The sequence below is a fragment of the Euphorbia lathyris genome, chromosome 7 (assembly GCF_963576675.1).
Source record: "Euphorbia lathyris chromosome 7, ddEupLath1.1, whole genome shotgun sequence".
NCBI classification, from domain to species: Eukaryota; Viridiplantae; Streptophyta; class Magnoliopsida; order Malpighiales; family Euphorbiaceae; genus Euphorbia; species Euphorbia lathyris.
In genome coordinates this window covers 7,282,767-7,354,855 of record NC_088916.1, presented here as the reverse complement: position 1 = coordinate 7,354,855, position 72,089 = coordinate 7,282,767, and the positions used below count along the sequence as shown (strand labels likewise).

General features: G+C 36.1%; 2 protein-coding genes across 2 annotated transcripts; both read right to left on the bottom strand.

Annotated features, from left to right (window-relative positions):
- Positions 1-28,397: 28,397 nt before the first annotated feature.
- On the bottom strand, positions 28,398-44,516 carry LOC136235442 (N-terminal acetyltransferase B complex auxiliary subunit NAA25). Its single transcript, XM_066025113.1, has 19 exons — positions 44,191-44,516; positions 43,964-44,120; positions 43,755-43,873; positions 43,586-43,660; positions 39,405-39,498; positions 39,193-39,311; positions 37,340-37,410; positions 36,584-36,725; positions 36,312-36,487; positions 35,835-36,037; positions 35,317-35,447; positions 34,567-34,643; positions 33,443-33,517; positions 33,136-33,328; positions 32,402-32,521; positions 32,166-32,304; positions 30,975-31,012; positions 30,622-30,876; positions 28,398-29,506 (listed from the first exon to the last, which is right to left on the bottom strand). Exons 1-19 carry the CDS (start codon positions 44,335-44,337, stop codon positions 28,802-28,804), a joined length of 3,036 nt encoding a protein of 1,011 aa, XP_065881185.1. The 5' UTR covers positions 44,338-44,516; the 3' UTR covers positions 28,398-28,801.
- An 8,177-nt stretch (positions 44,517-52,693) lies between these two features.
- Positions 52,694-58,021, bottom strand: LOC136235142 (sorting nexin 2B-like). The gene is made up of 5 exons (XM_066024678.1): positions 56,720-58,021; positions 56,385-56,594; positions 55,870-56,130; positions 54,374-54,460; positions 52,694-53,013 (listed from the first exon to the last, which is right to left on the bottom strand). Exons 1-5 carry the CDS (start codon positions 57,764-57,766, stop codon positions 52,933-52,935), a joined length of 1,686 nt encoding a protein of 561 aa, XP_065880750.1. The 5' UTR covers positions 57,767-58,021; the 3' UTR covers positions 52,694-52,932.
- Positions 58,022-72,089: the final 14,068 nt, after the last annotated feature.

Genomic DNA, 72,089 nt, shown 5'->3' with positions numbered 1-72,089 from the left:
AATGTTTTCCTTGGTTGTTGTAGATGATTTCTCTCGGTACACATGGGTTATCCTGCTGACCAGTAAGGATGAGACTTTTGAGACATTTTCAAACTTGGTTAGAAAAATTGAAAATGAGAAAGACCTAAAATTAGCTCATATCCGTAGTGATAATGGTGGAGAATTCAAGAACCAAAAGTTTGTTGAATTCTGTGAAGCTAGCGGCATTAACCACAATTTCTCTGCTCCTCGAACGCCTCAGCAAAATGGGGTTGTTGAAAGGAAGAACAGAACTCTGGTTGAGATTGCTAGGACAATGCTGGATGAGCATAGGCTTCCAAAGTATTTTTGGGGAGAAGCTGTCAACACAGCATGCTATATTCTGAATAGGGCTTTAGTTAGACCTATACTTAAGAAAACCCCATATGAACTTTGGAAAGGACGAAAGCCCAACATTGGATACTTTCGTGCCTTTGGCTGTAGGTGTTTTATTTTAAATACCAAAGATAGCTTAGCCAAATTTGATTCAAAAGCTGATGAGGCTATCTTTCTAGGCTACTCAACAAACAGCAAAGCATACAGAGTTTTTAATAAGAGAACTCAAGTATTAGAAGAATCTATACATGTGCAATTCGATGAAACTAACCCTGCAGGAAGATACCAGCCGCTGACAGAAGATGAACTAAACTCAGCACCTGCTGATCAAGAACCAGCCACTGAGTCCTTCATAAAACGGTTGACCAAAAGTAAGAGTGAACCTAAAATTACTTTCACTGACCCATCTACTTCTGTAGAGAATGTTGAAACACAGATAGATCAAGACACAAGTCTACCAAAGGAGATAAGAGTCCCAAGAGGGCATTCAGAAAATGCAATTCTTGACTCAGCTGGAAATACGCTGATGACAAGAAATCAACTAAGGAAATATCTCGGCAATGTAGCTTTTGTCTCAGTACTTGAGCCGAAGAACTTTGCCGAAGCTGAGGATGACGAATTCTGGATGAATGCCATGCAAGAGGAACTCAATCAGTTCAGGAGGAATAATGTATGGGAGCTAGTGCCACATCCTAGGAGCCAAAAGACCATTGGAACAAGATGGGTCTTCAGGAACAAGCTAGATGAGCAAGGAAACGTAGTCAGAAACAAGGCAAGACTTGTAGCTCAGGGCTACGGTCAGTAAGAAGGTATAGACTACGGTGAGACCTTTGCCCCAGTGGCAAGGCTAGAAGCTATTAGGATTTTATGTGCATATGCATCTTACATGAACTTTAAACTGTTTCAAATGGATGTCAAAAGTGCCTTTCTTAATGGAGTAATAGACGAGGAGGTCTATGTAAATCAGCCTCCAGGGTTTGAGGACCCTAAGTTCCCAAATCATGTTTACAAACTCAAAAAGGCTCTGTACGGACTCAAGCAAGCACCACGTGCTTGGTATGAGAGGCTGACCAACTTCTTACTGACTAGAGGTTACGTCAGGGGTCAAGCTGATACAACCTTATTCATTAAGAGAAAGGGTAAAGATACCCTGCTGGCACAAATATATGTGGATGATATTATATTTGGTGTTACTAATGAATCTATGTGCAAGGAATTTAGCAAACAAATGCAGACTGAATTCGAAATGTCAATGATGGGAGAACTCAACTTCTTCCTCGGACTTCAAATTAAGCAAGGAAAGAATGGCATATTCATAAGTCAAGCTAAATATGCCAAGGAGATATTGAAGAAATATGAACTAGAACATTGTAAGCCAATATCCACTCCTATGGGCACTGACACTGTCCTTTGTGCCGATGAAAATGGTAAGTCAGTAGACAGCAAGTTATACCGAGGTATGATTGGCTCTTTACTTTACTTAACAGCAAGTAGACCGGACATTCAGTTCTCAGTATGTTATTGTGCTAGATATCAAGCTAACCCTAAGGAATCCCATTACATAGCTGTAAAAAGGATCCTTAGATATTTGCAAAGCTCAGTAAATGCAGGTCTGTGGTATCCAAATACTCATGACTTTACACTCATCGGATACACTGACGCTGACTATGGACGAGACAAGCTGGAAAGAAAAAGCACCTCTGGAGGATGCCAATTCCTAGGAAGCTGTCTTGTATCTTGGTTCATTAAGAAGCAGGCGTCAGTAGCCCTGTCCACAACTGAAGCTGAGTACATTGCTGCTGGAAGCTGTGTTGCTCAAGTCCTTTGGATTAAGCAACAGCTTGAAGATTATGGTGTTCAAACAAAGACAATTGAAGTCAAATGCGACAACAAGAGTGCAATTGACCTCTCAAAGAACCCAATCCAGCACAGCAGGATGAAGCATGTCAGAATAAGACATCATTTCATCAGAGATCATGTACTTAAGAAAGAAATTAAGCTGACTTATGTCCCAACGGACGAACAGCTGGCGGATATCTTCACGAAGCCACTGGCTCGTGAGCAGTTCAGCATACTGAGAGAAGCAATTGGTATGTTTAATCCTCTTCAGTAAATTTATGTGCATAAATGATTATTGAATGCTGAATGAATTACATGCTGAATGATTCATTGTTTGCTGAGTATGTCATTGAAACTGACTGAATATACAATACTGAGTAATCTTGCACGCTGAGTAAATTAGTTTTCGAACTTGAACTAAAAACCATCCTTAAAGAATGCATTGACTACTTAGAATATGAAACGTTTATATCAACAAACGCTAAGTAAAAGCACTTATTAGCATTTAATGTCACTACACGCGAAGTGACACCTGTACTGCGCATGCGCCGAATAACGTCTTAATAGTGTCATAAGTGTCAGGGTTTCTGCCGATTGGACAACCCAGAGCAAAACTGGATAAAATTCAAACGGAACCCTAAACCATAAAATCTATAAATAGTAAATACTAACCCACTACCCTCGTCACATATACATTGAACCCTAAGAAAGCTTCTAAATTTTCCAAAGAGCTTCAAAACTTCAAAAATGTCTTATAACGAAAGTTATTTCTCTCCAACTCTCAAATTCTCTGACCAGGCTGGTCCTTCAACTAGCCTAATGAGAAAAATTATCAAAGTACACTCTTAGGCCAAGAATCAAGAGGTACTAAGGAGTCGATTCTTCCATCCTGATTTCATCTCTTCAGAGACTCAATTCTGTGAATGGATCAAAAACAACAAATGGACAGGTGTCTTCTCTCTTTCCGGTCAAACCTATCCCACAATGGTGAGAGAGTTCTACTCCAACCTGCATGTTGATGCAGATGACTCTGACTACCTAGAGACCACAGTCAAGGGTCAAAAGATAGTGATAACCCCTGAATATCTAGCCACATTGCTAGAGATACCAAATACAGGGATCCAGTTCAGAACAACAAAGGAGCCGATACCGAAAGCCACCGTAGAGAAGATGAAGGGGTTCTGTAAACCTAGAAACTACAAGGGAGAAGTACCCAGCACCTGCATGGGCAAAAATCAGAAGATGGCCCACTTCTTGCTGACCAACTTTATCTTCCCTAAACTCAGCTCTCCCTCATCTGCCTCTAACTTTGAACAGTGTTTCATCTGGCATATGCTGACCAGCACTCCATTCAATCTACCTGTATTTCTGGTAGGAGCCTTTCAACTAAGTGGAAGGAAGCTCCGTTTAGGTTCTCTCATCACCAGGATAATACAAGACCAGAACATAGAAACTGTTGATGAAATAAGTTCAACAGGAACTGCTATCACAGCATGTCTGCTGAATGGACTATCACACAGCCAACCCCTGAAAGGGTATGACGAGAATGAAACCTCTGAGGAGGAGGATCCTATGGCTGAGGGTGAGCAACCCATTGGAGAAATGGAAAATCTGACAAACCTGGATGCCATTATAGATGATGTTATGGCTGAAGCTGCACACACTGCTGACGGTACAGAACCAATCAATGAACCTCCAACTGAGAATCCTTCTACTATGCCATCTGAGGTTGCTGAAGCTGAGAAGAAGAAGAAAAAGGGAGCATACTCGAAGGATATTCATACTGTCCCGAGAAAGATAAGACTGATGGAAAGAAACAAGAGGAAAGCTGATCAGGACCTAGCTGAGTCAGCTGAGAAGAAACTGAGAACAGATGAAGAACCTGTTCTTGAAGGCCATGCTGCTCCAGAAGGGTCTCCACAAAATCAAGCTTCTGTTCCTCCAAGTGAGAAACAAGCCAAGACCCCTGCAAGTCCAAAAGAAGCTCCACTTCCACCTCAAGCTCAAAGCGACTCAGCACCTGCGGTCAACACGCCTTGTAGTCCTGTCACTACACAAGGCACTCAGTGTGAGCCCACTCCTGCCAAATATGCACATCTAGGTGCCACTGAGTCAGGACGGCGTGTCATCGTCTCAGCTAACACTCTGCTTCAAGAACAAGCCCATCCTCCACCAACTCATGCTCAGTCCTCTCATCCACCTGTCACTCACCATATTCTGCGTGAAATCCATGATTTGATCAATCACTTCTCCTCTGTCCAGCCGCAGCCACCAACACATGCTCAACTGACCAAAATGACCGAACTCATGCTGACTATGGTCAGTCACATGAATTCCTTGGAGGGTCAAATACGTGTGCTGCAGGATCAGGCCAATTCTCCTGCCCCTACCGTTGATTTGCCTACTGCTGATGCTGGAAAAACGGGGAAGAAAAGTGGCAACTAAGGAGAAGGAACTCTAAGTGAAAGAAACTAGAGTGTTAGAAGTTAGGAAGAAGAAGTTTATTTTGTTATTTCGTTATCTTGTTTGTTGTTTTGTTTTAAACAATATGCCTAACTTCTGAAATACTTGCATTCGTATTTAAATTATTGAGTATTCATCCATCAAATGCCAAGTATTATATAAATGCATGCTGCATATAAATGTTTGAACCTGTCAAATATAAACCATTGAACAAATGATTTACTCAGCGCTCCGTCACTATACATCACTTCCGCTGAATACTGAGTAAAATAGAATATGACCCATAAGCTGATCTATAACTGAAAACTGATCTTAGGCTTATTCAGCTAAACCTTAGAATGTTTAGAATAAAACTAAGTCAGTAGTTCTGTCCTCACGGGGGAGTTCACTTAATTGAAAAGGTCAACTATCATGGGGGAGCTCATACTGAGTTCCTTGTTGATTAGTTTTGCCAACATCAAAATGGGGGAGTTTGTTGAAACACCTTTCCACAAGATTTTGATTTGACAAAATTAATTAAGTGAAAGTAAATATTCTACAACACACTAAGTTTAAATGCTTTGATTTAGTGTTACTAATGTGTTTGTTCAATGTTGAGTTTATAATTTATCATAAGACATAAAGATCATAAGGCTCAAGCCCTATATGGAAATCAAGGCCCAAGTCAAACAAGCCAAAGACCACTCAACCCGCATATCTCCAAAACGTCGCCGTTGAAGTGATGAAACACATGCTGAGTAAAGAAGGATCGAGAAGATCCACGTAGACAACTTCGGTATGAAGCTGTTGAGCTGTCTCGACAAAACGTGCAAGACAGCTGCTGACCATAAGACAGCTTCCAGACAAAGTATTTCCCCATTTAGTACAGATCAGAAGACACAACAAGCTGTCTGGTTGACGTTACCCAAAATGGTGGAACATACTGACACACTGACCGAAGAACAGAAGACGCTTGAATCTGATTGGCTAAAGAGAACTGCTGGCAGACTCAGTGAAAGCGACTTGTAGCCGTTTCCCTCCAACGGTTATTTCGAAATTCGAAATAACTAGAAGCTCTCATAGCTCTCTATAAATAGAGCATTCAGAATCCACATTCCATATAGAACTTCGAGCAAAAGCCGTTACGCTGACCAAACGTATATAAAAGTTCTCCATCAAAAGCAAAGCAAAATTCTTACACTACAAAGTCTATTCATTTGTGTAAAAGTCTAGAGTGATTGTTTTTCAATCATCTAAGGTGTTCTAGCAATTGTTGTTTAGGACAAAATCTTTATCATTTCTAGAAGTAGAAAGGAGAGGCTGAGTACTCGGTTTTAAGTACTCAGCGGAGAGATTAGGATTGAGTAGAAGTATAGAGGAAGGTACTCTTGTCATACTCAATTGCTGATATTATAAAAGGTTTGAGGCTCTACCTTTAAAGAGCTCAGTAGAGGATTTGAAATCTCGGAAGTGTTCCGGGGACAGGACGTAGGCTTAGAAGAAGCCGAACCTGGATAAATCTACTGAGTGAAGTATTTCTAAACCTTAACTCCTTATTTACATTGCTTGCTTAAAACAAACTAAAACTGACCAAGTAAAAGAGGTCAAGCTGAGTTGTGCGCTACCAACGAGAAGGTTCAGGAATAGACTCTAAGTGCTATTTTCTGACCTAAGCAACGAAGCTGTCCTAGTCACTAGTTGACTAAGCCAGTGTCTTGCTGAGTGTTAAGTGCCGCTGTTTTATAAACTTTTCTTAAAGAAAAGAAATCTGCCTAAATTACTTTAAAAATGTAAAATAGTTCCTAACCCCCCCCCCCCCCCTTGGAACTATATTTGCAACCTTACAAGGGACCAACAAAGGGTATTTTTGCACCTTATCCTATTATAAAATAAAAAATATATTACACAAATTAATAAAAATAATCTATATAAAAAATAAAAAATTTATTGAACGCAATAAAACTTTGTTCTTCCGGTAATTATGTTGAAGAAATATAAATAATGTTAAAGATTAAACATATTTTGTGGAAATGAAAAGGATAATTTTGTCAATAACAAATAACTACAAACAACTGTTTATGAAAAGCTCCAAATATGAGCTTTTCGTGAAACGCTGCATATTCTAGAAAAAATGTTAAACAATGCGGTTATATAAACCTAACCAAACGCTATATTTCTTGCGGTTTGGAGTGAAACGGTAAACGCTCATCCGAAAAGCTAAAACAAACACCCTCTAAATAGTGATAAAAATGACTCAAATATGAAGTGTATATTACAAGATTCATGACTGAGAAGACAGTTTGATAAATTATTTTTCAAATTAACCCAACTTGACAATGTTAAATTATGGGTAAAATTACACCATTTTAAACTTGCATCATTTTAAACGTTAAAGGTAAAATTGTTCTTGGCTACCAAAATTGTGGGTAAAATTTAGGGATGTAAACGGGGCGGGCGGGGTGAGGCGGAGATTTGGTTTCCCATCCCCGTCCCCGTCTCCGCCAGCTAAATGGGAACAAAAACTGTCCCAATCCCGGCCCCACAGGGATCCCCGCGGGTACAGAGAATCTCCGTTTACCCATTTAGTATAAAATTATCAATTATAGTAAATTCTAAATCACCTAAAAATTAAAATGTACCATATTCATAATTCATTAAAAAAAAATACCAAATCATCACACAATCATCTAAAAATACCAACAAAATTATCCATAATTTATAATTTCATACTTACCTAAAAATACCAATGAGTAAAAAGCAGGAGATACAAAAGAAAAGATTCTATTTTATCAATTGTTTAAAAATTATAATATTTAAAAATTGTAATATTTTTTTTACTTAATTCGTGAATGAATAACAAGAAATAAAATGAGTTTGGATGGTTAAGATGTTTGATGGTGTTTCAATTGGTTAGAGGTTCAATCCTCATTGTCTATATTTTAAGTAAATGTTTTTAACTCCGCCCCGTTGGGCCGACGCTCCCGACGGGCAGTGGCGGATCCAGGAATCGACGTCCGAGGTGGCTGATTTTAGTCTGATTATTGGGAGTAATTTTTCGAAGTCCAGTCTGTTAGGGATGGAAATTTTTTTTAAGCTTTTAGCACACTTAAACTTTATGGTTTTAGTATGTTAGCTAAAAATTGCAACATTTTCACATTTTTTTATTTTTAGCTATAATTTTTTTATAATTTTCATAAAATTTAATTTAGAAATTAAGTTAAATTGAATCTCAAAATAAGAAATTGATTTGTTTTATAGAAAAGGGATAATAAATTCTTAAAAAAGAGATATAATAAAAATAACTTTATATAAAAACAAAAAATGAATTTAGTGTGGTTTGAACCCATGACCACTCACCTTAAAACAAGGCTCTTAACCAACTCAATTACTTTAAACTTTTAAGATAATAATACATAGGTTAAATATATACTAATATTTGGAGGGAGGGGGGGGCTACACGGGACAAAAATAACGACACTCAAGGGGGAAGCCAATGGCCGGGGGGCTTCGGCCCCCCGGGCTCTGGGCTGGATCCGCCCCTGCCGACGGGTACGGATATTCCCCGCTCCAATTGCATCCCTAGTAAAATTGCACCATCTTAAACATTAAAGATAAAAAATACTCTTTACTATCAAAATTATGGATAAAATTACACAATTTTAAATATTAAAAATAAAATTGCCCTTGATCATAGGGCTGTAATCGAGCCGAGCCGAGCCGAGCTTTGGCCTGTTCAAGCTCGGCTCGCTATAAAATTAACGAGCTCGAGCCCGAGCCGAGCCGAGCTTTGGCTTGCTCAACGAGCTTGAGCCGAGCTTCGAGCCCAAAATCCTCTTTTGGACTTGGTTCATTAAGAAAATTATCTAACTATGAATTGTTTGTGAGTAAATTGTTAATTATATTTGTGAAGTTTGCTCGCAAATAACTCTTTAATTGTGTACATAAACAAGCTCACAAGCAAAGTTCGTGAATAAATAAACAAGATACTTACAATAGTTCGTCTATTACTCATTTATTATGTTTGTGAATGAACTCATCTAATAGCAAATGAAATAATATTAAGTTTAGATATTTGTGAATTAACACAAAACTATATAGTTTCAAAACTAAAATTTGTTTATAAATGTTCTAATCGAGCCTGCTCGCGAGCTTTCGAGCCGAGCTTTGGTATGCTCAAGCTTGGCTCGTTTACGAACCGAGCCAGTAAATCGTGTTCACGAGCGGCTCATTTACAAATCGAGCCGAATCGAGCCGAGCTTTTATCGAACCGATCACCGAGCTGCTCATGAGCGGCTCTGTTCATTTACAGCCCTACCTGATCATAAACGCTATGGTATTTTTACACCTTCTCATGCATGATACATCCAAAATTGGTGAGATTGACATTTCTAAAATTTTGGATAAACTAGAACAGAAATGTAATCAAGGGTGGGTTTGATGGTATAAGAAAAGAGAGATTATTTTATTTTTTTTTATTTTTTATTTTTTTGATAAAAGAGATTATTTTATTTTGAATGGGACAAAAACCACAACCTCTCTGATTAATTAATTAATTAATTAAAAGAGTAGAGTAATAACATAAATCCAAAAGTTTAGAAATAGCGACAAAGACACGCCGCACAATATAAAAATAAGGGAAAAATAAGCTGGCAAGACCTCGTATTTCATTAACTATCACATGGATTCCCTCGTCTTTCTCCCAATGAATAAACATTATATTATACACATTTTAACTAATTATTACTAGCTTGATTTACATAATCTTTTTCTCAAACATTGTACCTTACCTTACCTTATTATTATTATTTATTATATTTTTAGTAATTAATGGAGAAAATATAGGCATTAATCTTGGCAGTGATTGGAAAAGTGAGTGTCAATGAGAAATTAAAAAATTGAAAATCAATCACCTTTTTGTCCTTTTTAAATTAAATTAACTTCACAATGTTACTGTCTTTATACGACTGAAATCCCGGCTAGAACAAAAGTTTTTTTTTTATTTTATTTTATGTACGGATGTTAAAATTAACTTCACAATGATACTAGGCAATGTTATTAATAGATCTGAAAATTTCGAATCATATTTGTATCGTGTTATTTCTGAGTTCAAAAATTTGTGTATGACAATCGTGTTAACCTGTTCAGGTTGGTGTCAATTTCGTATCGTGTTTTCGGATTACATGTAATTTTATTATTCATATATAATAATGATAACTTTTAAAAATATGAGATATGATACTATTTTTAAATATTTTATGTCATTTTTAAATTAGTCCATTAATATTATATTAAAGGTTTATAGAGAATATGAGAGGAAGTTGTGTGTTCATTGAAAAGTAGAACGATATAAATAGTAGTACAGTCCTAGAATATTGAAAGAGATAAACTAAGATATTAGTTACAACTGAAAGATTTAATAGCTAATTTACAGCTATTAAATAACAGATAATATCAGAGGATATTAACAAAACTAATCCTTATCATGCCCCCTCAAAACGGTCGGCCAAGAAGAAAGACCGATTTTGCGAACCAAGGAGACAAAGGTGGATCGTGGTAGAGGCTTTGTAAGAGCATCAGCCAACTGATCATTGGTAGAGATATATGAGACACGTAGAGCTCCCGATTGCATATTTTCACGGACAAAGTGATAATCAAGAGCCAAATGCTTCATTTTAGAGTGAAAAAATGGATTGGCAGTGACATAGGTAGCACCGACATTATCACAATAAATGACAGGAACAGTAGCAGAAAACAACTTCAGTTCTTGAAACAAGTTACGCAGCCATAAGACTTCAGCTGTTGCACTGGCTACAGCACGAAATTCCGCCTCAGTAGAGGAGCGAGCTTGGGTTCGTTGCTTCTTTGAAGCCCAAGAAATTGGGTTTTTACCGAGATAGACAATATAGGCAGTGGTAGAAATGTAATCATCTTGATCATGAGCCCAATCCGCATCCGAGAAGGCATGAATGGTAAGCGGGGACTGTTTGTGTAGAACAATACTCATGTCTGATGTGCCATTTAAATAACGAAGGAGACGCTTGAGAGCTTGCATATGTTCATCTGTGGGACGATGCATATATTGTGCTAACTTATTGACGGTAAATGCAACATCAGGGCGGGTGATACCGAGATATTGTAAACTGCCAATTAAAGCACGATAGGCAGTAGGATCAGGCAATAAAGTTCCCTCCAATGTCAGAGGAGGATGAGTGGCTTGAGGTGTTGCTACAGGTTTTGCATCAGCCATGTTTGCCGTACATAAGATGTCAGAAATGTACTTCCTTTGGCTCAGAAATAATCCTGCAGAATGTGGAAGTACCTCAACACCAAGAAAATATGAGAGATTGCCCAAATCCTTGAGAGAAAATCTAGAAGATATTTTGGTGTTGAAAGCTTCAAGAGAAGGAACAAAGTTGCTGGTCACAATTATATCATCGACATAGACCAACAGATAAATAGTGTCTCCATTGGAGTGAAAGATGAACAATGAGGAGTCTGAAATTGCATTTTGAAATCCCAAAGATAAAAGAAAGTGTCTCAGTTCTTGGTACCAAGCCCGAGGAGCCTGCTTAAGACCGTAGAGTGCTTTGTTTAACTTGCACACATGAGTTGGATTCTGAGCATCGATGTATCCAGGTAGCTGAACAGTAAAAACTTCATCAGTAAGTGTACCCTGCAAACAAGAATTGTTAATATCAAGTTGACGCAAAGGCCATCCTTGACTTACTGCAATAGAGAGTATAAGGTGAATGGTGGCTGGTTTAACAATGAGACTAAAGATTTCATTGTAATCAAGTCTAGGTCTTTGATTAAAACCACGGGCTACAAGTCTTGCTTTGTACTGAATAATTTTCCCACAAGAGTCTCTCTTAATACGAAAAACCCATCGACAGCCGACAATATTTTTAGAGGGAGAAGAAGGTACGAGAGTCCATGTACTGTTTCGAACCAGGGTAGTAAATTCTTCATCCATTGCTTTTCTCCACACTGGGCTTTTAAGAGCTTGGGCAATGGTTTTTGGAAGAGTTTCAGAATAAGCAAGGTGAGCATGAAGATTGAGTTTTTAGATTGGTTTACGAATGTTGTTTTGAAGACGAGTGGTCATAGAATGAGATGGGGGAGGTGGGGAAGATGGCGGAGATAGATTTGGCGATAATTGGGAGGGAATGGGGGGAGAGTTATTTGAGTGAATAGGAGAAGAGGTTGATGTGGTAGCAGATTGGGAAGGCGATGGAGTAGGGGAAGAGGGTGTTGTGGCAGCAGATTGGGAGGGCAAGGGAGTAGGGGAGGAGGTTAATGTGGCAGCAGATTGGGAGGGCGAGATATGGGTATTAAGATGAGGAGAGGAATTAATAGCAGAAGGTGAAGTCTGTGAAGATGTGGGAGACATAGGAGAAGAGAAAGACAAGGTACAGGAAGGAGATGGAGATATAGAGGAGGGAGTAAGGGGAAGAGAGATAGGACACCAGCTATCTAGAACTGTGGTGGGTGATGGTAATGGTGATGCAAGATCGGCAAAGGGAAATTTATGTTCTACAAAAAGAACATGTCGAGAAGTATAGATTTTATGGGTTTTGGGATCAAGGCAATAGTAGGCACTCCGTGCGGGAGAGTAGCCAACAAAGATACAGGGAAGAGATTTAGAATCAAGCTTATGATTAGTCTATGGTTTTAGCCAAGGATAGCAAAGACACCCCAAACTACGTAATTTGTGGTAATTTGGTAATTTGCCGAAAAGCTTGAGATAAGGAGAGGCATTTTGTAAAGTTGGGATTGGAAGACGATTGATAAGGTAGACAACGGTGGAGCAGGCATTAGTCCAATATTTTAGTGGCATGGAGGAATGCATTAAAAGGGATAGGCAAGTTTCAATAATGTGTCTGTGTCGTCTTTCCGAGTAACCATTATGTTGAGGGGTATGGGGAGGGGTTGTAAGGCGAGAAATACCATCAGTAGCGAGATAATTTTTAAGGGCTTCATACTCACCACCATTATCAGAGTACAGTGTAATAAGGGGAAGTTGGAAAAATTTCTCAACAAGTGCTTTGTATCGAATAAAGACATTATAAGTGTCTGATTTTAGCTTCAAGGGATAGAACCATATATATTTAGTAAAATGATCAACAAAAATAAGATAATATTTGTAACCATCATGTGAGAGAATTGGAGAGGTCTATAGATCAGTATAGACATATTGAAGAGGAGCAGTAGAGGAAATAGTAGAAACAGAAAAAGGAAGTTGGTGACTTTTATTGCAAGAACAAGAATTACAATCTAAAGTGGATATGCTAGAAACATTTAAATAATTTGTAGAGACAAGATGCTTGAATATTTTGAGAGAGGGATGCCCTAATCGATGATGCCAATCTAGGGAGGTGGCTTTAATGCTTGTGAAAACTTGAGGTGAGCTGGACTGAATTTCATAAACTCCAGACTTAACTGGACCTTGAAAGAGAGACATCCCTGTGTTGATATCCTTCACACAGAAACAATTTGGTAAGAATTCAATGGAGGCATTATTATCCGCACAAAGTTGAGAGATAGAGATGATATTTCTTGAAATAGACGGAACACACAGAACATTATCAAGTTTGATAGGAGAAGAGGGGACGGAAAGGTTCCGTCAACAAATTTGTATAGATCATGCCCTATAAGGATGGCTTGAATTTGTAGTTTCCATGAGAGGTATGTGGTGGGGTAAGCTTAATAGTATTTAGAATGGTTATGAAAGTGAAAGGCTTGGTTGGATCATCATTGTTTGAGATTTGAGAAGAGGGATTTTGATTTGCCATGGAAATTGTGTGAGAAGAAACAGGAAAAAGAGAAGGAGAGTTGGCAAAGATAAGAAGAGGATCGAATATCTCTGATACCATATAGAGAATATGAGAGGAAGTTGTGTGTTCATTGAAAAGTAGAACGATATAAATAGTAGTACAGTCCTAGAATATTGAAAGAGATAAACTAAGATATTAGTTACAACAGAAAGATCCAATAGCTAATTTACAGCTATTAAATAACAGATAATATTAGAGGATATTAACAAAACTAATCCTTATCAAAGAGCATCTCCAAGAGAGATTGCTTTAAAGAGTGTCAAAAATTCAATGTTTTGAAAACCGGACCGGACCGACCAGTCGAACCACGAACCAGTCAAGTGTCTAATCCGGTCTTAACTATACAGGTTCAACTATATCAAACCAAAATCAAACTGGAGTTGAACCGTGAACCGGTGTTGAACCAGTGAACCGGATTGACCCTGGTTTTTTACCATTTTTTGAAAAAAAATATTGAATTAAGGAAAAACTAAAAAATTAGACAGAGAACAACCTCTTTAATAATTGATGTTAATTAATTTAATTTTAATATTAAATATTGTGTTAAACTATGAGTTTGATTTTAGATGTGTGAATTTTTAATTAATGTGTTAAATTAAGGATTGACTACTAATGTGTGAATTTTTATATTATCTGTATGAATTTTTAATTTTTAATTAATATGTTAACTTAAAGAATTGTTTATTATATGTATGAAATTTTTAATTTTATGTTCAATGAAACATGATTTTATTTTATATATATATATATATATATATATATATATATATATATATATATATATATATATATATATATATATATCCGGTTGAACCATTCCGGTTCAACCGATTGAACTTATTGAACCTTGAACTAGTTGTCTCACCGGTTCAACGTCCGGTCCGGTTTTTAAAACATTGCAAAAATTGACATATCATACTAAAATATAATATTTTATTAATTTAGTAATCCTCATCACTCTTGGTAACTTTTATTTAAAAGTGTTCTAATAGTAAAGCAACTTTAAAAGTTGCACAATAACCCCACAAATCATTACTTAATATATAGTTTATTTAATTATAAATATTGTCAACCAATAGTGAAATGAGAAAGAAATTCATCAAAAAGGTGAATCAATAGTATTCAAGTAAATCAAATTTTTTATATTAAAAAAATGTTTGGCAACCTTGAAGCAAGGTTGCCAAAAATTGGCAACATTTTGGCAACTTTTTTGGCACCCACCATTACTCCAATAGTAGGCACCCTTTAAAAGTTGCCAAACCAAATGATACATCAGCTTGGCACTCTTTTAGGCACCCTCTATTGGAGATGCTCTAATGTGTTTATAATAATTTAGAAAGTTTGAATCATTTTTGCAAGTAATAATTAAAATTTTATTATCTATATAAATAAAGTGACATATAAAAACACGAAATAATATAATGATAATTTTAAACAATATTTATGTCATTTCGTGTTAGCATATCAATCCAAACCCAACCCAAAAATTTGCGTGTTAGTTTCGTGTCAACAAAAAAATGACACATTATATATTAAGCTAAACTCAAACACTAAAATTACACGTCGATTTCGTGTCATGTGTATTTTTACCACCTCTAGTTATTAGGTTCGGACCGGACGTTTCGACTTATCGAACCAGGAACCGGCCTAAGGGATCATATTTCGGTGTGGTATTCGCGTCGCCACGTCGTGTGGGTGCATCCCTAATCCGATGGTGCTTCAACTGCACCACTGTACGTGAGAGAGCATTTGCCTTTGTAATTGGTTAAAAAGCTTGTAAAGTTATTACTTATAAAATAGTTAAGATTCTCATTTCCTTCCTGTACGGGATAAGAATGCTTAATTTCCTTTTATCTTCTTCCAAATCATTTCAAGTTGTTCACTTTGAGCATCAATTTATCATTCATCACTTGTCCATTTTGAGTTTATAATATACCATTAAAAAGATCTCATGACATAGAATACGTTTATATATTTCAAATTATTCTAAACTTCATTTATCCATTTATATATAAAAAAACTTCATTTATCAATTATATATTTAAACTTCTATAAATTATAAAAGTAATTGTCGTAATGCTTTGAATCAGTATATCATGTTTCATATTCGGAATAGTATTGTGTTTCAGATTTCTACTTGGATTCGGAATCATGGGGACATTGTGCGATCATGGGTTCCTAGTTGGATTAGGATCATGGATTCCTAGTTGGATTAGGTCATGGGTTCCAAGTAGGATTAGGTTAGATTGGGTATTATAAATACCCCATTATGTAAACCTAATCATGTAATCTGATTTTCGCCTCCTAATAATACTATCCTCCTTCTACCCGTAGACTAGCCAACACAACATTGGTGAACCACGTAAATCTGTGTTTTTCGATTGCTTGTTTATTTATCTTTCATTAATTCCGCACAACAAATTGGTATCAGAGCTTTCGGTTTCCGATCGGGGTTTTATTTTCTGGAGAGAAAGATGTCTGCGATGAATGTGAAAATCGAAAAGTTTACTGGGATAAATAGTTTCAGTCTATGACAGATCAAGATGCGGGCTTTGTTAAAACAACAAGGTTTCTGGACGCCGTTGAAGAAGGCAACGGGAGAAGTCACTGCTGAGATGGCGATTCTGTAAGAAAATGCACATTCGATAATTATGTTGTGCCTCGCAGATGACGTCATCACTAAGGTCTCAGACGAAGAGACTGTTGTCGGTCTGTGGATGAAGTTAGAGAGCTTATACATGACGAAATCATTTAGATCAATTGAACACATTATTATTAGAATTGCGTAATATTGATGTGAAAATTGAAGATGAAGATGCTGCTTTGATTCTGTTGGTGTCTTTACCGCTTTCATATGAGAATTTTGTTCAATCATTTATTGTTGGTAAAGATATTGTGACTCTGGAAGAAGTTAGGTCGTTTTTTCACAGCAGGGAGTTGCGCCATAAGGCGAACAATACATGTACAGATAATCAGGCCTCTGGACTGTTTATCAGCAGCAGTAAGGGAAAGGGAAACAGTGGAAAGAAGAAGTCGAAGAAGCCGTTCTCAAAGGGTCCCAAGCCAGATGACACATGTAATTACTGTAAGGAGAAAGGACATTGGAAAACTGATTGTCCAAAGAAGAAGAAGAAATCAGAAAATCAACCAGGTTGTGCTACTGTAGCAGATGGCGACACCAGTTTTGAAAATGATATTGCTCTAGTTGCTGATGGACGCACTCATCACTCTGATGTGTGGGTTCTTGATTCAGGAGCATCTTATCATATTTGTCCAATGAGAGAGTGGTTTTCAACTTATAAGCAGGTAGATGGAGGTAGCATTTCAATGGCTAATAGTCATGTCTGCAAGGCAATTGGAATAGGCTCGATTAAGTTGAGGACACATGATGGTAAGTTCTGCACGTTGAACGAAGTCAGGCATATTCTGTTGATGACGAAGAATCTGATATCTCTAAGTCTGGTAGACAGCATGTGTCTCAGCTGGTTAGGAAAAGATGGAGTTCTGCATGTTTGTAAAGGTTCTGATGTGATTCTCAAAGGTGTGAAGCACGGTACTTTGTATTTCCTGCAAGGCTCCACTGTTACAGGTTCAGCTAATGCTGCATCATCAGAGATTAACTAGGAAGATATGACAAAGCTATGGCATATGAGACTTGGTCATATGGGCGAAAGAGGGATGCAGATTCTATCAAAGGATGATCTTCTTGGTGGTCATAAAATCAAGAGTCTGGAGTTTTGTGAACACTGTGTCTTTGGGAAACTACATCGCAGCAAGTTTCCCGAAGCTATTCACATAACAAAAGGCACACTTGATTACACCCACTCTGATTATTGGGGTCCATCTCGAGTTGAGTCTTTGGGAGGTCACATATATTTTGTGTCTCTGGTTGATGATTATTCAAGGATGACTTGGGTCATCATGATGAAGCATAAAAGTGAAGCTTTCGAGAATTTCAAGTAGTGGAAAGCATTGGTGGAAAACCAAACAGGAAAGAAGATAAAGAGGCTGCAAACTGATAATGGTCTGGAATTCTGCTCGTCTGATTTTGATCAGTTCCGTAAGGATGAAAGGATTGTTCGGCATCACATAGTCAGGAATACACCGCAACAGAATGGTGTAGCTGAACGAATGAACCAGCCATTACTGAAGAGGGCGAGGTGCATGCTCTCTAACATTGGTTTAGATTGAAGATTGTGGGCTGAAGTGGTGAACACAACATGTTATCTGATTAACCGCAGACCACACACCTGCATACAGCTCAAGACGCCTACAGAAATGTTGTCAGGAAAGGTTGTTGATTACTCAAATTTGAAAGCTTTTGGGTGCAAAGTTTACTATCATGTTAATGAGGGTAAGCTAGAGCCAAGAAGAGAGTGTTCGTAGGCAATGGAGATGGAGTTAAAGGCTTCAGGATTTGGTCTCCATCTGAGAAAAGGGTCATTATGAGCAGAAATGTAGTCTTTGACGAAAAATCTATGCTTAGACCCATTGTGAAGCCTACAACTGCAACAGAAACTGATAGCATTGATAAACAGGTGGAGCTTCAGGTTATGCAGAGTGAGAGTGGTTTGAAGGAACAAGAATCAGAAGCAAAAATTGAACTACTAGAATCTACACCATCAGTTTCGCAACCATCTGAAGCTAGCTTAGCTCAAGATCGACCAAGGAGGGTTGGAGTTGGGCCACCTAAGAGGTATGGTTTTGTGGACATGGTGGGCTATGCACTACAGGTTGCTGAAGAGGTGGACACTCGTGAACCATCAACTTACAAAGAAGCTGTTTCAGGCACCGATTCTGAGAAATGGCTTGCTACTATAGGAGATGAGATGGAGTACCTTCACAAGAATCAGACATGGGATTTAGTCACACCACCTCCAGGGAGAAAGATTATAACTTGCAAGTGGGTTCTCAAGATGAAGGAAGGGATATCACCTGCAGAGGGAGTCAAGTATAAGGCTAAAGTTGTTGCTAGAGGCTTGAATCAGAGAGAGGGAGTGGATTATAAAGAGATATTCTCACCAATAGTCGAACACACCTCTATTAGAGTGTTGCTAGCTATAGTTACACATCAGGATTTAGAGCTTGAGCAACTTGATGTAAAGACAGCCTTTCTGCATAGAGATTTGGAGGAAGAGATATACATGATCCAACCAGATGGTTTCCAGATTCCTGGAAAGGAGAATTATGTTTGCAAGTTGAAGAAGTCCTTGTATGGACTTAAGCAGTCTCCCAAGCAGTGGTATAAGAGGTTTGACAGCTACATGATGCAACTGAGCTACACCAGGAGCCCATATGATTGTTGTGTCTATTACAATAAACTGGAAGATGAGTCTTTTATTTATCTAGTGTTGTATGTAGATGACATGTTGATAGCTGCAAGAAAGAAGCATGACATTCAGAAGTTAAAGGGTCTTCTCAGGGCAGAGTTCGAGATGAAGGATTTGGGTGCAGCTCGGAAAATTCTGGGAATAGGGATTTACAGGGACAAAATCAAAAGGAAGCTTTTTCTGTCACAAAAGGGCTATATTCAGAAGATTTTGTCAAGATTTGGCATGTCTACCGCAAAGCCCATAAATACTCCTAGTGCTGCAAGTGCACGCCTGTCTATTGCTTTTGCACCTAAGTCTGCTGAAGAGAAGGAGTACATGTCTCGAGTTCCCTATGCTAGTGCAGTAGAAAGCTTGATGTATGCAATGGTCTACACTAGACCTGATCTTGCACAGTCTGTTAGTGTTTTTAGCAGGTTTATGGGTGAACCTGCCAAGGAGCATTGACAAGCTGTGAAGAGGATTGTTAGGTACCTAAAAGGTACATCTGACATTGGTCTTATTTATGGAGGTGATACAGAGTGTTTGGTGACAGGTTTTTCAGACTTTGATTACGCTGGAGATGTTGACAGTAGAAGATTTATGATTGGTTATGTTTTCACCCTTGGCGGTTCAGTTGTCAGTTGGAAAGCTACTTTGCAGCCTACAGTGACTTTGTCTACTACGGAAGCAGAGTATATGGCACTAACTGAAGCTGCTAAGGAGAGGATTTGGCTTAAAGGACTAGTTAGTAATCTTGGTCTACATCATTATCAGGCTACAATGTATTGTGACAGTTTGAGTGCAATCTGTTTAGCCAAGGATCAGGTTCATCATGAGAGGACAAAGCATATAGATGTGAGGTATCATTTTCTAAGAAGTGAGAAGAGGGTAAAGGTGAAGAAGGTTGGATCTGCCGACAATCCTGCTGACATGTTTACCAAGCCCGTTCCACAGAGCAAATTTCAACACTGTTTGGACTTGCTAAACATCAGAGATTACTAGTTGCCTGTGGGCAACTCTGAGGCAGAGGGAGAAGTTTGTTCATCTAGCACTGTCATGGGTGCATCTGTTGGGATCATGGGTTCCTAGTTGGATTAGGTCATGGATTCCAAGTAGAATTATGTTAGATTGGGTATTATAAATACCCCATTATGTAAACCTAATCATGTAATCTGATTTTCGCCTCCTAATAATACTATCATCTTTCTGCCCGTGGACTAGCCAACACAACGTTGGTGAACCATGTAAATCTGTGTTTTTCGATTGCTTGTTTATTTATCTTTCATTAATTCCGCACAACAGTAATTTTAAATTAATCATGTATATTTAATGAAATTAACGTATAATTTTATTTTTGAGTTTAGCTTAGTAGGTGATGTATAATTTTGAGTTGATACGAAATTAACATGTAAACTTTTGGGTTGGATTAGAGTTAACATGATAACTGAAAAACGATACGAATATTTAAAAATGTTGGTATACCCTCTCATGTTTTATATGTTACCGTTATTAATGAAGGTAACAAAATTGCATTTATTACTTGCAAACACAACTTGAACCTTATATATTGTTATAAACACAATGACCCTGCAACATGATATTAGCAGACTTTTGAATAGTTAGTGCCAACGTATTAATCCAAAGATTTATAAAATATTTAAAAATAGTATCATATCCTCGTATATTTTTAAAAGTCACAATTAATATACATATATAGCAAAATTCACTATAAGAAAATACGACAAGAAATCGACACTAACTCGATCAAGTTAACACAATTATGATATGAAAGTGTTTGGATTGGATTTTTTTTTTTTTTGACATCAAAGTAAGCCTCTTTATTGAATATCAATGGATAATGCATTACAGATAAAATCGGGGGGATTATGTTTCCATATCCCAGTATCAGACACAGAATCTGCAGCTCTGGCTAACAAGTGAGCTACTGAGTTCGCTGACCTCCTCACAAAAGAAATTGAAAAAACATTTAGCTCATTAATTAGAGCTTTACAATCGTCAATGATAATGCCAAAAGGGGAAACTAGCTCCTTGGTTCCGGAAATAGCCAGTACCAGGAGTTGAGAATCCGTTTCCAGTTGAACATTTTGAACTCTTTCCTTCTTCAACCAGCTGAGTGCTTCCCGGCAACTCATACCCTCTGCAATCAACGGGTCATGGCAGATACCGAGCTGTCCATTACCTGCTGCAATGAAACCGCCCACGTCATTTCTTAAAACGAAACCATATCCTGCTTTCCCTGATGCTTGGAATACCGCTGCATCCACGTTCAGCTTTACACAACCTTGTGCCGGACATGACCAGACCTATTTTGCAACCTCCGTAGCGCTTGTGTTGACAGCAACTTGCGCGTTCTGCCATTTCGTCAAGAAAGCTGCTGCGCAATTGAACGTAATAGCCGGTGGCTGCCTTTTTCCATCCCAAACCGCTGCATTCCTATCGTTCCATATTGCCCAACACACCACCGCAGACAGCTCGAGAGTGTTTTTATCATAGTTTTCCATGATGGAAGCCCAGAATTCAATTATATCAGTAGCATTACTGCCCAACACATCATGAGATAGAAAATTCCAAACCTGTCGAGCTTTTGAGCAAGCCACCAAGGCATGAAAAATAGTTTCTTCGCCAACTTTACATCGAGGACATATCAAATTAGTACCTATACGTTTCTTAGCCAGCTCCACCCGTGTTGGTAAGCAACGAGATGTTGCTCTCCACAGAAGATGTCTGACTTTCGGGGGGACATGTGCGTTCCAGATAGTGTTCCAGACATCTTTTATAGCATCCACTGGACTGACAACATCACTGTAATGTAGGAATCGGTATCCACTCCTGACCGAATAGCTTCCACTCCTTTCCAGCTTCCATGTCCATCTATCCCTCGTTTCTCTTTGACTCAAAACTATTTTTTGAATAAGCATTCTGTCTCTGTTGGAAAAAAGAGCTTGAATCTTCGTAAGATCCCATTTACCATGTGGACTCGCTCTTAGCGAAGCCACTTTTGCATCTTCGAATCCTGGAGGCGCAATGCTATCAATGTAGGGATTTATATCATCGGGCAGCCATGGTTCATTCCATATATTCACATCCTCACCTGACCCTATAAGGATCCGACATTGTGATCTCAGCAAAGGAAGAGCAACAGTGATACTTCTCCATATGTAGCTCGGGTTAGCTTTGATTTCGGCCTCTAAGATGGAAGTGTGAGGAAAGTATCGAGCTTTGAAGATCTTTGCAACCAAAGTATTCGGATGAGCCAGTATGCGCCAAGCCTGTTTTGCTAGTAAGGCGATGTTAAACCTGTGTAAGTGTTTGAAGCCCATTCCGCCTTGTTGCTTAGGCTTGCATAGCTTTTCCCATAACTTCCAGTGTACCTTTTTTCCATCACCATCTTCCGAGCCCCACCAAAAGGAGTTTAGAAGCTTTTCAAGCTCTTCACATAAGGAATGCGGGATAAGAAACAAGCTCATAACATAGGATGGCAGTGACTGTAGGACAGATTTAATAAGTATCTCCTTTCCAGCTTTCGACAAGAATCTAGATTTCCAGCTGCTTATCCTTTTCCTGATCATTGTCTCAATGTAGTCAAACACCTCCCTTTTATTTCTACCGATTAGAGATGGAAGCCCAAGGTATTTTCCTGGACACTGGACAATTCCCACATTTAACTTGTCACCAATGCCCTGCCTCACTTCAGTAGGTACATTTTTGCTAAAATGGAGGGAAGATTTATCTCGGTTGATTTTCTGACCTGACGCTTCTTCATACTGTTTGAGACAATGTCTTATTTCATCACATTCTGTCAAAGTTGCCCTGAAAAACAAATAACTGTCGTCAGCAAAAAACAGATGAGTTATTGCTGGCGCCTGTGCTGCAATCGCACAACCATGGATCCTTCCTCCCGCTTCTAATGATGATAGTGATGCTGACAGCCCCTCAGCACAGATTAGAAAGAGATAAGGTGATATGGGGTCGCCTTGCCTCAGGCCTCTCTGTGGAATGATAGGCCCGACCACATGTGTTCCGTTGACAATATTATACCTCGCCTTTGTAACGCATTGCATAATCAGCTTGACCCATAGAGGTGAGAATCCAAGTTTGAGCATCATTTTCTCCAGAAACGCCCATTCCACTCTGTCGTAGGCCTTAGCCATATCAAGTTTTAAGGATGCATAACCAGCCTTCCATTGGGTTTTCCTGTTTAGAAAGTGATTTACCTCGAATGCAATCATCACATTGTCCGTTATCAACCTTCCTGGAATGAAGGCACTCTGTTGCTCAGCTATTACATTTGGGAGAACTTGCTTAAGCCTGTTTGCTAGGACTTTAGATAGAATTTTATATATCACGTTGCAGAATTTTATATATCTCATTAATTTCATCGGGGAATAGCCCAGAGTTAAGCCAATTTAAGCATGATTCTGTCACCTTTTCACCAACCACTCCCCAAAACTTTTGGTAGAAACAGGGGTTGAAGCCGTCTGGTCCTGGGCTTTTGTCAGGATGCATAGAGAATACCGCAGCTTTTACTTCTTCCTGTACGAACGGTCTTAAGAGCTCAGCGTTGTCTGTGTCAGATATCTTACAGGTAATATTTGATAGGATAGGGTCAGCAGAACACTGCTCAGATGTAAAGATGTCATTGAAGTAGTTGGACAAAATTTCTTCCATACCCGAACCCCACTCGCACCACTCGCCATCCGCACCTCTTAACCTGTTTAACACATTCTTCTTCCGTCTTGCAGTTACTGCTTTATGGAAAAACTTTGAATTTAGATCGCCCCCTTTTAACCACAACTGTTTTGCCCGCTGTCCCCAATAGCATTCATTCTGTAGCAGCAGTGTTTCTAGGTCTTCTTTCGCTATTTTGTACGCCTGGACCGACTCTGTATCATTTCGATTTTTGGCCCTGCGAATTATCGTCCTGCATTCTTCCATTTTTTCCTTATTCAGATTTTTTAGGCTGTCCCCCCATCGCAGCAGGTCAGAACCACAAGATTTTAGTCTATTTGGAAGTGGCATATCGCTCTCCCCCTGCCAACTTGCCGTAATTTTGTCCTTACAATCCCTCTCGAGTAGCCACGCATTTTCGAACTTAAAACTCCGTCTTTTAAACACACTGTTCCGCCCGAGCGCAAGAAAGAGGGCCGAGTGATCTGAACATGTGACCTCCTCGTTTGAGAGGCTTGCCTCACTGAATCTGTTACGCCAAGAAGAAGTTGCAAGAGCTTTGTCAAGCCGTTCTTCCACTAAATTACCAGAATCCCTCCCCTTTTCCCAGGTAAAAGGGTACCCCTGCATACCAATATCAGTTAACCCGCTAGCTTCAATTACTGAATTAAACCCTCTCATTAGAGCTGGATTCTGTCTTGCTCTGCCAGCTTTTTCAGATTGGAACCGAATGTCGTTAAAGTCACCTATGATGATCCAAGGGAGAGAGGAGAGTGTTGATAAATGTTTGATCAAATCCCAAGAATCTTGCCTGCGGGATCTTTCCGGATAACCATAGTAACCTGTTAATCTCCACGGGGCCTGACCTGGAAGATTAATTTCGACATCAATAAAATTCCGCGAGGAACGGAATAGTCTTACTGATCTTTTGTGTTTCCAAAAGAGAGCTAGTCCTCCACCATAGTTGACGGCCTCCACCACGAAGACCCCCTCATAACCCAGTTTTTTCCTTATAGACTCCACCTTCGCTTGACCACATTTTATCTCGCTTAAGAACACGAAATCGGGCTTTTTCCTGGACACTAGGTCCTTCAACATACGAACTGTACGAGGATTGCCCGCCCCTCGACAGTTCCAACTTAGAGTACTCATTGCCCCGGGAGGGCCTAGATTCCAGGACCCCCCCCCCTTTAATATTTCCTGTGTGTACTGTTTGATTTTCTCCACTTTTCTGATCTGATAAAACATGAGAATCCTCCTCCATATTGGTGTTTGCATGTCTGGACCCTCCTGCCTTCTTCTTTTCACCTCTATAACAGTGATACCATCTGTGTTTTTATCCACTTCAGTATTCCCTGTATGGTCATTTTGGATTGAAGTAGCTCTAAAGTTTCCATTTCTTGGGATTTGGGAGCTGTAAGTATGTTCCTATACTTTTGGGGGACAGGAAAGCAAATATTTTGATTTTACCTGTTGTGCGGCTCTCCACGTTAGTGCACGGAGTGCAGTTGAATACGCTCTCTCTGCATTGTCCGGGTCCGGTACATCGAGCAATAGCTCACAAAACTTGTCAGAGTGACCTATACAGCCACAGAAGAAACAGAAGATCGGCAAGCGTTCATATCGGAAACAGACCCAGTGAAACTCTCCACCTGCTTTACAAATCTTCAGTTTTCTCTTTAGCGGTTGAAGGACATTAACAGATACCCGTATGCGTATATAAGATCTTCCAATCCCTGTAAAGTTATTTGGGTCTGATTCTACATAGCTTCCTAGGAAGTTCCCAATATAACTAGCGACTCTTTCAGACATGAAGCCATTAGGTATATCATGTACCTGTATCCAGAAGTCCGTACTGTGAAGTTCGATTGATTTCGGATCCTGATTTTGCTCTACTGGCGCTAACAGTAGAAGTTGCTGTTCAAACGTCCATGGCCCTCCCTTCAGAACTCTGTCCCGCTCAAGGGGGTGGTAAAACTCAAATTGATAGGAATTAGGGCCAAGTTCCATAACGCACATTCCTCTAGAAGGGCTCCAAAGATCGGCAAGGACGTTTTTCATAAACTGGGTCTTGATGTTTCGCGTTGTAACGAACGACCCTATGAGGCTCCATGACGACGGGCGGGGAGGGAGAGCTATGTCGTCGCTCTGTAGAATTAGACCTGCTGCAGCCTCATCTTCTAGGGTTATACCGTATATTGCCTCTGGTAGCTTCTCCATGTGTTTAGGAATTATCTGGAGGGCGATGGTTTAAGGGTTATGATTAAGGCGACCACTATTAGGTTTTGTGATTGAGGGGTGACTGTTATGAGGACAGGCAAAATAAGGGGACTTTGAACTGGTGGTCGGAGAAATCGTAAAATATTTAGGGTTTTGGTGGTGGAAACAGGGGAGTATCAGTTGAGGAGGATGGGAATAGGAGTTTGGTGATAGGGGAGCAGTGACGATGGCGACTAACGGGATTGAAATTGAGGTTCGCGGTTGAGGGTTTGGCTGAGGCAGGGGAAATCGGAGGGATTTGGGATGATGGTGAAACAGGGGATTTTGGCGAGGAATAGGGTGGCTCCACAACAGGGAGAAATTCTAAATTCTTTTTTGACATTTTTCTTTGTTTGGATTGGATTTGAATTTACTCATTTTAACAGTAGCTTGAAATTGACACTATAAAAGCACGACAAGATAAAAAACACAAACACCTATCCTATAATTGACACCTCCAATCTTGTATATTCTTAATTTGGGTTTGGCAGATAGTTCCTGTTCCAACATCCACCTGCTATAAGCGTGTTTTTTCTATATAATTAGGGGTTAAATGCACCATTGATCACTGAATTTACATGATTATCTTAAAATGGTCACTCAACTTTAATTTGTCTCAATAAAATCACTCAACTTTGAGTTTTATCTCAATTAGGTCACTCTGTCGATTTTAGTGGTTAAAATGCATCGAAATAATAACATGGATGACACGTTAACATGAGTTAACTCAAATCTCTGACCAGAATGAAATGTTACAGCCGCATGTCGGGTAGTTTTATGGAAGAAAAAAACTAAATTTTAGTTTTTTTTCATAAAAATAATTGACAAGTGATAGCCATGTGGCGCATATGTGGATGTCATGTGTCATTTCGGTTAGAAATATGAGTTGTCTCATATTGACGTATCACTTATGTCATCATTCTGATGATTTTTAATCATTAAAATCGTTATAGTGACTTAATTGAGACAAAACTCAAAGTTGAATGATTTTATTTAGACAAATTGAAGTTGAGTGACCATTTTGAGATAACCATTTAAGTTCAGTGACCAATGGTGCATTTAACCCATATAATTAGATCTAACTATCTACTTGGAATCGAATCTATAATGAAATCTACCTTTGTTTATGTTACTGAAATCTACCATTTTAGAACTTATTTATGGTTAAATTCTTCATCTATTTTAAGTTTATAAGTGATAAGTAAATTAACAATTTACACCTTTTTTTTATAATTTAATCCTTTTTCAATTAAACCTTTCCTTTTTATATATATAAAAAAAAAACTTAAACGATTTGACACTCAAAACTCAATTTACCATTTTAATCTCATTTCAAACCTGTAATATGAGTATATTTTTCTTATTTTAATAAAATATTTTCAACTCATATAGTGACTAGGATCTAGGAGAGGATAAATAAATTCACTAAGAATTTCAAAATTTATTTATATAAGAGCAATTTTGTAAAAAAAAAATTTAAATAATTTGAGCAGAAAATCCTAACAATTATTGAAGTAAAAAAGAAAGAGCATGAAATATACTTAGAAATGCAAAAACTTATTAGTATAATTTGTTAAAAATGAAATCAAAGGACTTAGGAATTAGCAATTGACAAATTCTAAGGAATGAGGAAATATATATACATAATTCTTTATTTAGAAAATAATATTATACTTAAAAATAAATATATAAATTCACTAATTAATATTCATAAGACGTATCAATCTGTACTATTTTTATCAATCTCAAGTTTGCCCAAAAAATATGCAGGCTTTAGTGAGTCTGGTCCGAACCTAATGTCAATTTTTTCTTAGGCAAAATTACATAGAAATTCATCTTTTAAAAACTATTTACAACTATGTCAAGTCATAATTTTAGATTATATCAAACTAGTAAAATAAGTACTTTTAATATATTTTAAAAATTAAAATTTATAAATTAGAAGTCTAGAATATATTTACTAGGGTTTATGATTTATGAATTAGAGTTTAGAATTTTTAAATTACGGTATAAAATCATAATATATAGAGAATAATGACATATTAAGAATTAAGTTTGGTGATATGACTTAGTTGTAATTTTGTACTTAATTATGATATTTATGTATTTGACCTTTTTCTTATCCATGCTTGGATCCAAGGGACACGAGAGGGCAGGCTTTAACAAGCCTGGTCCGAACCTAATGACAATTTTCTTTGTTCATGCTTGGGTCCAAAGGACATAAGCCGGACTAGTATCCATACCCATGAACAGATCTAGTTTCAAACAAGGCAGGGTGGAAATAGGGATTACTTCCCCATCATCATCTCTGTCCATACGAGCAATCCACATCCCCATGAAAAAAAATGTTCACATCCCCATCTGTGGAAATCACCACTCCCCTTTACAAAAAGTAAATACTATTTTTTTTAGTAAAAAAAAAAAAAACCTGTATGATGCAATTAGACAAATATAATCTAAAAAATATTCATAGAATTATAGAAAAAAAAATACATAAGTAATAAATTAATCTATCAAATACAAAAGTAAATAAATAAAACCTGAATATACAAATAAACATTTAAGATCTTATATAAATATATTATTTTAAAAATATCCACAAGAAATCCCCATGAAAACAGGATGGAAATCCCCCAACAGTTGAGCAATGTGTTTCCATTGAAGCAAATTACATCACCACAAAACCAATAGGACCTTTTATAATTCAAAGAACCGTTCTAGAATACAAAAACTATGAAAAATGAAAGAATATCCATACAAATCAATATTTCAAGCAAAAAAATTATGCAAAATTTCCATAACCGGACTAAAAGATCGAAAATTGCTCACTCTATATATATATGTATCCTTAACTCTCTCTCTCTCTCTCTCTCTCTCTCTCTCTCGGGCTTATCAAAGCATTACAGATGCAGCAGCTCCCAAATTTGAATTGAAGAGAAGACATTTAAGGCGAAGAACACGAAATAAAACTTTAATTTAACCACTCTTCAGATGCAGCAGCTCCCAAATTTGAACTGAAGAGACGACATTTAAGGCGAAGAACACGAAATAAAACTTTAATTTAACCACTCTTCAGATGTGAGATATTTGCTGTTTCAATGTCTGCAACAACTTAATTTTCGACTCGCATATATGAACAAATGTGGATAATACTGTTTTAGAACTATTCCCCATCTTTCTTGCAACATCACCCGGACTCCAGGATTTCACAGCTTGGGAGATCCGACCACCAAGTTCAACCTCATCTACGCTGGTGATGAAGCTTTCTAGAATCTGGAAAACTTGCCCGGGTCCTTCCTCTTGTTTTTTATTCCTAACAGAGCAAAGTATTGTCTCTACTACTTCATCTTCGGGTTTTTTTATCTGTTCTCTTACTGACTGCGCAACCTCTTCAACTATACCACAGGAAGATTCAATTGAATCTCGAATTGTACTAGATAGTAGAGATGTAGAATGATCTGCAGGTGCACCTTTCTTCTTCTTCTTTCCGGATGGGAGTGATGACCGGATACAAGATTGAAGTACAATGCCATGCCAAGCCAATGGCTCTGTAACCATTTGCACTACAATCGGGAAATCACGACTTGGTGAGCAGACAAGAGATGCCATGGATCTAGCCTTCTCTGTGATGCACTTCCGTAACAAAGTATCTACCATGTGCCAAATTCCTTGCCCACACTGCTCCCTGCCTGATTGTGAGAGCTCACGAGTATTCAAGTTCCAAGCGTTCAGAAATACTGAAAAGTTAAGCCAGTCGATCATGTCTGAACCAAAAGCCTGTGTCAAGTGCAAGAATTAACCAAAAGCCTGCGTTAAAATTGTGGGAGTAGCAATTTCTTAGGGGAGAAAACCAGCAAAGTCCAGTTATCTGCACTCTCAGTCGCAACAATGCAGAAAACACATCATTCCAGTGCAAGACATAAATTAAAAGTTAAAAATTATTTAGTCCCTCAGGTAACACTAATCAACCCCTGCATTTGTAAATATCTAGGAAGCACCAACAGGGGTACTGGGTACTCGTACGGCTACCGGTGCAGCAAACGGCATTTTTAAAAAATGTGAGACACGGGTACAGCAGGGACACCCCAAATATATATAGATCATCAATAACATTCATAAGACATTATAAACCACAAATAACACACATAATAAGTCGTTAATTCATCAAAAAGAAACATTTAATACTTCAAACTATTTAAATTACCAAAAAGGGGGCGGTTGTTATATTCTTTTCTTTAGATTTTGAAATTTTTTTATCAGGGTTTTGTTTGGTTTTTTAATATATTATCAACACCTCTTTTTTGTAAAATTATAAAATAATAATAATACAAAACCTATATTCTACTTATTTAACTCAGAAGCCGTGTCCCACCAGTGTCCCCAGAGTGTCGGAGTACGTTAACCTCCTAAGTGTCGGTGCTTCCTAGGTAAATATACACATACCATAAGGTCCTTCTGTTAGTTCCTTTGCAATTTTACCATTAAATTTGTGTGAATATACAAAAATTACCTTTAAAAACTCATAAAAATGATTTAGATAAATAAATATTTAGTTCCTGTTCCTGAGGTTTGACAAATAAACTAGTACTTCATTTATGTAAACTTTCAGTTATATTCGCACCAATTTCAAAACACTACAAATAAACCGATGGAAGGACTTTACAGCATGCCGGAGATAAATAAGGACATTATAATATATTTTTGCAAATGGAAGGACTAACTAGTTATCATACTTCAAGGACTATGAACCTCCCAAAATTTCCAAGATGATGGCTCTCACAGAATACATCTAAATCTACATATGATAATGAACAATCTAGCCCATTTGACATTTAGCAAAAATAAAGAATAACATATGTTTGGAAGTAAGGGAGAGAGAGCTTGATATTTACCTCACAAGATTTTACACCACTAGAAACTTCCTTGATAACTTCTATGGCATCAGTAAAAGAAGACCCTAACATCTTTGCATATCGTTCAAGCAAAATCTTCAACTCTGAGGAAATTTTAGGGTCTGATATCAACCCATTGACTTCAGCAATATCTTTATGTGATACGGAAGCACTTTGAATAGACAAATAGACCAAACGAGGAAGTAGGGATTTCCGTTCAATACCCCTCCGAACATTCTCTTGCCTTTCTTTCATCTATATTTTCGTTGAGAGAGCCACAAAACGCGATTTAAAAAAAAAAAAATCTTTATAAACAAAATGTATGCAGATGTAAATGGAGAAGAGATCCTTACCATGTCTTTAGGACAATATGAGATTCCTTCGAAGGGACCTATAATAAAGAAATACCATTAATGAAGTTGAGGAGAAGATCAAAGTGCAAGCCACCAATAAACTCCAATGCTAGTAAATGTAATACTTAGACAACAAACTGTAGAAAATTAGGACAATCCAATTGAACTTACTAAAACAATAAATAAGAAATAAGAAGTCGACTATATATCTATCTATTATGACATCAAACTAGCAAATCAGTGGTTGTGTTTTGGTTATTATGAGCCAACTACTACCATGGACCTCGACACGTGGATCAATGGATTTGAGATCTTAACTGGATCCGAAAGGCTTACATATTAAAGTTTGTCCTCATCAACTGAAAATTCTTTCAAGTTTTTCAAATATTTGGACTAAATAGCTTTGACTCAAACTTTATCTTGATCAAATTAATTAATAATATTATTAGTAATTATAGTACAGGCGTAGAAGCTACGGTTAGGGCTGTAAATGAGTCAAGCCGCTCGTTTGGATCAATAAAAGCTCGACCGTGTTCGTCTTGAGTTACAAACGAGCCAAGCTTAAGCTCGATTTTGAGGCTCGATTCGTAAACGACCCGAGCTTGAGCAAGGAGAAACTCAGCTCAAAAGCTCACAAGACTCGGTTATAGGTTCATGAACAAGCTCGATTATAATGTTCATGAGCAGGCTCGTGAACAAGCTCAGTTCAATTATCTTTTTAATAACAATATTTCTACAAAGGGGGAAAGGTTACGTAGTTGTGTGTGAAACTTTAGTTTTTTAGGTTCCAAAACTGCGTAGCTTATGAATATAGTTAACGAGCGAAGTTCATGAACAGATTTAACGAGTTGCTCGCGAGCAAAACTCGTGAATAAATAAACGAGCTGCTCATAATTTTCTTAATGAACTGAGGTCGAATAGGATGTTGAGCTCGAACTCGTCCATTTTCTGCCGAGCCGAGCATGAGTCGGTCAAAGCTCGAGTAGATTACAGCCGTACTAGCAGTTGTGAGATAGGGCCACAATTAATATAACCTAATAAGTAGCATCTTATGCCAATGTTGTTCCTATAAGTGAGAAGACTAATCACAATGCACTATTCCAATATCAAGATGCACTATGTTGTCCAAAACTTTCTGCCACAAGAGTTCAACAAAACTGTAATTGAAAATAAGGTGCATTGTATGCTAACCCAAAAGATAATTTTTTTCTGGAATTGGAGTCCACCAAGGCCGTGTCTGAAAATCTTCATTGAAGTTCAGATTTTTGGATTTGATCTCATTAGAGAGCTCGACAAAGTGAATCCCACAATTCAAACCTTCAAGAACACCCTAAAATACAAGTTATTGCTATCAGTCATTACATGTAAGCACATATAAGCAATTAGCATTAGAAAGGTATAAAAAGAAATGCTAAGAAGATAAACACCTCTTCTTCTTCAATGTTATCAGCTTTCTGCTTTAGCTGAAGAATTGATGTTTCAACCCTTGCAACTAAATATTGGTTAGATTGCTGCAACCGCTCTTTAAATTGCACGAACTCAATGACCTGGCATATAACACACCACAATTTTTCTTCAACATATAGTCACAAGAAAAAATAATCTCATCTAGATACTATGTTGCCTCCAAATATAGACATTCCCACAAAAAAGAATTAAAAATACAAGAAATTGTTTTTGGCAGTTAAAAAGGTGAATAAAGTTGTCAGATATTAATATGAAGTGACCTTTAACTATTAGCTTAAGTTTTTAGTTCAAACGGTTTCATGACATGGTATCAGAGCTAGCTTGACCAAGTGGTCTAGGATTCGATTCCTGGCAGCCCCATTTGTTGATTTTAATTGCAGGACATGGTAATATGGGCCTGTGTTGTGCACACTTCAAGCCTAGTGGGCATTGGCGTGTGGGGGTGTGTCAGATATTAATATGAAGTGGACCTTTAACTATTAGCTTAAGCTTTTGGTTCAAATGGTTCCATGACAAAAGTAAACATGCTGTTCATCCCAAACTAGTCAATGAAAACGACTTTATTCATCAAATGGTTATATTGAGTTTCAAATACACTCAAGAACATGCTAAAAGAGTTATTTGCAGCATCTTCAAGCCAATCACATTCACACATGCATTCATCCAGCCCAGCACCCAGAGATAATCCACATACCTTTGAGTAATTCCTATGACGATATGCAAGAAACGTAAGGTCTGCAGATTCCCTGAAGTGGTCATCCATAAACCTAAGATAATCTTTTAGTAGATTGCTCAAATCACCCCAGAGTGGAGATAGCAACATATGGTCAAATATGTGGTGTGAAACAGTTTCCATCAATATGTTCTTCACATCCAGAGTTTTATACCTAAACAGGAGACACATTCAGAGAGTTTAAATCCAAACTGAAATTAAACTGCTAAACAGTGAGATCAAATGTGAGAAATAATTTGATCTAATAATGCAACTACTTGTCAATTACCATTCATAAGCCAATGAAAGGGCGCCCAGGTGTGCATAGAGGTGCAACAATAAGATCTTGTGCTGCCATACATGTCTGCAAAATACAACCAAATATACAAATTCACCTTTACAATCAACATTAGTATTATTAAATAACACATCCAATTCACTTTTCAATTATTATAAACAACAGAATTCCATGTAGTTCTATCCTGTTCATATATACAAGTGAGATGCAAAAATATTTTGAATCAACATCAAAACTGATGTGCTTTGCAAGAATAGCCACTTTATTTAGTAATGGTCCACGTAAAAGATCAAAACTCACCTTCATAATCAGCTATCGTACTATTAAATAACACATCCAATTCATTTCTCATTTACTCCAAACAATAGAATTCAATGTAGGTCCATGTTAATATTTATAATAAAATTCAATGAATTCAATTAACTTTTGCTAATATGCGTAAACATATGATCTGTTCATAAAAATGGGATACAATGAAAACTCTTTTAACTAAATTTTCAAGATGAAGAACACCAAAGGTACCAAATTTAGTTCTTAAGGGAGAATGATCGCAAGAACCAAAGTCACACCAAAAATTGTGCAAATTCTCAATATTTCATTTCTTTTGGTTTAGTAATGGCAGTGCCACTGTTGAGAACACCATAACCATCTTTGAACAACTACCTTATGATGAATAGGGACAGCATAGAAAACTAAACATTAGTTTATTCATTTCAAATTATTCCAACTACTAAAATATGTGGATTTCATTACATAACAAATTGAATCTTTCTAATTAGATTCCAAATATGTGGATTTTATTACATAACAAATTGAACTGAATTCCAAGCATATTTCTTCCAAAAGTTTTCTAATGAAAACCCATAGAAAAGTCAGAAAGTATCAATAGTTGCTTGCGCATCTTTTTAAGCCACAAAGACTCACATAAGACTAGCATATCTTAGATTTTTCATAAAAGAGCCATGTCTTAAGAATCGGAAGTAAACATGACGCCATCAATAAAGCATATGGTAAAGAATATCACCAAAAAGCTATAGAAATGGTAGTAATGCCGAGTAGAGTCTACTAAACCATTACCACAACAGAAACAGCCAAAAAGAAAATTGTTTGATTACCTTCGAATAGTGAGGCCGAACTCTAAAACCATTATAGCTTCTATTAAGTAACCAAGGTTTCTCGTCTGCCAGAATAACTAACAAAAAGAAATGGAAATAAAGGAACAATATAAGTATACTCCTAAGGGATTATGAAACAAATGCCACATGAATATGTAAAATATGGTCACCAGTGAAATGATTTCATAAAATAAATTACATTGACAATTGCAGAGAGAAATTTATTGGCGTAAGGTAGCAGTTACTACAGAAAGCCACTGTTTTATTATTTTCAGTTCCTGTTCAGGCAGTTTATTTTATTCCTGTTTAGCTTTTTTTTAAATGATTGAGGAGGTTGTCTAATTTTTGTTAAATGAGATGTTCAAAGACATTAATCGCTTTGTTCCTTATTAAAATCCATTTAGTACTGCATTTATTTCCCTAAATCATAGATTTCTTTCTAGTAAAAATGTGAATATTATGGATTTGGGTGAATTATTTTACTAAACTTGCGGGAAAGGAGAGGCGGCACATTTTTATTTTAACAATAAAATAATATCAACAATGATTTTTTTTCACGGTTAATGGTGCCAGGCTAGTCCCTGATTTGCTGCAGACTGAAGGATCCATTTTCACCAAGGCAAAATGTCCCAACAAGCCCTAAATCTCTAACCAAAGTCGGAGTCAATCTACAAAGATGTTCTCCAACATCCAAACCACAAAGAATCTATGTCAAATTTAAACTTTCAGCCACCACATGAAATAGGATACCTGAACAAGTGCATTGCATGCCATAGAAAGCAACTCCTCCCCATGCATACTCTCTTGTGGATCAAGATCCTTTGAAAGTGGAAGACATTTCCAATATAGCTCCACCATTTGCCTAACAGAGCCCTCGAGTTCTGGGTCAGAAGATTGGGTTAGTCTCGCAAATTTATAAAGAAATTGAATAGTATGATTGATATCAAGAAAATATGTACAAGCAAGTAATACTAGACATCATTAGCTAATACATCTAAACAGATCCTACAAGGAAAATAGAAGTTCAAAAGATGATGATGGCATATGACAATATAGATTCACTCACTATCTTGTTAAAAAAAATGCACATTTTTGCATGATATAAGTATTCTTTTAGCTTTTTCAAAAAAAAAAAGTATTCTTTTAGCTTTATTTGGCATATTAACACAAAATCAGGGTTATAATAGGCGAGACTCAAAGAGAAATTTAAAAGGAGGATATCAAAGCATGTATGCCCCACCCACTGCCAACGATACAAAAAGACATACCAGCAATTGGGGGCTTGGATATGTTTCCCATCAATTGTTTCAATCTGAAAATTGTTATTGAACTCCCAAGCACTTTGATGGTAATTGGTCCAAACGAGTTGGAGGTTTTCATTAATTTGTCTACAAACTCCATCCTTTTATCTGGAGTTAAGACTTCAAGAAACACCTCAACATCAGAAGCAAAGCAAGCTAAGTGGCCAAACCTGTGTTCAGGAAAATGGTAAAACCTTAACAATGATATAGCAATAAAACAATGAATCATTTCCTTACTCTCACACACAAATGATAGAAAGAAAAATGATTGCTAATAACAGTAAGTGATTGCTTTGAAGCACATATATGAATGACATTTGCTGAGGAACAAATGATTAGTTTGATTTTAAATCAATTATCCAACCAACAATGATCAGACATGAGCATATGGAATTCCACTAATCTAATTAAACTTTAAAAGGATAGAGAAATGTCTTAATATACTTGTAGAAATATTGCATTAAAGCCTCCAATATCTCATCATCGTTGGCCTTTCCACAAAAATGCCTCCTCCTTGCAATTTCAAGAATTGCCAAGTTTGGACACCTAGTATAACCATCATCAGCATTCGCCTGTAACTTCTGCACAAGAGCTGATGCAACTGATAAACGAGAATCGAACTGCACACCAAAATTACATAATCAAATTGTATATCAGAATATTGTACCAAATAACAGAAAAACAATCTAACAAATTCAAGCGCTATAAACATGCACCAGTTCATCAGCCAAGTGAGGGACTTTGCACTCCACAGATTGAAGGGGATGAATTGGATCACCATTTTCTCCATGACTCCAGCTGCTATCATCCTCCAGCAAGCAGCCTAAATAATGCAGGAAACACTCCCAATCATCAGGGCTGCCATGTAAATAAGACGACATTAACAGTAGAAAAATACGTATAAATTATAATTGATCAGTAACACCAAAACTGGAGAGAAAAAGGTAATATGTAAAAATTAAACTGCTCAGCAACAGAAAAATAGGGATTACTCACTGAAATTATAAGCTAAGTATGTAATCATCATTTAACGTTTTTAACAATGAAACTTGAGTAAATGCCAACTACTCAACCGAACTTAAGCATGTTAAAAGTAACAAAAGAACATTCAGAGGAACAAATAAAGCGAGAGAATCAAATATGGCACAAATAAATAAAACATAGTATGCAGTGCATGAAATGCATTCACAAGTAAAAAATTCCTATCAAAATGCAATCAAATAAAAACAATTCTAACACCTAATCCCTTAATGGCAATGTCATAGTTGAGCCATTGCCACAAGTTACCATATGCAGAAGAACCAGGAAGCTTTCAGGAAAATGAAATCATAGAGAAACTGCAGGTTACATCTTTACATGTCATGCTGTTGTCTCTAATAAGTTACATGCACCTCAGCAACCGCGAATTGATGATGAAGAAAAACTTAAGACCTTGAAATTAGAATTACAAAACAGCTAAACCATGATTTTACCTTAATTCTAAGATCTTCTGATAAATGTTAGCTCCAGAAGCATAGTCACCTGATCGGGCAAGCAGCCTACCCTGTCAACTTAAAGTCAAAGAGTACAAGTTGATGAGGAAGCTAAAAGCAACAGATGTCACAGTTCCAACCAAATCAAATCTTAATGATTAGGAAGTTCTACCAAATGGATTTAATTTATGGATTCAGACAAAAGGGATAACACCACAACCATGAAAATAGATGAGAACAAATTCAAAATGTTTCATCTGTTTGTGTCTTCCAGAAAAGGGGTTTTCCCAACAGAGGTATCAACGATGAAAAAAGAACAGATCAGCATCCCAGGTTATTTATACCAACTATCAATTCAAGCCATCTAAAATTTATGCTCAACAGTCTAAAAGCATCAAATTCATTAAGGTATAAATGCTATCAGAGAGAAGTACAAAACAGAAAGTAGCATATAAGAGAATATCCACACATTAATCAACAAACACAACGTTAACAGACGTAACTCCTTTTTCACCAAGGAATTATAAACTTGTTAATTATTAAGCCCTGTTGAAATTCAGCTAACTGAGCTGCATACTAACGTTAAAAATGGACATGACTATTCTCCACAATCTAATTTATCCGAAGCAAAATCTCACCAATTGTTCCTGAACTTGTCGCATAGCCTAAAGTGCAATTGGCAACCATAAAATGTTCAACTTTTCTTCTTAAAATAGTGAAGCCCTTCCATCCAAATTCCATCTAGACCATTACTAACCAATTGACATGGCATACTAATGTGGAAACATTGCTCTGTAAATCACTCAAGCAAATTTCAGGAGTTTCCCTAGAATTTGACGATTAATGAAAAGAACTTTAATTCTTGAGGATGTATTACATCCATCATCATTAAACTTTTTGATTGATTTCAAAATTGTCATAGATATCGATTTGTATCACACATAATACTCAAACTTCATCTTAATTATGCTGAAAACCCTTTTAGCCAAATTACTACTTTTCGGAGGTCCTCACATTGAAACCTTTATTTTATTTCTGTCAGAAACCGGACTCTAGTTTGCATTTTCTCTCACTATGGCTCATTAAGCTTCGATAATATAAAATTTTGGCCAAAATAAAAAGTTTCATGCAGCCAATCCAACAAATGGGTGGCCTAATTCTATAAAAAAAAAAAAAGGGCTTTGACCACAATCAAAGCAAGTTTTGGACACAAATCCATCCATTGATGGATCATGAGCAGATCACCTCCTTCCCAATTTATCAAATATATATATAAGAAGTTTGAGGTTGAAGCTTTACATTAATTTTGAAAACAGTCGTTTTTAGACCTGGCAGATGTATTTGACTCTTGTAACAATGGTTCTTCAACTTTGTCTTCAAATCCATATTTCCAACAAACCGCCATCAACCAGTTAACACAGCATGTCGATCTGGAAGACTCCTAAATTGACATAGCTAAAAATAGAATTCATTTTGCTAATTCTTTTATAAGAATAAGAAAATATAAAGCATTTACATATTATCAGAAGTGGATAATCAAATTGCGTACAAAGTGACTGCTCAGCTAGCTAGCATCATGCATTACATCAAAGAAATCCCACGTAAGGTAATAAACATTCACCTACTAGTAATAAGTTTTCACATAAGAAAGATTGATAAAAAAACCAAACTTTATATATTTCGTTCAACTGCACAACCTTTAATTTTCACTTTTTAATCCAAATTCCCTATTCCCTCCTTTTACATTGAAAATAGCCCAAACTTTTCCAGACACAATATTGAGACATTTTCATGCATACAAAGGATGAAATTTCTTTTCGCATAATCCATCTAAATAAAGCTTCAGAAAATACCTGTATGCGTAGCTTATCAACTTCAATCATTAAGAGTGACCCTAATTTCCCAGAGAGTATCTCCAATGCATCACCATACTTAGCTTGTTGTTCCAATATGGATATATAGACCATAAGAGCTGCATAATAGTAGACCTCTTCAGTAAAAGGAAATTGGCACTCTACTTAGTAATTACTATAAGAACAAGGAAATTCGGAAGGAAGAATTACACCTTCTGGCTCATGCAAGCTATGGGAGGAGACATGCTTCTTAAGTAAGCCTTCAGCTAAGAGTAACAATTTATCTCCTCCATTTCCACATAACACCTGTAGAAATCGCAGTAACAATATAAGAGTTAGGAAAATAACATATACTCCACCAACAACAACAACAACAACAAAGCCTTAGTCCCGAAATGATTCGGGGTCGGCTAACATGAACCATCATATAAAACCGTGAAAATCAAGTCGTGTCAGCGACACAGATTCGCTCCCTCCACTCCGTCCTATCCACTACCATATTTTCCTCAATTCCCAATAAACTCATATCACTCTCGATCACCCTCCTCCAAGTTTGCTTAGGTCTTCCCCTACCCCTCACCACTACATCCCTTTGCCACTCTTCGGTTCTCCTAACCGGCGCATCAAGCGCTCTACGTCTCACATGGCCAAACCACCTTAGTCGGTTTTCTCTCATTTTATTCTCAATAGATGTGACCCCTACTTTTGTCCTAATTATTTCATTACGCACCCGGTCCTTTCTCGTGTGACCACACATCCATCTCAACATACGCATCTCCGCCACCGACATCTTATGGATGTGGCAGTGTTTCACTGCCCAACACTCCGTACCATATAACAATGCTGGTCTAATTGCCGTCCGGTAGAATTTTCCCTTCAATCTATTAGGCATGCCGGGATCACAAAGGAAACCCGTAACACTCTTCCACTTCGACCAACCAGCTTTAATCCTATGAGCAACATCTCCATCTACTTCTCCATCCGTTTGGATAATAGATCCTAAATACCGGAAGCAATCCGAGGCCTGAACAACTCTCCCATCTAGGGTGATTGTCCCTACCTCCCTCCTCCTACGGCCGCTAAACTTACACTCCAAATATTCTGTCTTACTTCGACTCAACTTAAAGCCTCTAGATTCTAGAGTTTGCCTCCATAGTTCCAACTTCATCTCCACTCCTTCTTTCGTCTCATCAACCAACACAATATCATCTGCAAACAGCATGCACCATGGTATACCATCTTGAAGTGAACTTGTTAGTTCATCCATAACGATGGCAAAAAGAAATGGGCTTAGTGCGGAACCTTGATGCACTCCAATCGTAATAGGAAACTCTTCAGTCTTCCCAACACTAGTACGTACACTCGTGCATACTCCCTCATACATGTCCTTTATGATGTCAATATATTTCCGCGAAATGCCTTTCCTTGTCAAGGCCCACCAAAGTACTTCCCTTGGTACCTTATCATATGCTTTCTCCAAGTCAATGAAAACCATATGCAAGTCTTTCTTCTTATTTCGATAGTGCTCCATTAATTGTCTCATTAGATGGATGGCTTCCATAGTTGATCTTCCCGGCATAAAGCCAAACTGGTTTTCCGAGATCTTCACCGTCCTCCTTAGCCTTTGTTCAATCACTCGCTCCCAAAGTTTCATAGTGTGACTCATTAATTTGATTCCCCGATAGTTGGCACAATCTTGGACATCGCCTTTGTTCTTATACAAAGGGATTAAGGTACTTTTCCTCCATTCTGATGGCATCTTATTGTTTCTCCAAATTTTGTTGAAGAACGTCGTCAACCATTCGATTCCTCTTTCTCCCAAACATCTCCAAATCTCAATAGGGATGCCATCAGGTCCTACTGCTTTCTTCAACTTCATCTTACTTAATGTCATTTTGACTTCACCCTTTTGAATTCTCCGCAGGCATTCATGATTTATCATATCGTGATGGATACTTATATCTCCAACATCTTGTTGGCGATCTCCATTAAATAAGTCATCAAAATAGGACCTCCATCGTTCCTTGATATCCTTATCTCCAACTAGGACTTTCTGGTCCACATCCTTCACACATTTAACTTTTCCGAGATCTCGCGTCTTCCTATCTCTCATCCGAGCAATTCTATATATGTCTCTTTCCCCTTCTTTCGTATCCAATCTTGTATACAGATCCCGATTCACCTTTGCTCTAGCATCTCGTATGACCTTCTTTACTTCCCTTTTAGCCTCTTTGTATTTTTCGTAGTTCTCGTCACTCCTACATTTCCCCAATAGTTTATAGGATTCTCTCTTACTCTTTACTGCTTGTCGTACTTCTTCTGTCCACCAAGATGTGTCCTTACCCGGTGGCATGCTACCTTTAGATTCCCCTAGAACTTCCTTCGCTACTTCCCTTATACTATGCTCCATCTTATTCCATATCGAATCTATATCTGAATCCATATTGCAAGTCCAAATATCTTTTTTGGTCATCTCATCCACAAATTTTTGTTGATTCTCCCCTTGCAATTTCCACCACTTAATCTTAGTCTCTACTTGAGGTGTTTGTTTTCTTATACATTTCCTACTTCGAAAATCTAGCACCACTACTCTATGTTGGATTGTCGTACTCTCACCAGGGATCACCTTACAATCAATATAACTCTTTCTCCAAGCACTCCTTACTAAGAAGAAGTCAATTTGGCTCGCATTACCGCCACTCCGATAAGTCACTAAGTGGGATGTTCTCTTCATAAACCATGTGTTCATGATACTCAAGTCATAGGCTGATGCGAATTCCAAAATATCATTTCCTGCTTCATTCTTATCTCCAAAGCCATACCCTCCATGAACACTCTCAAACCCATCTCGCCTAGAACCCACGTGTCCATTGAGATCACCCCCTAGTACCATTTTTTCATCCCTAGGAACCTGTTGCACCACTTCCTCTAAGTCATCCCAAAAAGCTTGTCTTATAGACACATCTAATCCTATTTGTGGCGCATATGCACTAATGACATTCACAACCTCATCCCCTATCACTAGCTTAACACTCATAATTCTATCGCTCTTCCTAGACACCGCTACTACCTCATCAATATACTCCCTATCAATAAGAATACCTACTCCATTTCATAACATATACTCCACCAACAAAAAAAATTATCAAGATAAGAACATTCTGCTGTCAACTCAGAAAAGGTTATCACAAACGAGATTTTGGACAGAAGCACATTACTTTCTATACTATTTCAAGCAAATGATAGATATAGTCCCATTTAATTCAAGTCTTCTAAATAAATGGCTGGCTAGAGATTCAAATCCAGTGCAAAACGAGTTTTGTATTGTATAATTATTCTTCTCAGTATACTATTTTCCACTCAACAGAATAATTATACAATACAAAACTCCTTTTGCACTGGCATGGCATAAAATTTGATACCATGGAGGTACATCAGGAACATGCACAATGAAAAGCAACTGATACAGTCCAAGAAAAAAGAGATTCGACTTTAGCGGAGGATTTGTGCTTCTATGCAGCTGCAGTGAGCAGTTATATCAAATCAAAAGAAAACGAAGGCCTCAGTTTAAGAAATTAATTGACTAGAGGAAGATGAGGAGAAAAAGAGGGAGGTGAGTCGGAGGTATTTTCAGTTCATACTCAAATTGAAATTTAAAAATAACAAGCATCAAGATTGTTTGCAGAACGTGTTTTCCCACTAAATATCATAAAATCGCCCACAGAAACAGAAGATAATTTCTCCAGTAACAACCTCAGCCAACATATTTAGCTTCATCTCATACTAGTTGAGTTGGGTTTTCTATGTCTTTATGAGAAAGATCAGGCTCATCTTTATACCCTTTTAAAAAAAGGACATGCAAGGTGTCAAACTTGAAACCGGAGAAGATTGAACCACTGCAACCATCAACAGATTTGATCTTGATATTGAAGAATGCAGGTTTTTGAAGCAATCCAAGCTGCAGGTACAGTATTTTCTTAAGTAGATTCATTTTCAAGAGATTTATTCAGAACATCTTTGTTCAGTTACATAGCAAATGTTGCAAATTTTTCATCAATGAAATTCCAATCAGGCAGGGATTTATCATGTATCCTAGTTACATTGACACATGCAAGTTATGTACCAACCAATACTGTAAAAAGAAGAAAGATGAGAATAGATGAAATATGAGAAGACCAAACATGGCCATTTCCATGCAAGTTATATCAGAACCAGAAATTAAAAGTCTTGCCCCAGCTGTGTTTGTCCATGTTCTTCTAATCTTTCCTACATTTTTAAGGGGAAGGTGTACATATATACATACACAGATAACGTAGGTACTGCACAATTAAAACACAGAGAATGAAACACAAGAAACAATAGGGAAAATTTGAGCAGGGAGGACTGCAAGAACCTGCAGCTGGATACTACAAACTGCCCAGAGCAAGAATCTCTCTTCACCAACGAGCTTATACATTTTAATGGCAGCCTGTCAGAAACATATAATCACAGATGGAAATAAGTATAATGTGACGCACAAATGAAAGAACAAAAATTTCACCTAAATGAAAGAAAACACTAACCTGTTGCTGCTTGACAAATGAATACTCACGAACATAGCAGTTAAAAAGCCCCATCATTAGTTCTAAATTACTCGAAAATTTAGAACACGCATACTCATAACAGCTGGTAGCCAAATCCACTGGTTACATTCAAGACACAGAGAAACAAAGATCATCAAATGAACCAAAACAGAAGAAACTCCGGAAAAAAAAATTACAATTCGACTTACAATGATCAAGCCGCTGAAAAACAATCTGCAGAGTACTGAGAGTGAGATCATCAATTAACATTGCATCATTCTTATACAAAAGATCCTTAGCATTCAAGCAAATGGATAAAGCTTCATCAGATTTACCCATTCTTTCCATAACAAGAGCTTTCAGGGCCTGAAAAACACAACATTGCTATCATCTAAGGAAAATCCAAAAGAAATGAAGCATGAAATCAGTATCTTACAAGAGCGTAAGGTGAATTGGGATATTTGGTGAGTAGTGAAGCAGAGAGTTTGAGAGCGTTCTTGAACTGGCGTGAATCAATAGCGTCCCAAATAGGTCGAACTCGCCGTTCCGGTATACCACCAGCTAACCCGAACTTGGATGCCATTAGTATAATAAGAGCGAGACTTTGAGGTTGAGGTTAATTCTCGGTTAGGGTTCGATGACGCAGCCTTTCTTTCTGCTGGTTGAGGAAGAAGGACTGTTATTATAAGGTCAAGTAGTAGTTGTACAGTACAAGTGGAGGAGACGATGCAAAAATGTGCAAATATGGAAACCTAATTTGGGCGTTTGGATGTAGGAGTAAGGGTAGACGCTGCCTCCGACTAAATATACATTTAAATCACACGTGTATTTTTTTTTTGGCTTAATACATCATTTGCCCCTGTACAAATATCTTGATTGATCCCCTAAACTTTTAAGGTTTTCCGATAATCCTCTCAACTTGCATAAAATGTTCAGTTAGCATCTGAACTTGCATAAAATGTAATCAATTAATCATTTAGTTGCAAAAAAGTAAGCCGTATGCGGAAGATGTGTTGCACGTAGACCTGGGCATGGGCCGGCGAGCCCGCCCGGCCCGGGCCCAGGCCCATTTAGCCGGGCATGGACACATAAAAATGTATTCAGGCCCGGTCCGGCCCAAGCCCGTATAACCCCGTTAAAAAATGTGCGGGCTTGGGCTTTACATATATTACATCGGGCCGGCCCGATACAATATATACTATTTTTAAATATTATTATTAATTATATAAATAGTATTATTATTAATGATTTATTATAATATAATTATATAAACAAAAAAAACAAAATCTTTGTCTTAACCCAATCTTTCTCCATCAACAAAAAAAATGCTGTCCTTCACGATTTTGATTTTGGTTTGTTTTTTTGCCATATTGTATGAAAATGTTATATTTGATTTTGATTTTGTATTTTTGCCATATTGTATTGTTTTGCAGATTTTTTTGACATTTTAAATTTTTTTTTTTTTTAATATACAGATGGGCTTGGATGGACAGGCTTGAGATTCGTATCTCAAGCCCGAGCCCAGCCCAAGCCCGAGCCCGATAAATTTCCTGCGGGCTGGGCTGGGTTTGGGCTCAGCAGGCTTTATGAAAAGCCCGACAGGTCCGGCCCGAGCCCGGCCCAGCCTAGCCCATGCCCAGGTCTAGTTGCACGACTCTTAAAACGTTATTACAATAATTCACGTAATAGATTAAAAATGAAGTTCTTACTTTCTCAATTGTCAAACTTGTCTTCTATTAGAACGATATACCCCGACCTTAGTCATTTTACTTTTTTTTTAAGACGCGTGCAATATATCTTCCGCATCTAACCTAATTTTTTTTTTTACAACCGAATGATTAATTGATTACATTTTATGCAAGTTCAATAGAACATTTTATACAAAATTAAAAGGTTATCATAACACTTTAAAAGTTTAAGAGGGAATCAAATTTTTTACAAAAATGCTCAAAGTCATGTATTAGTATTAAGCTTTTATTTTATGGTAATTCACACATGTATTGAATACATACTAATTTTGCATTAAATTTATAAAAAAAATAGGGTAAATAATTATAAAGTTCTTATGTTATTATAAGGTCCTTAAGTTATATGTTAATCAATTTTTTAGTCCTTCCATTTGTTTTTGTAAATGAAAGTTCATAATTGCCCCTAGTTATATTATATATATATATATATATATATATAAAAAATTTATCTTTTAGTGTCAAAATTAATCTAAATATTTTAATGAAGTTTTTGAACAACCTATGTTCCGAAATTAATGTACTTGAAAAAATATATTATTTATTTTCTTAAATTTTATTTATTTATTTCTTTATTCTTTAAACTAATATTAAATATTATTATTATTATTATTATTCTATGATTTTTTAAAATTCATATTTTTTGTTCTTCTTTTCTTAAATTTATTAGATACGTAAACAATTACTTTTTACAATTATAGTCTTACTTCTATTTTGATAATTTTTGAAATATTTTTTATTCATTTTTTTTGTCAATAAATTTTAGGTTATTAAATTAAAGTTCTATAATGATATAAAAAAATTAATAAATCAATTACTTTATATTGAAGATATTGCGATTATATAAGAAAAAAATATATAATAGGAAAATAGATGTTTCATTATTAAAAAAAATAAAGTAAAGGGTAATTTTGGTATTTTTAAATTTATTTAGTATAGTTTGACCATTGACTCAAGCATAAGGACTAAGGAGTTAACAAAAAAAAAACTGGGGGACTATATAATTATTTCTAAAAGCAGGGGGACTAAGTAGTGTATTAGGTAAAAATATAGGGACTTTATAATTATTTACCCTAAAAAATAAATTAAAATATCATTTATTTTTCTTTATTAACTTTCATTTTTCATAATGGTTCATTGAATTAACTTGAATATACATCTTCAATATTATAGACAGTGATAGAGTAACAATAGACAATGTTTGAATCTGAAGGAATTTCCAGTATCCGAGTAAAAGGTGGAAAACAATTTAATAAAAGAAATCATTTTTGCCAACATCAAACACGTAGATTAAATTAGAATAAAATTCACCTTTCGCCGAGGATAAAAGTCATTTTCTTTGTACGAGATTGAGAACCACAAATAGAAGTTCCTCTATACCACACACGCAGAGACGTATACTATAATCTCGTGTGCTAGCACTCTAAAATGAGAACTCGAACGAACAATGAATGGTACTCGAGGGGAGATAGGGGCAGCTCGAATCCAGTGGCGGATCCAGGATTTGAGGGAGGGGGGCAAAACTCTATGTAAAAAAAATTTAGACTAATGTTTGTAGCCAAGAGCAAAAATACCCCTAACGTTTTGGGTCATGAGCAATTTTACCCCTAACATCTAAAATGGTACAATTTTACCCCTAATGTTTGTAGCCAAGAGCAATTTTACCTCTAACGTTGATAAATTGGATCAATTTCAGACACTATTATAACATACAATCATTTTTTTCTTTTATTTTGCACCAATTGCATATCAATTTGTTCTAAAAAAATGATATAATGTTTTTTGTAATTTAATAATAAAATTGGAGATTGATATTTATAAATTCGGTGAATTTTTTAAATTTTTTTTGTCTAATTCGTACAAAGGACAGTATATTTTTAATATTTTTTCTCATTTTTTTCACATCCCAACATATGTTTGTGATTTGTTACTGATAAAATAACGCATGTGTGAAGTGTAGATGACAAGATTCATGACCGAGAAGACAGTTTGATGAATTATTCCTCAAATTGACCCAATTTATCAACGTTAGGGGTAAAACTGCTTTTGGCTTCCAATATTAGGGATAAAATTGCATCATTTTAGACGTTAGGAATAAAATTGCTCCTGACCCAAAATGTTAGGAGTATTTTTGCACCTTAACCCTTATTTTTAGACTAAAAAATTGTTTTTTATTTTAGGGTAAATACACATATTTGCCCTTGTGTTTTCTAGGAAAAACAGATTTGCCCTTAAATCAAATAAATCCACAAAACTATCCCTGAATTTTCCATAAACCTGCAATTATACCCTAATCTGACGGAGTTGCTAAACGGCAATGACATCAAACCTTCTTATCTCCAGAAAAACTTCAGAAAAGAACAACCAATCACAAACAGAAAAAAATATGCACATTCAATTTCGATTAAAAGCAAGTTAGAAGAACAGATTGGTCAAAATTCATTTTCATAAAAGCTCAATAACCTAATAAAATGGCGTCTAAACCTCCTAATTAATCCAAAAGCAATAGTAATAGAAAACAATAAGAAACCAAATGAATTTTGATTGTCATCATCCAATTTTTTTGGAGACAAGAAGGTTTGATGTCATCGCCGTTTAACAGCTCCGTCAGATTATGGTATAATTGCAGGTTTATGGAAAATTCAGGGATAGTTTTGTGGGTTTATTTGATTTAAGGGTAAATCTGTTTTTTCGCAAAAACACAGGGGCAAATATGTGTATTAACCCTTTATTTTATTTTAGGGATGGGGAGGGGGCAAATGCCCCTTTGACCCCTACATCCGCCACTGCTCAAATCGGTTAAATAGTGAGAATATTTTTTTATCTTTTGGTTATGAAAAATAATCCCTCAAATTAATATATTGTCTAATCTTTTAATTGAAGCTTCAATATATATATACTTTTTCCTTAATCTGAATCTAATACGAATCAAAATAATAATCATATTATTGTATAGATTTAATTAATTAAAAATAATATTTAATATTATTTTTCTTGATTAATTAAGACTTGGAAAATAAATAAACACCCAATTTCATCAGGAGCACACTGATTTTATTATTCAAACAATCAAATGGGCTCAAATACGGATTTGAAGCTTACTTTTTGGAGTTTTGATTAATTTTGAGTAGCGGAAGAATCATAAGAGGTGAAATGTGAGAGATTACCAAATCATGAGCTATGATGGGGTTATGGAGAGTGACATTCGGACATACTGATGATCACAAAATTGAAAAGAATCACCAAACTAAAGAATGACCTAGGAAGATCACATACTTGAGGAAGGAAATCTCTTGGCTACTGAGCCTTGGAGCTTCGGTTGTTTCCTCCATCAGATCTTTAGCCTTTTCAGCGACATTAGCCTTTGACTCTTTTGGTTGACCATTGGGATCCTTTAGATCCACTACTTCGTTTGCCTTTCTTTTAAGGCCTCGACTTTTGGAACAATGTAGAGTGAGGCCTCTTCCTAGAAGAGAAAGATTTTCAACCGGATTTTTCGTTTCTTGCCTTAGAAAGTTTGGGGAACTAGATGAACGAAGGTCATCATGGTGATTTGAAGTGGAGTCTCAACGAAGACATCCGAAGGAAAGATACACGTAGGTGTTGAGATCATTTGGTAGGTGTCTTTATCTTGAACTTTGAACCTCACAACATCTCCTTCATATAGGCATTCGTGTTTAGTTACAAAGTTCTCCTATATGGGTAGAAACCACTTTCTTCATTGATTTCAACATGAGAAACCTCATTTACAATAATATGGGAACCTTCAGCGTTGAAAACTGGTCCTGCTTCGGTCAAAGCTGTGAGCACTTTAGCATTCGACACTTCAGAGTTGACAGTATAAGAAGCTGACATCCCATCTTCAGTTGAGTCTACATGCACCTCATTATTCGGTACTCTGGGGTTGGCAATTGCCTATTGATTTCTTCTTGTTAACTTATCGGCACGAGTACTCGTGTTATAAGTCATGCCTACACCCAAAAATAAGAAAAAGAACAAGTAAAAAAAGTCACCTTTAATAATTTTGTGATATCGGTCCTCTTCAGACAAAAAGATTGTTCTGAAATGATCTCATACGATATAAAGAACCCCGACGTTGATCAAATCCAGCATGCCCGCCCAGGATCTTCTTCTTCTTCTTCTCGCTCCCAACCAGAACAGTAACGATGGGAGGGAATGCTTGCAAAAAATTGCACGTTGTGCGAAAATGATGTCAGCTTTCAAGAAATGTGCCTAGACATCTCACCAATCATGGAGAAAGAAATGAGATACTTCGCAGGCCAATGTTGTAAAAAACATTAAGAGTTAGTCGAACGGACATGTTACTTGAGGATTAATCGGGGATTAGTTGGAGATTAATTATATGTATTTTTTTTATTTGTAAATCATAAAAAATTGTAATATAAATTCAATTAAAATATGTATTATATTATCTAAAAACATGTATATTTGTAACTTATATTTTTAAAAATGTATAAACATCAACAAATATATCATTGAAATAACTCAAATATATAAAACATAAGGGTGAAGTCCAAAAAAAACCATTATGCTTTCACGTTTTGTCAAACTGGTATCTGTAAAAAAAAAAAATTCCAAACATGGACTTAGATTTTCGTTTGCAACTAGGAGATGACTGAAGTTTTTTACTTTACTAAAAACAATGACCTCAAATTTGCAAAATTTTCTAAAAAACTTTAATTCTTCGACTTTTCAATTTTAAGGTCATTCAAACGTTGTTTAGTGATGATAGAGAAAGTGGATGTTTAGAGAGTGAAAGCTCCGAAAATTATGATTTTGGAAAATAAAAAATTTAGTTTTTCTATTTTGAGATTAATGGTCATTTCTATAGTGTCAAACTAAATGATACTCGTTTTTAGCAAAATGAAAATCTCAGTCCCCGTTCGGACAAATTTTTTGGGGTAAAGTAAAAAAAAAATCATGTTCTTTCACGTATTGTCAAACTGGTACTTGAAAAAAATTTGTTTAAAAGGCGACTGAGATTTTTCGTTTAGCTAAAAACGATGATATTTTAGTTTGACACTATAAAAATGACCGTTAACGATCTCGAAATGGAAAATTCCAAGAATTAAAGTTGTTTAGTACCACATTTATTATGGAGCCAAATTTTTTATTTTTAAAAATCATCATTTTCGGAACTTTTTCTCTCTAAAACACATAAATGATATCAAAATTAAAAAGTTAACGAATTAAAGTTGCTTAGAATATGATCAAGTCTTTGAATTTTTCAATTTTAAGATCGTCAAAGCTCATTTATTTTTAAGATCCTTGTTTATAGTAAAACGAAAAAGTTCGGACATCTTCTTAATAAAAACGAAAAAGCCCAATCACCTTTTGGAAAAAAAAAAAATTCAGATACCAATTTGATAATACATGAAAGCACAAATGTTTTTTTTTTACTTTAACCAAATTTTGTTCACATGTACCAATTTGAAGAAAAAAAAAAGTGAAAACATTACCCATAATAAATATAATTTACTAAACTATATCATGAAAATAAGTAGAGAACGCCATTAAACCAAACTATATCATCATCGACAACATTTAGGCGACCTAGACGAAACCTAGATGACTAAAAATCACATGGAAACCAAAAAAACACCAAGAGGGGCTAATCGGTAAAATCGTGCGGATTCTCGATTTCGAACGCCTAAACGGTCCAGACGGTTTGAGGTTAGAACAGTGTCGTGGGCACATGATATCACAGCTTGTCATTAATAAAACATGACTTCTACTTCAATTATTACCGGACCTTCACCAACTTTTAATTCTTTAACCTCATAGAGACGAGGTTATAAAGAATTTCAGAAACCGAAAGGGGGACATCTGCTATTAGACAAATATAAAGAGTTATACACGTATCCTCATTAGAGGAAGTAAGGAAATGTGTCGCGAAGAGAGCCTTCAGATCAAAACTTAGTTAAGATGTACAAACCATCAACTCGCGTGGACTAATGAGAGAAGAATTCTGATATCACACCGGAATATTCCACACTTGGAACCATGGAAAGACAATTTTGATAAAAACGCATATTGTCCTTCTTATAGTGGACGCTCACCACTCAAAAGCTGACATGTGTCCGTAAATTAAACTAGGACATACACTATGACCGACTACCAAATTTACCATTGACATCTTATAAATAGAATATCCACTAAGTTAAAATGTACAAATCGTCGAGTCACGTGACTAATGAGAGAAGAATTCCAATATCACATTGGAATGCGTCCATGATTCAACACTTGGAATTGTGAAAAGACAATTTTGATAAAACGCATATTGTCCTTCTTATAATGGACATTCACCACTCATAAATCAACATGTGTCCGTAGATTAAGCTAGTACATATACTATGATCGACTACCAAATTTATCTTTGACATCCTATAAATAGAATAAAATGTCGTACAACTGAAGTGCACATAAACATTCCCTACAATATTGACCTAATTATTTAGGTCTCAATGCTAATCTTGCTTTCAAGAACGCAATCTACTAACTTTAACTTCGAAATTTCGAAATTGAGCCGTCAATTCTCAACCCTTCCTTTGATCTTGTTATTGAAGGATTGATCTTGTTATTGAAGGATTGATCTTGTTATTGAAGGATTACTAGGTCCTTTGATCTTGTTATTGAAGGATTGATCTTGTTATTGAAGGATTACTAGGTGACGTCAAGAGAATTACCCTCAAATTTACTCATATTAAGCCTAGATCTAAAATTATCATAAAAGATGACTAAATTATCCTTGTTTTCGGAATTGGAAATTTTCACAACATTAATAATTATTCATTCATTATAGGTAAGTGTACAATTGAGGGGAAAAAAAATTAAATGTCATTAGAAATTTAAAAGTGAAAAATATAATAGGATTTAGTTTTCTAAGCAAAAATGAACGAAGAGTACTTTGCTAAATCTCTGACCCAATAATGTTCGCATGGACCTTATTCACCATTAGATCTAGACTTATTAAATCTAAACCTTATGATGCTTTGAATCTCTATCTTAAAATTCTAATAAATCTAATGGGCAAATACTATATGGCCATTAAGGTCCATGTGATCAAAATCGATCTCTAGCCTTCTATAGATAATAATAATAATAATAATAATAATAATAAGTCACCCAAATTGAAAATTTTGTAGCAAAATAAATAAATAAATACAGAAACCATAAAATAACTTGATTTGGAATCATTAACAGAAAGGTTGTGTATAAAGCAAATTACAACATCAAATTGGGTGTTAACAACCTCACTAACAGACAACTCAGAAGAAGTGACTGACTGAATAACCTAAAATCTAGTCAGTCCCCTCTTTTCTTTATTGTATCAATGAGGAACTATATCCTACTATTCTGCATTGTGCAATAACAAATACAAGAAGAAGAAAAAGAGCAGATCAGAATATACATCAAGTGTTCTCTTTTGCATATGCACACGTCTCCTCTGCAACCTTCGCCCACACATTTGCGATTTTTTCCGCATATCCCACCTGCAAGTTTAAACGCGTGAAGGTAGATAATGATTACACAAAAATGAGTGACAAGCTATGTTGCACGAAAACGGGAAACAAAGCAGAAAAGGATACCGGGAAACGTTATTTCTAAGAAAAATTAGCTAGGAAACCTTAATGGAAACGGAAATGGAACCAAAACAAACCCCTACTTGACACAATAAATCGAATGTTATAAAAAAGAATGGTAGAAGCTATGCCTACTTTGTTTTTGACAAAGTAAGCCTTATTTTGTGTGTTTTCACCACTGGATGCATTTTATACTCCATCATCCAATGGTGGAAAAAACATCCAATGGTGAAAACACACAAAGTAAGTCACCAGAATAAAAGGGATCATTTTCAATAAGTACGCGAATAAACTGAAAAGGAGAGAAATGGAAATTTGACACGTATAGAAATAGTTACGAATTTCTTCAAAATTATTTCCCGGGACTATTACAAGAAATGCAAAGAAAAACATCCAAATTTTTAAATGAGCTTCACTTTTCTGGTGTTTGTGCACAAAACATCACCGTTCCCCTCTCTTTGTGTAGGAACTAGCATAAGAAAAGGGTATTTTGGAGGATAAATTAGAAATTATAACCCGACTTCTTACTTCTGGCACACCTTTCCACTGCTTTGAAAAGCATAACACTAGAGAGGATAACAAGTGCATTCGTGGTAATAAATTCAGCATGTGGATCTTCTCCCTATTCGCAATTATAGTTCCTCCCTCTTCATTCTCTCTACTGACACTGTAATATGGAAGAGATCCTAAAAGGCTAAGTTCATTTTGAATTGCCGGATTAAATAGCATCCTGAAACAGGCAACAGGCCAAATCATCATATCTATGATTCTTTATTTTATATTTATTTATTTACATTCAATAATACTCTTAACAAGTTCCTTTCTTTTATGCAGCATGCTTCTTGGTAAGACCCATGCCCACATCTTAACTAATGTTATATCCTTGCACTAAATAGTCATGTTAACAACACCACAAGCAATATTAGCCGAACTAGCCAGTATATAGTCTGATTCATATAGATTTGCTTGTACCACCATACGTTACAAAACTATGGAACTTCGTACTGAAACTCAAATGAAAACGAGGAACCAAGCAAATGAACTCTAAGATACAAAGTAAGCAATTATAAGTAACTCATCTAGCATATCAGACATGTGCACCTATAGTTGCAAGTAAAAGATACCCCACCTTGTTTCATTACATTGTAGCTTTCAGGACAATGATGCTATACATTTAAGGAAAGCTAAACATATACAATGAAACAACAATTTAAGTTTTCTGAATAAATATATAATCCTCTACAACTGAACCTCGAAACAGAAATGGTACCTGATTAAGAACAAACCCCTTTAACATGTTCAAAAAGTCAGCACGCCGTTCTCTGTCAAGCCTTTCAAGTTCAGTCCTATTATTCTCCTGCAATTAGATTTTCTTTAAGCCAATTACCATATATATATAGAAAGAGAGAGAGAGAGTATGACATAAATGAAAATCCAAACAACTTGAACAGTAAACATCTAAAATCAACATATTAACTTCTGGACAATCACAAATCATATTAACAATCAGTTCAGATTACAGAAAACATGAAGGGTTATATTAGCTGGCGGGCAGGGTAAATGTCTGCAAAGACACAAGGGGTGCATCACCAAAGTGAAATGGTAGACTAATTTGGATCACAGCACATTCCCAGGTTCAGCTCATTGCATGACTAGCCATTAGAAATAGGTTGTATACCCTAAACAAAACATAGCACTAAGAGTTAGCACCAGTTGCACTTTGTGTCTTTGAAATTCTCAACATGAGAAGTTCTTTATTTGCTCTCTGAATGGAGCAAAGAGTTCATTGTATGTGGAGAACTTTGCTTGAAACTCAGATAGATAGAGACAATTACACATGGAATAGAGAGGTCAACGACTCAGCTGGTTCCAGCAAAAAGCTAAGGTCAAAGTCTGAGAGAGAAAGTGGGAGGAGTTAAATTAACAGCAAAGTGTATTATGTATGGAACTGGAGGGCCAGATACAATGTAATCTTTCAAAATGCAACACAGGACGATGGTACTGTGTATAATAAGATTGGAGATACAGGTTTTATACAGTTTGTAACATGTTAATATGAATAGGGCCTTTAACTATCAGCTTAAGCTTTTAGTTCCATGACATGGTACCAGAGAGCGATCGATTCCTGACAACCTTATTTGTTGATTTAATTTTAGGACATGGTAATATGGGCCTTTGTTATGCACACTTCAAGTCCATTGGGTATTTGCGTGAGGGGTGTCAGATATTAATATGAATTGGGCCTTTAACTATCAGCTTAAGCTTTTAGTTGTTGAACTAAAAGCTTAAGCTGATAGTTGAAGGTTAAATTAATATTAATATCTGACAATTGGTTCCATGACACAGTTGTTCAAGCGGAAAGTCAAATTTAGTTTCTAGTTTTGACTCTGCAAGAATTTAGTTAAGCTGTTCATAATAGTTTGATTCTTTGCAATAAATCTCCTTCAGTTCGTGAGCCTTAAAAAAAAAGAACAAAGGTCTGAATCCAGATAAAAATTTCCAAATACTGATTGATAGGTAGAGCTCTTGTTCCACGACTTCAGGATTAAAAAATCCTGTTTTTCACTCAGCAGTTATCATGCCCAGAAACCTTTTTTCAATAATAATAATTTTATTAGCTGAATTAGAGAACTCATTAAAGGTAACTATGATCATTGAGGACTCAAGTATTTATCTGGCACATTTGCAGTTGCAAGTATAATGAAGCTGAAGAGCTAGGATCAATATAGGCAAGAATTCTATATTAAAAAGGAAAAGAAGTGATACCTTGATCCTCTCATACTCTCTGATTGCAACATTTTTTGCATCCTCAGTAGCTCTTGTGGTGTCTTTCAACTCCTCAATCTTCCGAATCCTTGACTTGTCACCACCAAATATCTTTGATGATGCAGCTTCAAGTTTCTCAGCCCTCGAGTGCAGGGAAGACAATTCTGATAGAAGAGTTTGCACGGTCAACAACGCACTAGAACGATCCGAGAATGCACCATGGACAGACAGCATCAACCCAAGATATTCATGGAGAGTATCCTACAAAAATTTAGACAACTAATAATCAAAATCCATAAAGCCTTTTCTTTGAGCTTGGAAAGCAGAAAAATAGTTTACATAGTCAGGCTAGTTCAAGATCTTGATACATACCTAATTCTCCATTTGAAAATTCATTTGCTATCTATTCCATATAAGATGTACTAATGGCCGGTAAAACAAGCACTTAAAATATTCAAAAAGACATTTAAGTTATTAGAAAAATTAAAACTAATATACAACAAAAGTTAACTTACCAAATGTTTGACAGTCTGTGCATTTAGCTCACGGTAGAACCTACTAGCTTTAACAGCGGCAGTTGCCATGTTTTTCATATCAGCAGCCCTGACTCTCTGCGAGTTAAAGATGGCTTCCTCGTTCTCAAATTTAGTCAATTTGATAAATGCTAATCCTAGTTCTCCCATAGTCTCCCCCATATCTTGTTGGGCTTTCACCAGCGTTTCAGCCTATAGCCAATTGCACCATAAAACAATCATCCTAATGTCTAAAATTTCACTTATAGACAATTGTTAAAACACCTGAGCAATATATCTGAAATTGATTTACAAACATTGAAAACCAAAAAAAGTACCTGCTGAGAAGCATTGCTGAGTTGTTGCTCAAGATCATGCATCCTATCTTTATTCTCCAAAAACTCCTTATCTTCCTCAGCAACTGGTGGTCTTGATCCTCCCCAATCATTAGCCACTGATTGCTTCAACTCCTTGAAAAGCCTCAACAAATCCCTTCCTCCTTTTGCAGGCTGCACTACCTCCTGCGGCGCCACAGCCACACTCTCCCCAAACAACTGCTTGGGCAACTTCACCGCACCATCAAGCATCCTGGAAGCCACATCAGTGCTCGTTGGCAATGGAAGCTTCCCTTGAACCTGTAAAAATACCTTCAATTCATCGCTATTCCTTATCACCGGATGTGCAGCAAGTCTCCTCAAGTACTTCTCTAATGCCACTCTCCTCTGTTCCACAAATTCCTGCTTCTGCATCACTTGACTCTCGACAACACTCTTGTCTGGTCTAGGAGGGATGAAAAACCCTCGATATGACTCCGCTAATCGATCTGATAAAGTAACCACATCTTTAAATCGTCTCCGCACACTAAATTCAGATCCTCTAAATTCCGGTATATTCGTCCTCGTGGTAATTAGATATGTTACAAACGTGTTGGCTCCGGGAACAAGTGAATTAGAAGCTTCTTGCTCCTTTTGTGGATTAGACACGGTTATCCTTATGTAATCAGAACCGGAAGACGGTGATCTTGAGAGAGAAGGAGAAGAAGATTCTGAAGACCGACTAGGGCTATCAAGGCCATTAATTTCATTGACAGCGTTTTCATCGAACGGACTAAAAATAACATCAGCATACGAAGGCGGTTCGATGTAGGAAGAGTTATCATAAGAGACGTTAGGGTTTCGAGGATCATGAGGAGAGAGCAAGGGATCAGAGTCAGCCGGCGGCGCTAAAGGGTGGCGCGTGTCGGAGAGTGTTGACATAGCGCTACGAAAATCGGGAAACGATTTGGTTCCGTTGCCATTACTAGGAGGTGGATCATCGAGAACGAGATTCTCCATTTCGTCACGGGATTCGTACATATGAGCTTCTTGGTTTTCTGATCCCATCATTTTTCAATTGGAGTTATAATCAATGGAAGCAAGTAGCTAAGAGAAGAAATGAAATAGAGAGATGAGAATGGACATTAGGGTTTCACAGAGCTAGCTAGCAAGCGTATTGTGAAGGTAAAGGTGAAGCAGGTGGTGGAAGAAGACGATCCAGCATGAGAAGCACGTGTTCTCTGGGCTCTCAAATCCTTTCTCTGCTCCGTTCTGTTCAAGTTGGTGGTGGTGATTTAACTAAAGATCAAACTAAGCTTGCTTTAAATATTTTCTAGAGAATCATTTTTCTTTTATATTAGGATAAGGTTTAAATTTGGGGTGTATTTAACTTTTATCGGCGATCACATTTTAGTATTCGGTCTTCAATTTTGCATGTAAAAATATCCGATTTTATTAAATGATTGGATATTATAGTTCTAATAATGGGTAAATGATCGATCAACATGTTACCTAAACACTTTAATCAATACTTCAGTCACCTGTTAAATATAAAATGTCTAAAATATCCTTGAATACTTTTCTCTCATTTCTCTATTTACGGTTCTTTCTCTCTCCTTCATTTATTCTTCACATCTCATTACTATTTCCAGATCAACCATTTCGAAAACCTAATATTAAAGGAGAAGAAATTATCGGATTGAAAAATGGAAACCTTGAATAGAAGAAATTCGAGATCTTTAACAGAGGAGAATCGAAAGAATACATACACTCTCTTTCTCATCCATTTCTTCTTCAAGTTTCATTGTCATTTTCCAAATCAACTGTTCCAAAAACCTAACAGTAAAGGAGAAGAAATCAACATAATTGAGGAGAATCCAAACAGTACACGCTCTCTCATCCATTTCGTCTTCACATATATTTTATCTCTTTGCAAGTTCTTTTTGAATGTTAAATCATTAAAAACAAAAAATAAAAATCCCTAAGAAAAATGTAAATGTAATCCTAATTTGAAAGAATTTTAAGGAATGGAAAATTTTCATTTTCTCTTATCTGATAGGAGAATGGTGGAAAGTGCGATCTTCCTAACATGCATCTTAAAAGTAAAATTATGAAAATAAAAACTCAAATCCATAATTATAACTTTAAAGAAGGACATAGTTAACCCAATATGCAATCTAAAAGTTAAATTTTGAAGAGCAATTAGTAAATTTGAGTTTTTTTAAAGGGTAGAAGAAAGAAACGATAGATTTTGATAGGATGAACAACCGACTAAGATTATCTTTTTTTTTCACATCTCTTAATCTATTATACATATAAAAACAAGATACTATAGTAGCTGATGTGGCTGAATTTTAGAGCTAATGTTGATGTGTCTTTTTTATAATTTTTCAAAGAATTTTTTTTCCAAATCTTTTTGTTTTACCCAGTAAACTAAACTGCTCATGATTAAAACCGTCAACTCCTTCAACCCCCCCCCCCCCCCCCCCCAACTACTCCTCCACTCACTCAACTCAAAGGTAAACTAATTTGAATTTTAAACTGATTCTCACTTGTGTAAATTGATTCTCTCTTCTTTCATATGGTCATAACCCTAAGTCCCTCCCTAGACGCATGTTCTTTCCGCCCTCACTCTCTTTCATCCGTTCGTCCTCCATCATTGGTTCGTACTCCATCTTCATCTTCAGTTCATCATCATTGGATTATTCTCTTTGACTGTATTGCTCCTTTAATATTGGGCTTTTCCAGGTAATGTATATTTTCTTAACTTTCATTTTAGATTTCATTCTTTTGGGGTTCATTTTGTTTGCACTGACAAGTGTTTGTTTATCATTAAATTTTGCAGCAGCATGCATCGCAAACGACGATAATTTCATGGACATGGACTCTAATTGAGGAAGCCAAACTAGAATTTTAACACCAAAAGTCCCTGCCATTTTAAGGTGGGATTTTATTATATTTTGGTCTTTTGGTTGCTTCTTGTGCGTGTGGTATTGCTTAATTGTTGTCATTTATCGGTATACTGTTTTTTTTTTTTTTGAGAAAATCGAGTACTTTCGATTTCTATTCAATTTCCAACAACAAAGGATGCTTGTGGATTCATTATCTCTCAATTTTTGTTATATTTATAATATAATGCCTTTGAATTTCTTATTATGTCCTTGTATACCAGTTCATTTAATCTCCCAAATCATCTATAATATACTTACTCCTTATGCTGCTATTTCTTATTAGTTTTCCCTAGACCGTCTCTGTCCTAGAAATTCATTAGTGACCGTCTCTTCTCTTTCGGCACCTACAAATCATCCAAGCTGATCGCATTGATAGAGGGAGAGCCGTAATGGTTACCATGTTAGAAAATTCAATTTAGGTTTTTAGTTGACAAATTGATTGATGAGCAAACTACGATTAGTGTCTTCATCAACCATGGTGTCGGCATGTATGTTTCACTCAAATCCAATTTTTCATATGTAATTTCATTATGTATTTTAAAATTCTCAGCTTGCTTGTCTAGAACCTTAGCCATTTATATATTGTTAAATATCATCATGTTATGTTATTTACAAAGTTTTGGCTTCAACTTAAGCAAACAACCCATTGACATGGATGCTTTGTTACTGAAATTTCAAAATATTCAGTTCATCTTGCTCAAGAACCTTAAAAGGGTAATGCATTTCTCCTGCTTTTGTATTTTTTTTATTTTTTTACCTATACCAAATTGGATGATTTTCAGATGTTCATTATTCCCCATTCTGTGGTATCTTTAGGATGAACAATGTGTGTAATTGCGTCCCATGTTCATTATTCCCCAATATAGACTTCGATATGTATGAAAATTTTGGCATTTTTTGCTGGTATTTTAATGTCCTTTTGTTACATTTTAAAATCTCAGCTTGCATTTTTCTTTTGTGCATGTCTAAATTTGTTCTTTGGATTACTCAATGCTCCCTAACTTTTTTCGTTTTGACATGGTACAGAACTGAAACCACCATTATGATTATATTTGTAGGAGTTTGTATGATTGATCAAAATTAATAAGACTTAAAAGATGTTCATTAATGATATTTTCAGAAAATATACAGTTTATGAATGAAAGGTAAGGCCTATCTCACAAATTTATACTTGAGTTTACACATTCAAAATTTGTTCCCACAAAGTGAAGTCTTAAATACATAATCTCAATATTTTACCTTGCAAATTATAACCTGTTAATGTTTTTCCATCAAATTTTATCTTGGTGTTATTGTAATTTTTTTAGGAGATTATATCTGGAAACAATTGTTTGATAGAAAAGTTGATCTGTTTTTTTTTTAAGATGGAAGTTTGGCTTTGTTCCCTTTTCAATTTAATGCTTCTATGTTGTTTTTAACCAACTTCCATGTTGTAATGTCCTTTGCCATTTAGGTGTGGTAGTTTTGCACCAATTATGCTTATTTGCAGTTTTCCTCTAATCATGTTTTCAATTTCGTAAGTCCTTCTAGACCATTTAATAAGCAGTCATGGTGATATTATTATTAAGTTTTGATGTATTAGTAATGTTAAAAGTATTTGGATATGCCTACATAAAAACAGTAGTTCCCCTAATCAAATACCTAAAGCTACATAAGATCATAATTTATATGGATGGAATATGTTTTGTTTGCTTTTCAGGATTTCATTAATGACAGTATGTGGTGAGAAGATTTTAACTGTCAAGAAAAGGAATTGAGTCGTGGAGGAATGATCAATTGAATTGGAAGAAATTTATTTTACTTATTTGTTTGGTAAGAATTCTGTAGGCTTGACATCCTTAAAAAAACTCTTTAAGTTATCTAAGAATCTCATGATTTTAATCACATGGAGCTAATTGAGGTAGACAATTAAAGAAATTTGCCGAGCTATTATGAAAATTGTATTAGCTTATTAAGCACAAGTCTTTTTCTATAATATCTTTTTTTATATCTAATGAATTATCAAATTCTATATTATATATTTTTTTCTAGCTTTAAACAGGCATTTTTCTTTTTGCTATTATGTTTGTTGTAATTAAATTTAAGATAACTATGCACATTATTAGTTTGCTTTGCACGGTAATTATATTATGGGTTTACAATTTACAACTTAAATTCAATTGGAAGTCAAGAAAACAACATTACAACTCTTAAAGAATTACGAGGTTTCACACAAAATGTTTCTATCTTTAAGACATCTTATAACTAATTTCCATTCTAGAAAACCACTTACTTATTATTGTTTGTGTTTTACTATTTATAACACCATAATTCAAGATAACCAAGTACTAGCAATTGAATGACCTGAATATTAGAATTTTTTTTATCAAGTACTAGCAATTGAATTTGTTTCATTTCTGGTTTTTTTTAGTGTATATATACTTTTGATATTTAATTGCTAATTGGTTTGTTAAAAAAACAATGCTCAAATTTCATAGCTTTTGATTCCTTTAAGTTAGATTTTTTTTGTTTGTTTTAATTGTTATCAAATTACCCACTCAAGTCACGAATCCAGGAGATATGTGGATGAAAATGTAAAAAAAAAGAACCATGCAATACAAATTTAACAAAATTTATAAATCAGAATTATAATATATAAGTTTTTTTCTATAAATTTAAAATTTATTGATTACTATAATTTTAAGTTATCGCTTGAATTTTTTTTATACTGAAATATTATAAGACATCCTGTGCAATGCAAAAATGTTGTTTGTCTTTGCCTCTTTATGTTAAATATATTAGGATAAAGTTTAAATTTGGAAGGTGTATCTAACTTTTATCCACGAACACATTTTGGTATTTGATCTTCAATTTTTCATATAAAAGTATGCGATTTCATTAAATGATCGGACATTATGGTTCTAATAATTGGTAAATGATTGATCAACATGTCACCTAAAAAACACTTCAAGTAATAATTCAATCAAATATAAAACCTGTTAAATATGAAATGTTTAAAATATCCTTAAACTCATTTCATCATTTAAGGTTCTTTCTCTCTCCTTCATTTATTCTTCACATCTCATTGCCATTTCCAAATCAACCATTTAAAAAACTTAACATTAAGGAGAAGAAATCATCAGAATTGAAAATTGAAACCTTGAATACAGGAATTTCGAGATCTTCAACGGAGGAGAATCGAAAGAGTACACACACACACTCTCATCCATTTTTTCTTCACGTTTCATTGTCATTTCCCAAATCAACCATTTCAAAAACCTAATGTTAAAGAAGAAGAAATTGTCGGATTGAAAAATTAAAACCTTGAACAGAGGAAACTCGAGATCTTTAACAGAGGAGAACTGAAGCAATACACACTCTCTCATCCACTTTCTTCTTCACATATATTTTTGTCTCTCCACAATTTCTTCTTGAATGTTAAAACATTAAAAATAAAAAATAAAAATCTCTAAGAAAAATATAAATGTAATCCTAATTTGAAAGAAGTTTAAGGAATAAAAATCTTTCATTTTTCCCCATCTGATAGGAGAAGGGTGAAAAGTGCGATCTTCCTGACACACATCTTCAAAGTTAAAATTATGAAAACGAAAACTCATATCCATAATTATAACTTTCAAGAAGGACATGGTTAACCCAACATGCATTCTAAAAGAAAGAAGAAAGAAACGATAGATTTTGATAGGATGAATAAATGACTATGATTATGTAATACCCTCTCTAAATTTCCTTTTATTTAATTAATGTTTAACAATCGTAGATAATTAAAACGTCATTAAAACGAAAAATTGTCATAAACACACCGATTCATTAATTCTCCATCCTTTACATATCAAACTTAACAATGACCCTATACTTTAATTATGTATAAAATACCGGTCACTCTGATAGTTGTACCGCTAGTCAATTAATACTTTTAACCTGAAAAGAAAGCTAGTGGAGAGTGGGATGAGCTTGGGGCTCAGTAATTTTATACATAACACAACCACACACGCATACAATTCAGTTTCTGATTATTTGACCAAACATAAAACACGACTTAAAAAAAATATTCACTTATTTCTCTATTTAAGGGCCCTGCTTGCCAAGTAAAAATATAGCCAATGGTTCATCGGTCAATTCAAATTGTCTCAATCTCAATCATAATCTCATCATACTATATATCAACAGCACAGGATACCTCTCACTGCCAGTTATCCCCGCACCATCCCGGTGTGTAGCAAAAACAGCACAGAGTATCTCTTGCAACCCGAGATACTCCGACACTAATCTCAAGGACAAGTGCCTAGCAATTCATGTCTCAACTCAACCATATATATGTCAAGACAAGCTATTAATTATCCTCATTTTCCTTCATATCCAACATTCGTTTTCCTCAATGATAATTATTTCATAATATTTAGTATCACACTAATATATATGCACTAGCCATATTCATAACAGTCACGCAGTTTCAGCCATTATCAATTTTATCATCGATAATAAAAAGGCACAAACATCTTCAATCGTTCCATATTCACAAACTCAACATATCAATCAACGAACTACATCAATTGCCAATTTAATAATCGAATACAAAGAACACACAAACAAATATAACTAAGCATATGATTGCCCACTTACTTGCCATATGAATGTGAAATTAATTGCAAATGCTTGATTTCATATCCTAAGAGAATAATTTTGGTTTATGGTTTGCAGCTCCCCTCCTCTACCCAAAAGTAATTTCGATTTCATTATATATATATATCAAAAATTGAAAGAGTTTAACCCTAATTACAATTAGCTAAAAAGAAAACAATTATTAATGTTTTTTTTAATGATAAGTATACTTTTCAAAAATAAAATGATAAGCATGTATATTTTTGTTTGGTCTATCAACGTATTTACCTTTTCTTAATATTAACTATTTAATATAAAATAATTATTATTTTCAATTATAAATATATAGTATAAATATTTATTTTCGTTCAATTAAAACAATAAATTTTAATTAATTATTTTAGAAATTCGAATTTCAAATATTTATTTATATGGTTTCAAAACAAAATATTTATTTATATGAATACAATTTTTTTTTGGGCGTTACAGTTCTTCTCCTCTAAAAGTAATTTCGTCCTCGAAATTAACAACTAATGCTTGTTGAATATACTGAATATATATAAGGAACATATATTGACAATATATCTTAGTGAACAATTGTATAATATAGAAGAATGAAATTTTAATGTAGTGTGCTAACATGTTTAGTTGACCTAAAATAAATCACTTTAAAAGTACAAATAAAAACGATTTATCATTCACACTTTCGGTTCAAAATTTAATTGAAATAAAGAATCTAATTAATTAAATATATAAATAAAAAAAACTCAGTAAATGACTAAATATAAAAAAATGTAATCAAGAAAATTAACTTTTACCACAAGAGCTATATAATTGTTGAATGAGTAATTTGATATAGGAAGATTATGGAGATAGAGAGAGATAAGTAATGACACAATTAATGGTTTGAATCACATTAATGATTCTGGCTCAGATGCCTTGTATTTATAGTGAGCTAATAGTAGTTTGTATAGGAATATAGACAGATTGAAACTCTAACTAGATAGGAATCTATTTACAGAGATAATAAGAATATTATCTCTAACACCCCCCTCAAGCCGATGGCGGGCACGAACAAAGAGGCGAGAGCGTAGCATCGTGAAGCGAGCCGGAGCTAGCGGCTTGGTGAGTATGTCTGCAACCTGATCATCGGTTGGAATAAATCTGACACTAAGAAATCCTCTGTGAACTTGTTCACGAACAAAATGATAGTCTAGCTCAATGTGTTTCGTGCGAGCATGAAACACTGGATTTGAGGTGAGATAAATTGCTCCAACATTATCACACCATAACTGAACCGGGGTGGGTAATGGAAATCCGAGATCCGAGAGAAGAGATTTGAACCATAGTAGTTCTGCAGTGGCATTTGCTACTGCTTTGTATTCACTTTCCGTTGAGGATCTGGCTATTGTGGGTTGCTTGCAGGTCTGCCACGATACAATACTGGATCCAAGGTAAACACAAAAGGCACCCGTGGATCGTCGATCATCAGGACACCCTCCCCAATCACTATCTGAGTAACAATGGATGTGCTGTATTGGTTTGATGGACATGACTATGCCAAAATCTGATGTGCCCTGAATATAGCGTAAGACCCTCTTGACTCCTTTCCAGTGCTCATCAGTTGGACAGTGCAGAAACTGACATAATTTGTTAACTGCAAATGCAATGTCAGGACGAGTGAATGTTAAGTATTGAAGTGCCCCCATAATGCTTCGATATTCATCTCTAGAGGTTAAGCTGGTGCCTAGCTCCTTTGAAAGTGTTGGTGTGGTGGCCATGGGCGTTAGTGTGGGCTTGGAGTCAATCATCTTCACTCTGTCGAGGATGTCAGCCACATACTTAGCTTGACACATGTGAATGCCATCCTTCTCATATCGGATCTCAATTCCAAGAAAGTATTCTGCCTTGCCAAGATTGCGAATGGGAAACTCATGTTCGATGGCTGCAATAGTGTTGGTGATGTGTGCAGGGTGATTCCCTGTTATGAGTATATCATCAACATAGCACAGAATGTAAGTCTTTTCAGTATCGGTGCGTCTGATGAACAAAGAGTTGTCAGCCTGTGACATTTTGTACCCAAGGGAGAGGAGGAATGTTCGAAGGCGAGTGAACCATTCTCGCGGTGCTTGCTTCAATCCATAGAGACTCTTTTTGAGAAGGCAGACATGATCTGGTCGGTCACTGTCCCGAAAACCCAGCGGTTGTTCCATATATATGGTTTCTGATAAGTTTCCATAAAGAAATGCATTGGAGACATCTAGCTGATTGATGAACCAGTTGTTTGCTGCTGCAATGGCAAATACAGATCTGATGGTTGTAGCTTTGATTACTGGACTGAATGTTTCTTTGTAATCAATCCCAACTTTTTGAGTGAATCCCCGTGCTACCAAGCGAGCTTTGTGACGATCAATGGTTCCATCAGACTTCTTCTTTGTACGAAAGAGCCACCTGGAGGTGATGACATGCTGATCATGTGGTCTCGGTACAAGTTGCCATGTGCCATTGTCTAGAAGAGCTTGAATCTCTTCAGACATTGCTGTACGCCATTCTGATTGTTTGTTAGCTTTACTGAAGCATGTGGGATCCACTGTGCCATTTGGATGTGTAGCTAAAAGTCCCTCAAACCTTCCTCTTGACTGAAGAGATGACTGTCGAAGTTGCATATAATGTTGTCGTGGACCAATCAGCAGTGCATTGCGAGGTCTGGGCCTTTCAGTTGGAATAGGAGCAGGTGGTGCAGTTTCAGGAGGAGGAAAATCTGTTTGTGGCATAATGTTCTCCTCATGAGGTACTACATTCTGTATTTCCAGTGTGGTGATGTTCACAGCATCAACTGGTGTGTTAGGATCATTCTGAGGAACAGGTGTTGATGCAGCAGTGACCACTGGCGACAGATATTGAGGTGGAGCTAAAGGAGCACTGTTTGTGGCTTCAGAGTCGGGAGGAGTAATTGGGGTTCCAGGATGAGGTCCAGAGTGGACAGGTGTGATGGGTTGGGAGTATGGAACCAAGTTAGAAGAAGATACTATAGGGTTGGGATTAGAGAAATTACATGGATACGGGCCGAGTAGAGATGGTAGTTGACACGATGTGCTTACCCCTGAGTTGCTAGATGAAGGTGATGATGCAGTGGTTGCTGATGCAGGAAAAACTTCTTCATTGTGTTGCACAAACTTGCAGATGTATATGCGTCCGGTGGCATATTCAAGACATATATCCCCAGAATGATTTTCTGATGGACCAAGGTAGACACATAACTTGGAGCGAAAATCAAATTTGTGCTGATTGTATGGACGAAGAAGGGGATAGATACCACTGCCAAAAATGCGTAAGGCCTTATAGGCAGGTTGTTTCTTGTAGAACAAGAAATAGGGTGACTTGTTGTTTAGGATTTTGGTGGGTAAGTAGTTAATTAGCCTAATGCTGTGTATCATGGCATAGTTCCAAAATTTTAAAGGTAAAGATGCATTGGCTAGCAAAGTAAGGCAAGTATCAACGACATGTCTAATTTTTCTCTCAGCTATACCGTTTTGTGCATGAGTGTGAGGGCATGCAATCTTGTGTATAATGCCATGTCGTTTGAAAAAAGGTTGTAGTTTTTGAAACTCCCCCCCAAGATCAGAGTAAATGTTCTTAACCCTTGCACTATACTGATTAGAGATCATGGCATAAAAATCACAGAAGGTTGAAAAAACATCACTCTTATTCTTTAAACAAAAAACCCATCCAAATCTAGTGAATTCATCAATGATTATTAAAAAATAACGGTGGCCAAGACAAGAAACAACTAGAGCTGGCCCCCAAACATCCAGATGTAAGTTCTCAAAAGTAAATGTGCTAGAGCGACTAATAGATGGTAAAGAGCTTCTAGCAAGCTTGCCTAATCGACAAAAAGAACAATTGCTAACTGGTTTTGAAGAGGATAGATTGTTTCCTTTGAGAACTGAGCTGACTGTCTGATTCTGACAATGTCCAAGCCGTGCATGCCACCTTTCAAAAGACACCTTCTCTCCAACTAGCGCCTCCTTCAGGGTGGGTGTAAGCACATAAAGCCCATCTTTACTCGGGCCCCATAACAGGATTTCCCCAGTTGTTTGGTCCTTCACAAGAAAATGGTTAGGCCAAAATTCAAAGAAACATGAGTTGTCACGGGTAAATTTTTGAACAGACAGTAAAGATTTTGTAAGTTTGGGAACAAGTAGGGCATCATTAATTTTCAAATTATTGATATTTGAATTTCCAAAGTGAGAAATTTGCAATCCTTGACCATTGCCAAATTGAACTGTATCATATCCTGGATACGGCTGCATTTGATGAAGTTGAGTCGGATTTGCCGTCATATGATTGGTTGCTCCTGTGTCTGGGTACCACGGCTGATTAGGACCCATGAATGGATTTGGTGGTTGTTGCCATGCCATGTGCGCTTGTGGTCCAGGATTGTATTGTGCTCTTGAATTGTTCTTTGGTCTTTTGCACTTGTCAGCCCAGTGGCTTGGATCACCATAATTGTAGCACTTGCCACTTCTTCTCTTCTTTGGATTCTGCTTCTTTGCTTGATCTGTTTCCATGGTGGATACATTGGCCTCCCGATGTGCTGATACACCCTCGGGCTGAAGCAGAGTTGTCTTTCTAGTCGATTGAATCATGCCCTCAACTATCTTCAAGCTGTACAAAATCTCTTGATAGTTGATGTTTGTACCACGCTGAGTTACAAGATTCTGGACAGTGGAGCGATACTCTTCTGCTAAACCTTTGTAAAGAACTGACGATAGTAGATGTCGAGGATAAGGATTCCCTGAGGCAGCCAGATCATTAAGGATGGACTTCACTTTTTGCATATACGCAGTGACAGACATGCCTCCTTGCTCAAGCTCATGCAGTTCTACTCCCATCTGAAACTGCTTGCTGCCTGTAATAAGCCCGTAGGCATCCTCTAAAGCTAGCCAAATATCATGTGAGTATTTGAGATATGCAATCTCAGAAAACACCTCTTCGGTGATTGAATTTAGGAGCAAAGTCCTAACCACATTTTCTACATCATCCCATTGAATAAAAGATGGATTTATGATTAAATCCGCAGTTGATGTCACAAAACCTGTTCTAGGAATAAATTTTGGTGGAGGTGGTGTTGAACTAAGAATGTGAGGAAGCAGATGATAGGTTTGAAGGATAGATTCCATGGACATTCTCCATGCTTTGTAGTTATTCGGGGTTAATTTGATGTTAATGTTGATATTTGTGGGTGGTTGTCTTGGTTGTTCAACATGAGTGGAGATAGGTTCTGGATGAACAGGATTGCTTGTAATATGAGGGATGGAGGATGAAAGAAAGTTGTGTCTAACATTGTTTGACGGTGCATCAGCATTGTTATGAACCGAATTTGAGAAGAAAGATGGTGAGGGATCATGGGACAATTGAGTATTGTAACAAAACGGTGAAGTATGAGATTCAGAAATAACCTGATTTTTGTTACTGGCTTCAGCTGCCTGATATGCTGCTAGGGCAGCAAGAACTGATGGAGAAAATAGAGTTGGAGGTGTCGCAGATTGTTGCACTTGAATAGATGGCTGCTGAACCGGAACTTGTTGATTCCGTGTCTGTGGACTAGCCGCCTGATATGCCGCAAGTGCGGCTAGAATTGCGGTGTCGTTGGATGGCGTCGGTGTCGCGGTTTGCCCTAGATGCTGTTCGCGTGCCGCTGTCGCGGGTGGTGGAGGCGCGGGTTGCGCAAAAAACGCAGACGCAGGATGCGCCTGAGCAGCAGCAGCCGCGGTGGAGGGTGCGGCAGACGGTGCGGGCGGCGCTTGTGCGCCAGCATGAGCTTGGGCCAGTGCGATCACCGCGGCGGATGGTGCAGGACGCGCTTGGGCATTCGCCGCCCTTGCGCTGGCCGCCTGGTACGCTTCGAGGGCCGCGCGAACCTCTGAAGGGAAGGTGTCGTCGACGGTGTGCAGGGGAGGTGCGGCTGCCGCGGCCGTTGGTGCGTTTAGGAACACGGAGTCGCCGGTGACGAACGGCGAGGTAAACCTCCATCCCGACGACGCAAAAGACCCACCGTAGGCGTCGTTTGTGTTTTGGGCAGCCGCGGCATCAGATGCGCCGGCGGATTCGATCTGGACGGCGGCGACACCAGCGGCGGCAGCGACGGCGGAGGCAGCGGCAGCGGCTTTGAACTGTGAATAGGTGGGTGATTGAGGATGATCAGAGGATTCGGAGGATGCGGAAGTTAATAAAATTATTTTTTTTATTAGGATAACTAATTAGGTTTTTTTATACAAATCTTAACGGTAAATTCAAACTCACAAAATCAAATTTTACTTCAATTAAAATAGCTATTTTCTCTCTAACAATTCTTGTTTATACCTTTTCTTTATCCTCCAATAAAAACAAAAATGACAGCAGTGTTATTATTATTATTATTATTTTTTTTAATTTCAACAACTAAAAATAAGTACATCTATATATAATATAAAACAGTAACGATGGAACTGAGGTGTCAGTTCCTCCTTTCTTATTGATAAAAAATATAATATATTAATTTTAATTGTATTATTATTTTTATCTATAAAAATATTATTTTATCCGTACTATATCTAAAAGTTCTACAGAATTTAAATTAATCCTTAAAATCTTTCTAATTCTCTACTTATCTATCTATATTATAATATAAAACAGTAACGATGGAACTGAGGTGTCACTTTCTCCTTTTTTAATGATAAAAAATTTAATATATTAATTTTAATTATATTATTATATTTATCTATAAAAAAGATTATTTTATCCGTACTATATCTAAAAGTTCTACAGAATTTAAATTAATCCCTAAAATCTCTCTAATTCTCTACATATCCATATATAATATAAAACAGTAACGATTGAACTGAGGTGTCACTTCCTCATTTTGTAGTGATAAAAAATTTAATACATTAATTTTAACTCTATTATTATATTTATCTATAAAAAAATTATTTTATCCGTACTATATCTAAGAGTTCTACGGAATTTAAATTAATCCCTAAAATCTCTCTAATTCTCTACATATCTATATATATAATATAAAACAACAACGACGGAACTGAGGTGTATCTTCCTCCTTTTTTAGTGATAAAAAATTTAATATATTAATTTTAATTATATTATTATATTTATCTATAAAAATATTATTTTATCCGTACTATATCTAAAAGTTTTACAGAATTTAAATTAATCCCTAAAATCTCTCTAATTCTCTACATATCTATCTATATATAATATAAAACAGTAACGATGGAACTAAGGTGTCACTTCCTCTTTTTTTACTGATAAAAAATATAATATAATATATAATATATTAATTTTAATTCTTTTTTTTTTGAAGTATATTAATTTTAATTCTATTATTATATTTATCTATAAAAAGATTATTTAAAGTAAATGTGAAAATAAAATAATAATATTTAATTTATATAGCACCTTTATGTCATTAATTATAATTATTATATTATATTTTTATTAATATCTATATATATAATATAAAACAGTAACGATGGAACTGAGGTGTCACTTCCTTCTTTTTTACTGATAAAAAATATAATATAATATATAATATATTAATTTTAATTCTATTATTATATTTATCTATAAAAAATTATTTAAAGTAAATGTGAAAATAAAATAATAATATTTAATTTATATAGCACCTTTATGTCATTAATTGTAATTATTAGATTATATTTTTATTAATATTTATATATTAAGATGAATCCGTGCATCGCACGGGCTAAAAACTAGTTTTAAAACAAACATAAATTATAAAAGAAACACCACTGGACCAAAATTGTAGCATTTAACTAAGCTATCAC

Bases quoted from the DNA above. Each gene is read 5' to 3' on its own strand.
- LOC136235442 (XM_066025113.1), bottom strand. From the start codon at position 44,337: ATGGCATCCAAGTTCGGGTTAGCTGGTGGTATACCGGAACGGCGAGTT. The intron at 39,499-43,585 runs GTTCTTGCAGTC...CGATTTCTACAG, and splicing joins TTTGTAGTATCCAGCTGCAG to GTGTTATGTGGAAATGGAGG. The intron at 33,329-33,442 runs GTAATTGACAAG...TCTCCTGTTTAG, and splicing joins CTTTCATTGGCTTATGAATG to GTATAAAACTCTGGATGTGA.
- LOC136235142 (XM_066024678.1), bottom strand. From the start codon at position 57,766: ATGATGGGATCAGAAAACCAAGAAGCTCATATGTACGAATCCCGTGAC. The intron at 56,131-56,384 runs GTAAGTTAACTT...AAATTTTTGTAG, and splicing joins CACAGACTGTCAAACATTTG to GATACTCTCCATGAATATCT. The intron at 54,461-55,869 runs GTATCACTTCTT...ATCTAATTGCAG, and splicing joins GAGAGTATGAGAGGATCAAG to GAGAATAATAGGACTGAACT.